The sequence below is a fragment of the Sebastes fasciatus genome, chromosome 7 (genome assembly GCF_043250625.1).
Source record: "Sebastes fasciatus isolate fSebFas1 chromosome 7, fSebFas1.pri, whole genome shotgun sequence".
NCBI classification, from domain to species: Eukaryota; Metazoa; Chordata; class Actinopteri; order Perciformes; family Sebastidae; genus Sebastes; species Sebastes fasciatus.
In genome coordinates this window covers 4,044,136-4,111,662 of record NC_133801.1, presented here as the reverse complement: position 1 = coordinate 4,111,662, position 67,527 = coordinate 4,044,136, and the positions used below count along the sequence as shown (strand labels likewise).

At 38.3% G+C, this 67,527-nt stretch overlaps 4 protein-coding genes across 4 annotated transcripts in view; 2 read left to right on the top strand and 2 right to left on the bottom strand.

The window, feature by feature from the left end:
* Window positions 1-9,940: 9,940 nt before the first annotated feature.
* LOC141771139 (cdc42 effector protein 3) lies at window positions 9,941-23,797 on the top strand. The gene is made up of 2 exons (XM_074641081.1): window positions 9,941-10,084; window positions 21,481-23,797. Exon 2 carries the CDS (start codon window positions 21,945-21,947, stop codon window positions 22,842-22,844), a length of 900 nt encoding a protein of 299 aa, XP_074497182.1. The 5' UTR covers window positions 9,941-10,084; window positions 21,481-21,944; the 3' UTR covers window positions 22,845-23,797.
* A 2,142-nt stretch (window positions 23,798-25,939) lies between these two features.
* Window positions 25,940-39,388, top strand: ercc2 (excision repair cross-complementation group 2). Its single transcript, XM_074641080.1, has 23 exons — window positions 25,940-26,130; window positions 27,865-27,964; window positions 28,242-28,319; window positions 28,448-28,510; window positions 29,126-29,239; window positions 29,628-29,744; window positions 30,446-30,562; window positions 30,963-31,086; window positions 31,408-31,504; window positions 31,997-32,130; window positions 32,269-32,437; window positions 32,627-32,745; window positions 32,963-33,032; window positions 34,154-34,223; window positions 34,806-34,907; window positions 35,353-35,416; window positions 36,120-36,241; window positions 36,540-36,632; window positions 36,988-37,060; window positions 37,170-37,240; window positions 37,551-37,694; window positions 37,906-38,049; window positions 38,224-39,388. Exons 1-23 carry the CDS (start codon window positions 26,126-26,128, stop codon window positions 38,314-38,316), a joined length of 2,283 nt encoding a protein of 760 aa, XP_074497181.1. The 5' UTR covers window positions 25,940-26,125; the 3' UTR covers window positions 38,317-39,388.
* Window positions 39,389-40,131: 743 nt separating this feature from the next.
* klc3 (kinesin light chain 3) lies at window positions 40,132-56,125 on the bottom strand. Its single transcript, XM_074641078.1, has 14 exons — window positions 55,944-56,125; window positions 53,871-54,119; window positions 52,985-53,050; window positions 52,573-52,737; window positions 51,111-51,186; window positions 49,625-49,770; window positions 49,178-49,260; window positions 48,390-48,477; window positions 47,903-48,004; window positions 47,296-47,469; window positions 46,137-46,236; window positions 45,422-45,602; window positions 44,217-44,283; window positions 40,132-43,021 (listed from the first exon to the last, which is right to left on the bottom strand). Exons 2-14 carry the CDS (start codon window positions 54,078-54,080, stop codon window positions 42,938-42,940), a joined length of 1,542 nt encoding a protein of 513 aa, XP_074497179.1. The 5' UTR covers window positions 54,081-54,119; window positions 55,944-56,125; the 3' UTR covers window positions 40,132-42,937.
* Window positions 56,126-61,612: 5,487 nt separating this feature from the next.
* The window catches only part of ech1 (enoyl CoA hydratase 1, peroxisomal), a 9,496-nt gene continuing 3,581 nt past the window's right edge, over window positions 61,613-67,527 (bottom strand). The window contains exons 2-10 of the mRNA XM_074641079.1: window positions 67,114-67,282; window positions 65,893-65,981; window positions 65,691-65,815; window positions 65,551-65,599; window positions 64,483-64,547; window positions 63,753-63,823; window positions 63,037-63,108; window positions 62,454-62,604; window positions 61,613-62,376 (exon numbers count right to left, since the gene is read on the bottom strand). Coding sequence (XP_074497180.1) covers window positions 62,272-62,376; window positions 62,454-62,604; window positions 63,037-63,108; window positions 63,753-63,823; window positions 64,483-64,547; window positions 65,551-65,599; window positions 65,691-65,815; window positions 65,893-65,981; window positions 67,114-67,282 — 896 coding nt within the window. The 3' untranslated portion in view covers window positions 61,613-62,271. The remainder of the gene's footprint in view (window positions 62,377-62,453; window positions 62,605-63,036; window positions 63,109-63,752; window positions 63,824-64,482; window positions 64,548-65,550; window positions 65,600-65,690; window positions 65,816-65,892; window positions 65,982-67,113; window positions 67,283-67,527) is intronic.

Sequence of the window (67,527 nt, the reverse complement as noted above, 5' to 3'; positions counted from 1 at the left end):
ACGGACCGGGGACGGCGTGTCAATATACGCCCGTTACATGCATAGTGTCCTTTCAAAATAAAACTTCCATTTTCACAGGAAGTTAGGTTTAGGAAACACAATCACTTAGTTAGGGTTAGGAAACGGCCGCTGTTGAAGTTAACTTCACTGACTAACGACTCATGTGACTCATGGGATTGATGATACCAATGAGTCAAGTGATTAACGACTGACGTGACAAAATAAGTTGTTAGGTTACTTTCAGTTTCACACGGGACGCGAACAGCGGTCACCTACTCTGACTGTCAAATAACGCAGCGAGTGGGTTTACATGGAGTTAGTTGAAAGCCTGGTCGCATACAGCCGCTGAAGGGTGCCTCCGTGCGTCGGTATCCGATGCCGATATTTGACGAGTTGGGAATGAGATCGGGTTGCATATTTACCGCCCAGACATTAGAGCGATATCAATCTTCTCATTTAACTCTCTGCAAGAAGCTATTAAGAGTATTTCCCAAAATGTCAAACTATTCCTTTAACCTTCAAACAGTCGTTTGAAGACAAAATATCCCCTCTTTCCAGAACTGTCGTCACTCCAAAGATTTAAAAACAAATATATGTATATATATATATATATATTTACACTGTGTCCCTGTTTGATTCAGGCTCAGCGATAAGTAGAGAGGTGATCATCCGGCCACGTCCCTTCCTCTCTTTCTCTGCCTTTGTCTATTTCGGTGTGTTTGTTCCAGGCGGGCAGAGGCTCTGACCCTCCGGATGACCCCTGAGCCTTGACAGAGAGGAGGAGGAGGGGGAGGTGAGGAAGGAGAGAGAGAAGAGAGAGAGAGAGGCAGGGAGGCCAGAGGAGAGGAGGGGAGGATTGTGGGAACGGAAGGAGGCTAGGGAGGCGGGAGGATCAGTCCTGGATGGGGAGGACGATGAGGGAATGAGTTAAACATGTTGATATTCAGCATCTCTGAGTGTGTAGGTGTATGTCTAAACCTTTTTTGTACTGTGATATCATTTATGTAATACTCTTGTGTACTTGTATGTGTTTATGTTAATAGCTCAGTATTTTGAGGCTGCAATGACACATTTACGGTGTCCTGTGTTATTCTGCCCTCCTCGGCCCTCTTACATCATTCATTGTTTTGCTTTCCACCCTCCACTCACTCTCCGGAAAACAACGCTGGAAAAACTCAGAGCTGCACTGCATTTACAGCCCGGTAGCATATAATACTTTAACTTTCCCTCCTGGGTCAAAATTGAAAGCTGTGACAGCTGAGATGGCTAATTTTAAACATGTCACCAAAGGATGATAAAAAAAATATATATATATTCTTTTGTTGAAGTAAAGTGGCACAAATGGACACTATTTTGCGGGTGATGAAATTACTCGTGCTGTAATAATTAGTTTTATTTATAATCTTAATTTACGAGGTGGCTCAAGATAATTTCCAGAAAAGAGTTGGTTCAAGTTCCTGACTTCTATATCTATCTATACTGTTCTTTTCCCACAGTTGCGTCTACACACATCCAGCACATACGGAGCGACACTCATTTGGAGTCATGCTTGTGTGTTATCTGATGAATATAAGTAATATTCTCTCTCTTTTAGCTCCGTTTTTGTCTCCTCCAACTCCTGAGGGATATATCTGCCTCTTTAGCTGCTAAATGCTCCACTAGGTTCACCAGCTAACTGTGTCTGTCTGCTGTTTGCTGCTGAGCAGGTAGTATACCGAAGCAATGTATCCTCATACAACGGTTCGTATGATTTCTTACGAAAAGTTATTCCTAATTTTTTGTGCGTTTTCCTACGAATGTCCAGCAACACGTGTCAATTTCCGCTTGCTATCTGCGTACAGTGTTTTCAAAATGTACTTCCGTTTTCACAGGAAACAACTTAGTTAGGCAACAACACTACTGGGTTAGGTTTAGGAAAATATTGTGGTTTGGGTTAAAATCATAGACTGTATGTATGAAGTGGACGTAGTCACCGTGACGTCAACCATCGGTTTGTGGACTGCCGGTTTGAAGCCTCAAGGTCGCCATCTTGGTTTTTGCAACCAGAAGTGACACCAGAGGGTGGAGCTAAGTACAACCGAACGCTGAATAAACCAATTTTACACGACCAAAATGTTACAAATAACTTTCATGAACTGAAAACACACTGTGAAAAAGTTGTAAGATGAAAACCCGGACGACGCCGTGGTAGCGACCTGTCAATCACAAGGTAGTCCCGCTCTAAAGCATCCCCTGCTTTATGGTCTATTTGACTCTAAATGGGACCATAATTTACTAAATGAACATCATGCTGTATTGAAGAAGACTTGAAACTAGCGATTGAGACCATAAACTCATGTTTACAATGTTTACTGAGGTAATAAATCAAGAGAGAAGTAGGCTCATTTTCTCATTGACTTCTATACAATCAGACTTCTTTTTGCAACCAGAGGAGTCGCCCCCTGCTGGCTGTCAGAGAGAATGCAGGTTTAAGACCCTTCAGCATTGGCTTCACTTTTCAGTCCCCGAGGTTGCCCCTTGGTTAAAATAACTCCGGAAGTGGCGTAACTTAAGTACAGAAGTTACAAATAAATCAACGCTGACTCCTGGTTTCACACGGGGTATGAACAGTCTCCTGGTAGAAAATCTGGTGTTTTTTGGACCCTCTCGTCTACCCCCCGACCTCCTCCCTACGCGGCGTTTGTTGCTCTTTATACTTCCTGGTTCACGATTACGTGGATTACATAGAAATAGATTTTGTGGGATATATATACGAATTACAGTGCATACCTACTTTTTGTAGGTAGCTACCAACGGTGTATGAGAACAGCCTGACGGAAAACGCCGCTATGAGAGCGGTGAGAGTGAATAAACAATGAGCTGAAAATATAAAGCTAGTAGCCATGTGATACATCGTTATCATAAAAATATAGATTATAGCCAATTTAAACATTCTTCCAACACAAATCGTCAAGTTCACAAAGTCAACTTAAATTCGATTTGGTTTGTTTTTTCCAAATAGTGAACACCTCACTTTACGATCTTCACTCATCTTAAAACTAATATCTCATAAAGAAGTTTTATTCAACTTAGAAAGAGGGATCACTTTGGGTTAAAAGTCAACAGATTGATGCTTCCATGTTTCTGAATGAGTCAAGTTTCTGTGTTGCTCTGATGTAGGAAAACAGCTGGAAACCACTTCCTCTCTGAGGTCATCTCTCTGGTCAGCGGGCCTCTTTTATTTTTTCCCTTCTCTCTCTCTCTGTTTGTTATTCCTGTTTCTCTGTGCCCAAACACAAGCTGTAAACATGAGAAAAAGGCTTGTTAAATCATTTTTTTCTTTTCTTTTTTATCTTTTTCTTGTTTTCCTCTCATTCCTCTCATTTCTGCGTTTTCTTTTCCTCTTTTTCTTCTCTCTCTTCCTTCAGCCTATCACCCCGAGGCTCCGCCGTTTGCTTCAATCACAGCAAACTAAATGGAAACACATGAAAGCTCATTTACTCACAGATTCCCAGAATTCCTGGCTATGAGGTCACTCGGTGTCTCAGTTGTGCGTCGCTCGTGACTTTCACAGCTCAGAAATGGAAATGCAACCCCACGCTCACTGGGAACCACTGTGGGCTGGATGTTAGGGCTCTGTGGGTCAAGACTGTTGAGGCCAAAGCATTTTTTTAAGGTGATTAAAATAAGTCAACGTTTAGTTCTACACGGGACACAAACAGCGGTCTCCTGGATGAAAGTCTTCATCCACCACCCCTCCCGCCCGCACTTAGCAGACTTTCACGCTATTAATACTACGTCACTCACTCTGACCATCGAATAACGCCGCGGGTGGGTTTACATCGGAGTTAGTTGAAAGTTTGTCAGAAACTGTCGTTAAAGATTTGTGAAGGTTCTCAGTCATCCAGGTCATGGTATCCGAGGAAAGGTTAAATCAGCAGCAACTGGACTTGGTTTAGATTCTTGAAGACGTTTCACTTCTCATCTGAAAAGCTTCTCCAGTTCTGACTGAATGTAACTTAACTCAGAAACTCCAGACATGTAGGGGATGACAATGTTGTTGCGTCTGTCCTCCTTTTCTTCATCACCCGTGGTACTGGTGTTCTTTCTGGATTTTGTGGCTGTTTTCAGAGGAGAGGAGAGGAGAGGATAACTCCAGCTTGGAGTTATCAGAACCCTACACCATCGGGTAGATTTCATACCAACAAGTGCACAGGCTCAAGAGAAGGAGTGCCTGAAAAGTGCACTTAAAACTTGTGGATATCCAAACTGGACCTTTGTGAAAACAGCCACAAAATCCAGAAAGAACACCAGTACCACGGTTGTGATGAAGAAAAGGAGGAAAGATGCAACAACATGGTCATGGGAGGAGAGATGGTTTGAAAGAGGAGTGAAAGAGGCCATCTATGTTAAATTAGAGAAGCCATCACTCAACAGTTGAGGAGGCCTAAGGCATCACCTATAGGAGATTAAACAACCATTCATACTTGACCTCACCCGACTCTAATGACCCCTAACTATAGTCGTCACACCAAGGAGCACCATTGTACTGAGTGGTTTCTATATTCCTGCTAACGACCCCACAGAGGTTAAATTCCTGGGTTCCCTCTACCATCCAGCCAGAACTGAAGAAGCTTTTCGGATGAGAAGTGAAACGTCTTCAAGAACCTAAACCAAGTCAAGTTGCTGCTGATTTAACCTTTCCTCGGATGTCGTTAAAGGGTACCTCCGTGCGTTGGTTTCCAATGCCGAGGGGCACTTACCAATCGGCGGTATTTGACGAGTTGGTAATGAGAACGGGTTGGTCAGCTCTGTTGGCGTTTTTTTGCACCGTCGCCATGATGAGAGTCGTGCGGAGGCAATAGAAATGCTCCCAATCTCATATAGAGCACCTTTAAACACTGAAATATGGAAACAAACATATAAAATGATACACAAAACATCTGGAATGTTGTTATATAAGACATCTTGCATCATTGTATAGTTCCAGTGACGTGTTGGGAGAAGCAGATACCTAATAATTACACAAGATGTTGTCATATACTGTGGAAAATAGTGACAAGAACAGGTACATTTAAGGGGTTAATTGCAGGTAAGTAAGCATTCTGGGAAGGAGACTGGAAGTGACTCAACAGCAAAGATTTTAGCTTAATCTCGCCTCTTTTCTTGTGAAATCTATGAGTGCATGTCTCATGGGGACAAATTAATTCCACCTGGCGGAGTGAGCCTGTTGCATAATCACTTACAATGAGAGAGGACAGATTGGCTCTGGCTGTAGTCACGTCTGCCAGGGTCGGTTTACAGGACCGACACGGTGCCATGTTACAAAGAGCGCACAAATATAATCTCTTTCCTTATTCCTGTAGTTCTGATCCTTCTACTTCCCCCCCTCGACAATAAATCAAACTAGAAGAAGGTGCTGTCCTCCATGTCCTTCTTCTCTTCTTTCTTACACAACTTTCTTGGGGTTACACACAAACCTCCACCCCCCACGTTGTCTCTCAGAGCTGGACGAGCGCCGACCTCTCCGGGGGTCTTAGCATGGGGCGACACCTGGGGGGGCTGGAGCCTCGCCATGGGGCCTGCAGAGAGAGAGATCCTGGTCTCATGTGGACCCGCCCCATAGTGCACTGATTACATCTTGATTTACTTAGGTGATGTCATATCTTTGTGTGTGTGTGTGTGTGTGCACACGTTGGTCCCTGCTGTGTGATATAACCACATCTCTCAGTGTAATTCTCTGCTTATCTGGTGTACACATTCCAGTCGGCTTCAAACACTTGCAAAGAGTGAGAGTGATACTGAGAGTGAGAGAGATAAAAAGAGTGATTGTTCTCTTTATGTTTGTCTTGTTTTAAGAAAGTCTGCTGAGAAAACCTTTAACCTAAAAAAACACTTTGTCACACCCCTTCTTGGCATCACGCCCCTTGGTGTCACTTTAGGATTAGGCAACAAAACCGCTATAGTTAGGTTTAGGTAAGAACAACATGGTTGGGCTTAAAACTACTATGTTTGTACAGTGAATGTGTCATTTTCCCGGTGCGTTTCATACCGGCGTTAAAGGGTGTCTTGTGTGGCGGTCCTGAACGCCGACGGCAGTGACAAAGCCTCGGTATTTGACGCCCTGGGAATGAGAACGGACTGTTTGTACTGCCGTCATTCCCACTAAACCATAAGAATTTGTATATAAGTAACTGTATATTTATTGTTTTATTTTATTTTATTTCATTCAGTTATTTAAAGGTGCGAAATGTAGTGGAGTAAAAAGTACAATATGTACCTCTGAGATGTAGTGGAGTAGAAGTATAAAGTAGCATAAAATAGAAACACTCAAGTAAAGTACAAGTACTTTGCATTTGTATCTAGTTGAGTACAGTCCTTGGGTAAATGTACTCGGTTACATTCCACCACTGCAACACAACACTCATGAATGTGTTGTCTGATGACCCTGATGAAGGCCACAAGCTGAAATGCGTCTCACAATAAAGTCCCGTGTTGCAGTTTTTATTGTGTGTTGCTGCTTCAGCGGAAAAGACGCCCGTCTTTCTTTGCAGTCGAGCACAAAGAGCACACACCAGTGGATGAGTAAAGAGGGAATGGGTTTAATTTGCCTCGCAGGCGTCCCGCAGGAGCTGTAAACAAGATGTGTCTGCAGTCTGACCTGCGAACAGCAAACGTCTGCATTCTCCATTTGTTAAATCCTCATTACCTCGCTGCAATTAAGCTCAGTGCCAACCCCGTTGGGGCCACCAGAACCAGCCTCCAAAACTTTATGCTCCAGCAGGTCTTGACTGAGCCGGCAGTAAAAATTTGGAGGCCCATTTAAATGTGTAATTATTCCTCATAATGCAGAGACTTTACAACTCTGTGGAGAAAACAAGCTAAATGTTGTGCTTGATTGACCCAGATAGCTGCTGTAGCTGTAGACAAGGTTACAAAGTTCATCGTCATTTTAACACAGCGGGTTGCACAATGAAATGTTGTAGCCTCTTCACGCTACACACACATAGAACATTTACACAAGTATTTAAAGGTGCTCTATACGATATCCAGAGAATGAATATAGCATCAAACAACTATTTGCTATGTAAAGACATAAAGGAGTAATGTCTACTTGAGCAGAGAATGAAGTCCCACTCCCTCTGTGTGATGTAGTTTAATGAGCGAAAAGACGCTCTAAGGGCAGGTGGGAGTGGAGGTGGATGGGTCCAACAAACAGAAGGCTTTCATCCAGACTGTTCATGTCCCGTGCGTCACGTTACAATCAGCTATTCGTTTGTGTCCCTCGTTCACAACGTTTAATGTCATTTTCTCTATACAAACGTCATAGTAGCTTTAAGCCCAACCGTGTAGTTCTTTCCTAAAGCTAACTATAGTGGTTTTGTTGCCGAATCCGAAAGTGACGCCAAGGGGGCGCGACAAAGCGACAGTATGTGACGAGTTTGGATGAGAATGTGTTGGTACTAGGGCTGTCAATCGATTAAACTATTTAAACGTGATTAATTACACAATTGTCCATAGTTAATTGCACATTTTTTATCTGTTCAAAATGCACCTTAAAGGGAGATTTGTCAAGTATTTAGTACTCCTATCAACACGGGAGTGGGTAAATATGCTTGCTTATTGGAAGTCAATTAACAACACAAAACAATGACAGATATTGTCCAGAAACCCTCACAGGTACTGCATTTAGCATAAAAATATGCTCAAATCATAACATGGCAAACTGCAGCCCAACAGGCAACAACAGCTGTCAGTGTGTCAGTGTGCTGACTTGACTATGACTTGCCCCAAACTGCATGTGATTATCATAAGGTGGGCATGTCTGTAAAGGGGAGACTCGTGGGTACCCATAGAACCCATTTACATTCACATATCTGGAGGTCAGAGGTCAAGGGACCCCTTTGAAAATGACCATAGCACTTTTTCCTCACCAAAATTTTGCGTAAGATTCATATGATACCAGTATCTTCAGTCTAGCTTTAAAGCTGAGCCCGCTACACACTCTGAAATATAGATTGTGTTAATGCGTTAATGAAATTAGTGGCTTATTATCGCGTTAACTTTTAGTTTCATGTTTTACTTCATCATGTCCTGTGAGCCTGAAATATGTCATGACACTGTACTTTCCTCACAGCAGAGTCTTATGTAAGCAGACTAATAAAGATTCATTAATTTGGAAATAAAAAGTTGTTGTTGCTGATGCTTTCCTTTAGACTCATAAACTAGCGCAGCTTTAAAAAGCATTAAACTTGTACTGTGCTGCAAAGCTGCTAAAGCGGCCTGACTGTTATTCAACTGACTAGAAGTCAACTGAATTCACTTGTTGGCTGTTGTCTGTATGAACAATAAACAGCCTGCTGAGCGACCTGTGGCTGCTCCTGGTTTTTAGATCACTGGTTTGGCTGCTGTTGGATTGTGGTTTCTGTCTGCCTGCTGCTAATCACATTAAAGAACAGAGTCTTCATCATCTCCACACCGTCTGTCACAGCGAGACGTCAACAGTCAGACAGCTCTCTAATCGGTTGGATGAGGTGGACAGGTGGTCAGGAAACCATGACTTATCAGTTCCACTTGCAAAGCAGAGGAAAAAATGTGTCATATAGGAGCAGAGCAGCGGCAGCGTTGGACATAAACACATTGTCAGGAACCTTAATATAAACAGTTTAAATCTGGAGTAAGTAAATCACTGCCCCGCCTCTGCCTTGGCTGCATCCTGATATTATTTCTCTCCCTTTCACCTTTGACCTTTCTTGGCTTCACATCTGTTGATCAAAGAGGTGCTTGATCAATAACTTATTGTGTTATACCTCCTATAACATTCTTTATCAGAGCACTTCTGATGGGTTCATTAGCACACACTGATTTAAAGAACCTGATTAATGGGTTATTTATCCTGAGCTCTGATGTGTTAAACCAGTGAGTGTTGCCCAGAGTAATACCGGAACTAAGAATTCCTTTCTTTCAAAATAAAACATGTCTTGTTGATATTTGGAAAGTCACACATGGGCTGTTTTTTCCATTTAAAGCTTCAGTACGCAGTATATTTTTGGCATCATTTGGCAAAAATTCCATAATAACCTTTCAGCATATTATAATTATTATTTCCAATAATAAATATATACATATGTTTGCTTAAAGCAGCATATTAGTCCACTCCAATGTTGATAATGATTCATATTGATTAATCTCCCTTTAAGGTACATTTTGATAAAAAATGTGCGATTCATTTGTGATTAACTATGGACAATCATGCGATTAATCGCGATTAAATATTTTGATTGATTGACAGCCTTGATGTATATATATACTTCCACCAATGAAATAACTTGGGCAATAATTAATTAATTTAAGTAATTAAAAAATATATATACTGTATATATTATATATATATATATTTTTTTATATTTTATATATATATATATATATAAATATATATATATAAAATATATATTTAAAAATATATATATATAAATGTATATATGTATAAATATATATATATAATATATATATATGTATGTATGTATGTATGTATGTATGTACAGTATTTATGTATAAACATATATACATATACTGTTTATATATATATATATATGTTATCCCGCTTCCACCAAGTAAATAACTTAAAAAAATGTTCATGGCAATAATTAATTAATTTAAGTAATACATTTTTTTTTAATATATATATATATATATAAATATATATTTAAAATATAGATATTTAAAATATATATATATAAATATATAATTTATAAACTATTTTTTTATATATTATATATTTTTATAATAATTTATATTTTTTTTATAATAAATAGATCCTGTCGCCCCCGGATTGAGAAATCATAAACTGTCAAAGATGAATATCTTAATTTGAAATTCCTAACCGGATGTTGTTTGTGCTCATTCAAGGCGGTTTGACGTCACAGATCCCCGGTTTAACTTTCTCCGTGCAGAGCTCCTTTAATACATCCAGAGTCCAGAGTCAGTAAGAGGTTTAAAGCTGCTCTGAGGACGAGCAGCTCCGGTCTGTGTCGGTGGATTTATACCAATAAACTCCTGTGATTTTATTCCCTCAAGAAACCCGGAGAGACGTCTCAACCTGGAGGTAAATATCTGCTCATTCTGGGGCTTTTCTGAGGTGTTTCATGTGTTTTTAGAAGGTTTCAGTGGTCTGTCTGTGGCTGCTGTCTGCTCTATACTATACAGTACTATACTCTACCAGGCTGCTCTACCTGCTGAATAGACCTGCTGGTTTCTATTATTTGAATAACAAAAAGAAGAAAAACTGACTGGTTTAACGTTTCATTTGTTAACATAATAGCCTCGTTTTCACTGAGCCTGACACTCCCTTTGGTTTGTTTATCATGTGGAAAGAAAAAAAACTAATTATGCACATTTTACTTCACTAATTAGACTTAAAATCTAAAGTTTCATCAGATATTTTCTGTTCAAGTAACATTAACGTTTTATTTTATTTTATTTGTAGCCTTTATTGTCTTAAGGTCATAATAATAATAATAATTGTATTTATATAGAACTTCAAAAACAAGTTACAAAGTGCTTTACAAAGACAATAAATAAATAAATAAATAAAAATAGGGTTGACACAGTAAAAATGACAAGCAAGGTATGAACAGGTAGAATAATAACAGAAGAATAACCGATTAAAGCCTTTCTGGGAAAAGTACGTTTTTAAAAGAGATTAGCCTATATTTGTTTCAGCCATCACTGGAGATGATGAAATTACTTTACACAAATAAATTATATTTTGGTAACTTAAAATAAATAAATAAATAATTTAAAAAATATGTTGACATTATTATAGCATTTTCAAAAACTTTTATTCTTTAATAAATAAATAAATAAAAATAGGGTTGATACAGTAAAAATGACAAGCAAGGTATGAAGTACTAAAACACAGTAACAATAAATAGAATAATAGCAGAAGAATAACCGATTAAGAGAAAGCAATTCTGGAAAAAGTAAGTTTTTAAAAGAGATTAGCCTAAATTTGTTTCAGCCCTGATTACAATCTAAAGTTTCATCAAATATTTATGTTGAAGTAACATTAACGTGATGTTTTTTTTATTTAAAAAAAAAAATTTTTCATAGCATGTATTGCCTATGAGAAGGTAATAATAATAATTATAAAAGAACTTTATTTATATAGCATTTTTCAAAAACAAGTTACAAAGTGCTTTACAGAGACAATAAAATATTTAAAGAAAGAAATAAAAAAAGGATACCAAAACACAGTAACAACAAGTAGAATAATAGCAGAAGAATAACATATTAACAGAGAAAGAAACTTTGGAAAAAAGTGCATTTTTAAAAGAGATTAGCCTAAATTTCAGCCATCACTGGAGATGATGAAATTACTTTAACTTTACACAAATAAATGATATTTTGGTAACTTAAAAAAAACAAAATGTTGACATTATTCTTTTAAACTGTCTAATGTGAATTAAATATTTTTGACAAGTTTGACAAGCAATAATTAATTGAGAAAAAGAGGAAAATTAAATTAAAAATGAAAAATTATATAAATGATGTTATATAAATTATATTATATTTATTATATAAATTAAAATTAAAATGCACATTAAAATCAAGTCAATTTAAAGAACTTTTTTTTCAGTGTTTCAGCCTATAATGGATATCTCACCCAATCAAGGTTATGATTATCTAATTTCTAAGCAGATTATGTGTTACAGAAGCAGTCAAAAAGGAAATCAGTGATGGAGGGTGGAGGGGATATTACACAATATTAAAACGCACCCAGTGACTCAGACTACCTGCAGTGCTCCAGGAATAAACTCCTCGGTGCTGCCAGAGACAGGAGGAGACAGGAGGTCACAGCAGTGGGCCGGCAGCCAGAGTCCTGCTGCTATCTGACACAGTAAATGCTCCATAGCTGCACACTTTTATTGTATTTTAGAACAGCTACACCTCCTATAGCCAAGCAACATGTTGAACAGAGGATCAATATTGAGCATTTCATCCCAGCGTTGGTGTATATTAGCCTGATTGGAGATAGCTGAGCTGTATCTGTGACTGGATTAGACGAGAAAGAGGCAGATTTGTTCCACTTGTACCAATCAGTGAACCGGTGAGAGTCCTCATGAGGACAGGGATGATCTCAGAGGCTGCTGTTACGTAACGGAGGGAAGCAGAGGGAGTTAACTGGAGTTTATTCTTGAACTCAACATCTTGTATCTCTAATCTTCAGCAGTGGAAGACTTTTAGTTTTGTTTTTGATTAATGTTCTCTAACAGTGATGCTATCCAAAACTTGTTCACATGTTAGTAAATCACATTATTGCAACACCCTGTGAATCACATCTTCAGATGACTCAGTAGCCTCACCATGCAGAGTTTTATATAAATATGAACATAGTTTTACTGATAGTTAACAGTGTTAAGATTCATTACCTCACAGTCACAAGTAAAGCTGCAGCAATTAATCAATTAGTCGTCAACTATTAAATTAATCACCATCTATTTTGATAATCGATTGTTTTGAGTAATTTTTTAAAAAAAAAGTCAAAATTTGACGTAGCCTATTTTTTTTTACACTTCTATAGTCTTAGTTATGTGAAAGAACGACACAAAAGAAAGATATTAGACACGTATTAAACATATGTGCAGATTCTAAGAGTTATAGATTTGTTGGATTAGAAGGTAACTAACTATTATACTGTAGATTTAAAGGTTAAATATTATTTGTTGCACTATGAAGACATATCATGATGATTTAAATGAATGAATCTGAAAACTTTTCACGGACCCCCGGCAGAGTGTGATGGACCCCTCGGGTGCCCCCGGACCTCACTTTGAGAATCACTGCTTTAAAGGTGCTAAATTTGAAATTCAGAGCATTTACTTTTAAGTCTCTGCACAGCTCTCAACATGGTGACGGCTGAGCCAGCGACTCGCAGCTAAAGCTGCAATGATTAATCGATTAATCGATAAGTTGTCAACTATTAACCGCCAACTATTTAGATATTCGGTTAGACAATTTTTTTTTCACATTCTTTGATTCCAGCTTCTTAAATGTGATATTTTCTGGTTTCTTTACTCCTCTATGACAGTAAACTGAATATCGTTGAGTTGTGGACAAAACAAGACATTAGAGGACGTCATCTTGGGAGTTTTGGGAAACACTGATCGACATTTTTCACCATTTTCTGACATTTTATAAACCAAACAACTAATCGATTAATCGACAAAATTATCAGATTAATCACCAGTGAAAATAATCGTTAGTTTGCAGCTTTATAGATACAAGATATAATATAGTGAAACCTCACTGTGGAAAACAGCTAGACTGATGTCTTGCTTTTTTTTATCAACAGTCCAAAGATATTCAGTTGAAAATGACACAAAACAAAGAGAATCTGAGACATTTGAAGCTGTTAACTGATTTTATTTTCAATACTTTTGCTTGAAAAATGAATGAAACGATTAATCATCATCAAAATAGTTGATTATTTTTCTATCAATCAAAATGGGACTCACTTTCACTTTCCCACTCCTCCTAAATCACACAGCTCATAAAAACTATTTTGATAATAGATTAATCGGTCAGAGTAAATATAAAAAAATAAAAGTCCATCAGCTTCTTAAATGTGAATATTTTCTGCTTTCTTTCCTCCTCTATGACAGTAAACTAAATATCTTGGACAAAACAAGACATTTGAGGACGTCGTCTTTGGTCATTTTTCACCATTTTCTGACATTTAACAGACCAAACAACTAATCGATTAATTGAGAAAATGATCGACAGATTAATTGACAATGAAAATAATCGTTGCAGCCCTCATGTTGGCCCAGTCGCACAGCAGTTAGTGAAATAGTCACGAAATGTAATCTATTGATTTGTGTACATTGACACGGATTTCAAATATTTTCTGTGACGGTCAGCACAAAATCAGTTCGTATGTCATCACAGATGTTTGTTTTGTGTTCGTGTGTCCCGTCTGAAACCACAAGTCAAAGTAGATTTATTTGTCACGTAACTTCCGTATTTAAGTTAAAGGACCTCTGGAGTTATCTTAACCTAAATCGTGATCTTTTCCTAAACCTACTGTAACTTTAAAAAAAAGACTGGATCAGAAATTGACACGTGCGTCACGTGTTGCTGCGCATTCGTAGGAAAATGCACGAAAAATACGTTGTTGTAATCGTTCAAGGTGTTTTTGTCATGAGGAATCGCCTCGCTTCCCAGCATTGGACGCTTGATGAGCTGCCACGAGACACAAGGCCCCTGATTGGATGAACGTTCTCCCTTTGTGGGCTGCTGCTCTCAGCTTTCAAACCGGAACCAACATGGCGGCTTGTTTAGAAACTTTCTTCTCTTATATTATGAGAATAATTCAACGAAATGTGTTTCTGAAAACACTTGAGGCGAGAAATAAGCCATGCAGTCGATGAATCTGTCTTTATTCTGGATCGACAGTCGCATCAGACGCCCGTGATTTGCATAAAGTAGCCTAGACTTTAACTTTATGCAAATGAGGAGCAGGCGACGTGATGATTCGTTTCTCAAATCACGCCGCCACGCTATCAGAATGCATCGCACAGCTGCTTACATAGACAATGAATGGGAAGCGTGGAAAGGACGGAGGCTGTGGACACGTACCGTTAGTCGTGCTGAGCGTCACAAAGAAAAAGGGAAATTTGTGTCTATGTACATGAATTAAATAGATTACATTTCGTGACTATTTCATACTATTTTTGCCTTTATACACACAAGATGTAATGCAGTGAAACGTCACTACACAGATCAGAAATCAGCTTTAATTTTGATGCTAAAAACAAACGGATTAGCAGACAAGCAAAAGGCTTTTTGTCAACAATCTCCTGCTGTGCAGCAATTACACACGAGGCAAAGACTGTGGAGGATAACAGCAATGAGAGGAGCGTCGTATGTGTTTGTCCTAGAAGATGAAAGGCTGTTCACTGGTTCTCTGTCCTGCTGTAGAGGACACATGTACTGACTGTCTGTATGTTGAGGCAGCAAATGGAGCCTGAGAGCAGAAACAGATGTCAGATCAGCCTCCTCAGTGGCTGATTGCATCATCAGCAGCAACGTCAACAGAAAGAAATGGTGAAAGAAACACCAACTAACTGTGTTTCATTTTGTTGACGTGTTAGAGTCAAAGGTTTTTACAGAGGGATATCTCTTTGTTTCACTCCAAAATCAGAAAATACTGTCAACATCCATTAAAAAAAAATCAATTTTCAACATGTTTTTAGGAATAAAATGTTGTATAAATCAGGCTATCAATGATATATGAACAAACTCTTTTTAAAAAACCTTCAGAATATAGACAGGAATGAAACTGGAAAGTTTGGTGGATGTAAGAGCTGCTGAAGTGGAGATTTCTGGCTCAGAGTCTGAGAAACAAACTGAGAAAACGGTCTTTAAAGAGCTTAAAATTAACTACATTTTACAGGTGAATAGAGAAAAAAAAGAACTACTAGATATCACCATGAAACTTCCCCGTTTGATTACTGACATTAAGACAATTAATTTTTGTATTACACGTTTTCTGAAATTTTTCATTTAAATATGCAAATGAGGCATTATCTCATGTTAATTTATGGTGAATTTAGGAGAAATCTACAGACTCAAATAGACAAAGTAGTAAAATAAATAAATAAAATGAGTATTTTGGAGGTTTTCTTTCCACTAGACTGAAAGACGACATGTTATGGAGGCAAAATAGCCAAAAATTTCAAAATTGACCTGCCTGTAGTGTCTCCCCTTAAACTAAAGAAGCAATATGTTTTTATCCTCTCTTCTTTAAAGGGCAGGTTGATGGCTCAGACTTGGTTTTAGGGTTTAGGTTAATGTTGAGGGTGGGGCTAAAGGGAATATAGTACAGATTAACATGAGTGTGTTTGGGATCGACAGACAGATTAGACCTTAATGTCTGAACTGGAGGACAAACAAACATGCTGGGAATCTTCTCTTGGGGCTGTATGAACACAAATGGTGTGTTGTGGGATGACTGCAGCTGTAAATACATGGAGAGCATCAGTAGTTAAACTGAAGTTTTTACTATTGTGTCACAAGACACCATAAATTCATAATACCCACACTGCTATGTATGCATTTTGACATACTACATAGGCTAACTTTAGTTTAGACATTCATTGTCTACAGCAGAATTTATACTGTCAAAAACATGTCCTGAAGAAATCAGCATAAATACAAATGAAATACTGCATTTTGCTACTTTCTTCTAGGCTTTTGAGGCAAAGTAAGCAGATTTAAACACATTAAAATGAAACAAGCGTTCCAATTGTTCATCATAGTTTGTATTAAGGCTGCAACTAACAATCATTTTCATTATTATTTAATCTCCTGGTTATTTTTTCAATTGGTTGATTACATTAAAGAGCTTTGAGTGGTGAAGACTAGAAAAGCGCTATATAAATGCAAGTCCATTTACCATTTACCATTTGATTAATGACTTTGTCTATGAAACTTCCCAGAGCTATAAAGGTGACGTCTTCAAATGCCTTTTTTTAAAAATTAAAAGTCCCAAAATAATCAGTTTAAAATGATACAAAACAAAAAAAAGCTGCAAATCTGAGACATTTTAGAAGCTGATACTTCTGATATTAATTATTTTTTCACTATTTTTGCTTTAAAAAGTGACTGAAACGATTAATCAGTCATCGAAATAGTTGATTATATTTATTAGTCAATCAAAATGTGACTCACTTTCCACTTCCCACTTGAATCACACAGCTCATACAATCTGTTTTCCTTTGGAATATTTTTTTATCTGCCGACATGAATGATCTTTGGCTTCTCAATAAGCGAGATTTAACATCTGAACTTTTATTTAATACTGTTTACATACTGTATGTGTCCTTAATAAGTTCATAGTAGTAGGAAGAAGAAGAGGGATGAAGGTATGTGGTTTGACGCCCGACAGACTTCAACAGATTTATGGCTCAGTTTGGCTCATTTGGATGAAGTGTTCCTTTAAAGGAGCAGCTGAAGTGCAGCTCGTCCACATCCCATCATCCCTCTGAGTCAGACACATTAAATCCACCTCAGGGACACATCTTCAAAATACAACAGAAACTGTCACTTCACCAGTTCACCAGTTCAGCAGCCGCCTCGCTCCACCCGTCTGAACCGGTTCTGACCGGTCCAGTTCTTCACTGGTGTTATTTTTATATGCGTATTTGAATCGTTGTGGTCACTCTTATTGTTGTCTGGTTGTTTTACAGTGCACGTCCTCCCTTCATTAGTTTGAGGCTGTTGTTTGATTCACTTGTTCCACTTCTTTGCTTTGATTTGTGCTGCATGAATATTGATTTTCTTTGTGTTAAAATGAGTCTCAGAGGCTAAAATTAGACTCTCATCTCTAAAATATCTGTGGTTCAGATGAAGAGGCTCTCTGTGTTCTTCCTCTGTTGTGGTTGATGGATGTTTTTGGATTGTGGTGTCGGAGAGAGAGACGAGTGGAAGGACACAGTATGAATACAAATGTTCACATTTAAAAAGTTAAAGGACTAATAACCTGCCCTCAGATACAGTTTTTATTCCAGAGATGCAACTTCATTTGGATCAGTATCCACGTCGATCCTTTACATAAACCCAACCATCTCTAATCTTCACCAAAACCTAAACATGTTCTACTTATTACCTGAACTTAACCATGTAAAGGTTAATACCCAAACACGCACTTTTCAATCTTACGCCCAGTAGGGGAAAGTCACATTTCCCACATTTCAAGTACTTGTACTACTACTACATTTATCTGACTGTAATAGTTACTGGTTACTTTGCAGATTTAGATTTTGCATCTAAATGATATGATCAGTTCTCGTACTGCCCCCTTTTAGTCGATTATAATCGTTTTGGTCTTAGTCGGCTAAGATTTCTGTCGTCAATTAGTAATTATTTATGCTTTTTATGCCTCTGTGTGTCGGTCCGTCCTTCCGTCCGTCCGTCCATCTGTACATACGTCCGGTTCATTCTTGTGAACGTGATATCTCAGAGACACTTGGAGCGAATCTCTTCAAATTTGGCACAAACTTTCCACTTGGTGGTCAAAGGTCAAAGGTCACTGTGACCTCACAAAACACGTTTTTGGCAACAACTCAAGAATTCATATGCTAATTATGATAATTTCACACACACATGTCAAAAGGCCCTGACTAACACCAAGCCAACAGTCAGCCGTTGGACAGTTTGGGTGAGCGTCTGTCAGTCTAGTTTTTATGGTGTATCTCGCACCGTCGGCTCTAGTCTGCCCGTGTTGAAGGTTTTTCGGTGTTGCGTTTTCGACGGAGCTCGTCGGTGAGAGAAATCACTCTGATTGGCTGTTCAGCTTCAGTGAATCAGTGCACGAGAATTTAACTTTTAGATGGTTTCTTTAAAGTAATTCATTGAGTACTTTCATGCAGTCATTGCTGCTGTGGAAAAACAACAAGATGATTATAGTTTTTCTTTTTATGGAACAGTTTTGTTTTTGTCCGTGCAAATTAGACTAATACTCAATTAGTCCCGCGTCCAACAAAAGGCTTTGCAGCATGAACAACTGGTCTGTTATTCCAGCTTGTGTGTCCTGGAGTCACTTTTTAGCCACATTTGAAAGATAACCTGATGGCTGGCGGTGAACGCGTGTGTCTCCAGGGCGGCTGACGTCATTCAGGGGATGAACTTGTGTTGAGCTCTGTATGCTGCCGAGGAAAAAGACTCCACCTTAAACATGAAATATATCTCTGAGTCGCTGACAGTTTGTGTTGTGTTTGCTTTCCAAAGAGCTTCCAGGGAAGTATATCAACTATCAAATATCAACATCAACTGGTGAGAGTTTGTCCCAGTAAACAATCACTTTACTGGAACAGGTTTTCAGATCATCTCATATGTCTGTGATCATTTTCAAATCTTACTGATCTCAGACTCCATTCTCTTGTTCTTTAGAAAATATAGTAATTCAATTAAATTGTCTTTTTCTGTACTACCAGTGGCAGAAAGTACCTACTTGAGTATTCCCATTTTCTATGCTACTTTATACTTTTTTTTTTGATAACTTAATACTTTTATCTTTTTGACAAATATATGATACCTCCTGGTGAGGCTGTGCATATATTATTTATTTATATATCTCATATATTTCTTTCTCAAAGCCCAAGATGACGTCCTCGAATGTCTTGTTTTGTCCACAACTCAAAGATATTCAGTTTACTGTCACAGAGGAGTAAAGAAACCAGAAAATATTCACATTAAGAGGCTGGAATCAGAGAATTTAGACTTTTTAATTAAATAATTAATTTAAAAAGTATTAATTTAATTAATTAATTAATTAATCAATTTAATAAATAAATACATTTAATTAATAATTAAAAATATTCAAACTCATTTGAGTTTAATGTATACTGTATATATGTATCCAATTTAATTTCAATTCAGATTAATAAAACAAATATAATCAACAAATTATTTATGACTTAATATTATAGGATAAAATAAGATAAGATAAGATAAGGGGGAAACTCACAAGCTAGCAGCATATAAAGTAATTAAAAGTAGCTCCACCTTTACCAGCTGCAGCATGAAAGTGATGAACACGTTAATGCATCAATAATTATAATCCAGTATTATAGTAAATGGGCCATTCTGCATAACGAGTACTTTAACTGTCGTACTTTAAGAATGTTTTGATGCTGATACTTTTGTTCTTTTACAAAGTAAGAGTTTAAATGCAGGACTTTTACTTGTAACAGAGTATTTCTACACTGTGGTACTGCTAATTTTACTTAAGAAGGTAAAAGATCTGAGTACTTCCTCCACCGCTGTACTTTCACCACACAGGTTTATCGGTATCCCAGCAAATTGGGGAAACTCTCATGAGACGGTGAAGGTTAATCATTGATCTTGAATAGTTAAGGTCAGGGTAGGTCGTCAGGCAGCGAGTCTTGCGAGAGTTTTTGCAGATCTCAGATCAGATTTCGTAATTTACGAGGCGACCTACTAGACACGACTGGGTTTATCTGTGTGAAGTTTTCTCAGTAACCTGAATGTGAATCATTTCAGATGTGATGATGACGAGATGGAGAATATTTCGGCTGGCTGAGAAAGAGTTGTCGAAGTTGTTAACTTATTATTATTATTATTATTATTTTAGATAAAACAGACTCTCAGAGACAAACAGGACAGATCTCCTGTATGTCGTAGTTTTACGGTTTGAGGATCTACGCTGTTATTTACTCAGCAGTCCACACATTCCTCAGGCGGTCAGCAGATAAACTTCATTACACACTGATTTTTAAAGCTCTGTGTGTCTTATTTTAAACAATAGTGAGCATACATTCATCAAGGAAACTTTGATCTGCACACATTCAGACATGATTACAGCTACAAGATCTGAAAGTTATATAAGAATAAAACAACTGTATTCATTCACGTTTTTGTAGTCCAAGTTGCTTTATATGAACTTTATACTTGATTTATGAAGTTTATTATTAGGGATGCACCGATCGTGAAATTCAGGGCCGATACCGATGTTTAAAATAACCATTTGGCCGTTAGACGATGTTTTTTATTATTATTATTTATTCCCTTTTTTTTGTGCCACGGAAACAAAGACCTCTTCATCGTAAAGAAATAACTGAGCTGTTTCACACTGTCTTTGAATGAACACAAATTCAATCATACAAATGTATGAGAACAACCTTTAATAATATAACCTTCTTTCACATGAAAGTATTATTTTTTAAAAAATTTATATTAATCAACACAACATTTAGCCGGCGCAAAATTAATGCAACACAACAGATAAGCATCGGCCACCGCCAGCGGCACCCAACAAGGTTAAATATCGGCCGGTATCGATGTTCAGCCGATAAATCGGTGAATCCCTATTTATTATAAAGGTTTTCCTCAGACTACAGAAAGAAAGAAGTCAAGCTGTCTTTCTGTGAAGGCATCGCATTCTTCAAATAGCGTGACAAAACCTCTGAACTCTGAAGATAAAACAGTTCTTTATGTTTAAAGGGTTAAAAAGCAAAGGAATATTTGGGACTGTGATGGGATCAGCAGATCACAGAGGCCCTCGAGGCGAGACCTGACCCATAATTCACAGTGTTTGTCTCAGGAAAGACACTTTAAAGATGTTTCACTGATAACAGGCGAGTTGTTGCAGAAGCCAAAAAGCTTTTTAAAACCAACAATTTCCAGTTTCCACTAACTGAGCGGAGGGGTCCGTTGGGAATGCGTGACCAATTCTCTGCGCTGATTCATGGACTGACTCGCTGTAAGAGCTCAAGTCACACATTTTCACACAGTTTGGGGGCAGTCAGGCCGCCGTTAGCAAACACTCGGGAGTGTTTTCCATCATATGTCCTCATTCCTCCCGCTCTCCCCCGGCTCCTGCCTCCTCCCTTCCCCTTCTGCCCCATCCATCTCCCCTTTCCTCCCTCTCTCTTCATCTCTTTCTGACGTCTTCCTCTCTCTTGTTTCTCCTCACAGATCTGCAGCGTTTTGATGTCACATTCCTGAAGTTTCTGACGAACGACAGCCGACAGCGGGATCAAATCCTTCATCCCTTTTATCTGAGGAGGGATAAAGAAGTGAAGAGGAGCTGGTGTTTGCTGGGATATGGCTTTTCTGTGTTTGAGAGAAAGACACATGGAGCTGATCTGAGGTCAAGACCTTCCTCCTCCTCCTCCTCCTCTTCTACCCCCATCCCGGAGTCACATGACAGCGTGAGGCACAACCCCCGGGGTTGCTATCGCTACGCTGACCGACCTAAATATTTGTATACTCACTTGGAGAAGCAACACAGACTGAAGGGAGAGAGCTTCTTATCAAGTGAGTTTGCTTTGTGAGCTGTTCGAGCTTCATATCCTGAGAAACTGACTGCTACTCAAACACATCGAGGTGTTAAACGCTGAGAGAGTTTTCTCTGAATCGCCTCACCTGTCAGAAGCAAAATGCCGGCCAAGACGCCAATGTACTTAAAAACGACGACTCCCAAGAAGGGGAAGAGACTGCGTCTTCGTGACGTCCTCTCAGGGGACATGATCAGCCCCCCGCTGGGCGACGTGCGCCACAGCGCCCACGTGGGGCCCGAAGGGGAGGGCGACATGTTTGGAGACGTGGGCTTCCTGCAGGGTAAGATCGGCATGCTGCCGGCGCTGACTCGGATGCAGGACGGACGCTCGCACAGCGTGGAGAGACGGCTGGACGACGGACAGGACTCGCACAGCTACGCCTACAACGGGTACCACTACCAGCACTCCTCCAAGGGCCTGCTGAAGACCACCATCTCCATGCCCGTGTTCATCGCCCACGAACAGGCTCCGCCCAAACCGCCACGCCTCCACCTGGACGACCCCTCTCCTTCGTCTCTGCCCTCCCAGCAAAACCACTTCCACCACCATCAGCAGCCGTCGGACTCCGGCCACAAACAGGCCAACGGTCACACGGAGCACCACGGCCAGTTCTTTGAGAACGGCGTGGTGGGTCGCTTGGCGTCAGAGCCGTGCCGTGACATCTCGCTCTCCCCCGCCATCCGCAGGCTCGTCCCCTCCTCTGGCTCCTTCTCAGAGGTCTCCTCTGAGGACTCCATGTCGGAGACCTGCGGGCCCCTGGACGTCCGCCGGGGCCTCAGCCTGGACTCTGACGCCGGCCTGAGCAACGAGGACCTGAGGAGTGACCGCAGCGAGTCGCCCTGCACCGTCTACCATCCGGCCGGCCTCACCGTCTCATCCGGCGTGTCGCGGTCGGACTCTATGGCGGGGTTAGACCTGGATCTGGGCCCTTCTATCATGGAGGACGTCCTGAGCATCATGGACCGCTACAAGACTGAGGACAACCGCTGTGAGCTGTGAAGAAACTTTAATGTGATGTACAGATATTTTTTTATACATAAATCCTTAAAGACTTTTACTAAAGAAGGACAAAGGACGGAGGGATGGAGAGACGGAGGGAGGAGAAAATATCTTTCTCAAGAAGAGGTTAAAGGTCAATGAAAGTTTTAAGAAGCAGGTGGACATTGTTGTTACGTGTTGGGACGTCGCTGTCCAACCCGTTCTCTGTGACAACAGCCGAGGCAACAGGCTGGTCCTTAGGAGCCTTTATCAGATACAAACACTTAAACTCACCCTGTTATCACAAACACTTTGCTTTGGATGAAATACGAGCCACATTGTCTCTTAATCTGATTTATGCTGAGACTTTTCTGCTCGTTAATGGGTAACAAATCTTAGTCAGATATGAATGTGTGGAGACGGACTCGGGGGAGCAGCAGGACTCACTTTTCCACCGTGGAAACCACAGCTACTAATAAATAATGATGTTCGAATTACACATTATCAGTCCTGTTAAACTGAACTGCAAATAGTTTTATGCTGAAGGTCATATTAATTCATCTTGGCTGCCTGAAATGTTACAGAAGACTGAATATTAATATATTTACTGTACTGCTTCAATGCCAGATGAAATGTGAATAACTTCTGATTTTACTCTCCTGTAAAAGATGTAATAGTTACATATGAGAACAACAGCAACAACATTTCAGTATATTTTGTTCAGAGGTGAAACTGAAGAATCATATTCTTGTAGTTTAACTAATAAAATACTTTATAAGTGTAAGAAATGTGCAGCTTTCTAGATCATTTTCAAATATTGGTCTTTTTAAAAACACTCTTCTTCTTCTTCCTCCTCCATGTTGTCGGCCTCTCTAACATTCACTGTCTGCATGATCACAGCAGCCTATTATTCACATGTCATTTATGCTGTATATCACTGTAAATGTAAGAATAAAACGTTCCTATAAAGAAAACTGAGCATTCATGGACAATTATTCACACAAACATCTGTTCTTTTTAGTGTGTTAGTGTGGTTTTAAAATGTATGCATGGGTGCATGTGTGTATGAATAAATGTATAGTTTTTAGTTTATATGATTTACAATCATGTATACTTTTCCATTTTTTTATTAATGTAAATTCTGCTTTGATTCAGTTGTTAACTGTGAGCATGAATGCAACTGAACTCTTGAAGTAGGGAATCTAATAACATCATGTACATTAGTCGACATTAATACGGATTATCGGCATGATTATCTGTATTTTTTCCACCAAAGAATGTGGTTTTGTAAATAAACTAATAGACTAATAAAGGAATATCTTATCTTATCTCTCTTATCTTATTATTATTATTATTGTTATTATTATTATTATTATTATTATTATTAGTAGTAGTATTTATTATTATTTTTATAAAGTATTTCACTTTTATAGATAGATAGATAGATAAATAGATAGATAGATAAGATTAAATTTAAATAGACTTTTTTTTAATTTAAATTAGTTATTCTTTTTTTATTTAAATAGACATTATTTTTTATGGATGTAAAATGGATGTACTTTATTGATTTACCCAAATTGGTAAATCATTTGTGTTACAGCACATGATAATCTGTATTTTTTCCACTGAAGAATGTGGTGTTGTAAATTCTAAATGTGTCCCTTTTATTTTGAAATCACCGGAAATGGTAGTACGCTTTTACCTCAGCAGTGACGTTGACTTTATTAATGTAGCAGGTTGCAGTTCCTCGTTGTGTCCACTAGAGGGCAGTAAGCTTCCTCAGTAGCACTCAGTGTAATGTCGCTGTGACTCACTGCGCCCTCTGGTGGTCACACTGTGGAACTGCAACACTTTAAATTAGTAAAGCTAACGTCACTGCTGACTTGATAGCATACTACCACTTCCGGTGAACCCTTTCAAAATACAGGGACAAAAACAAGCATTTTAGAAATGAATAGAAATGGTCTGGATTTAAAAATAATGTCATAGTATATTTTGCCTGCTGTTTGCATGTGCCAAACACCATGACTTTTCATAGATAGATAGATAGATAGATGTATGTACTTTATTGATCCCAAATTGGGAAATTCTTGTGTTACAGCAGCAGGTTATCCAAACAATGCACAGGAACAGTAAATATACATATCAACACTAGAGATATATATAGATATATATAGTATACACAATATAAAGAATATATTAGAATACATTATAAATACTACAACTAGGTTAGAAAATATAAAATATAAACATAGAATAACAATAACATAGTATATACAATAGCAAAGTGTTCAAAGTCAGGTCTCTTGAGGGAAACAGTAGACAAAATATACTATGGCATTTTTTTTTAAAATTTTAAATAGTTATTATTTTTAAAATTTAAATAGACATTATTTTTTATTTAAATTAGTTATTATTTTTTAAAATTTAAATAGACATTTATTAAAATTTAAATTAGTTATTATTTTTTAAATTTTAAATAGACATTATTTTTTAATTTAAATTAGTTATTATTTTTTTTATTTTAAATAGACATTATTTTTTAAAATTTAAATAGACACAATTTTTTATTTAAATTAGTTATTATTTTTTAAAATTTAAATAGACATTATTTATTAAAATTTAAATGAGTTATTATTTTTTAATTTTAAATAGACATTATTTTTTAATTTAAATGAGTTATTATTTTTTTTAATTTAAATAGACATTATTTATTAAAATTTAAATTAGTTATTATTTTTTAATTTTAAATAGACATTATTTTTTAATTTAAATGAGTTATTATTTTTTTTAATTTAAATAGACATTATTTATTAAAATTTAAATTAGTTATTATTTTTTAATTTTAAATAGACATTATTTTTTAATTTAAATGAGTTATTATTATTTTTTATTTTAAATAGACATTATTTTTTTAAATTTAAATAGACAAAAAAAAATTATATTAATTAGTTATTATTTTTAAAAATTTAAATAGACATTATTTTTTTAAATTTAAATTAGTTATTATTTTTTAATTTAAGTTTTTAAAAGAAACGCATTTAGATAAAAGAGCTTATATGTTGTTCCGCTTCAGTCCGGCAGGTGGCGGTGGCGCCATAAACACTGAAGAAGAAGAAGAAACAGGAAGTAGAAGAAGAAGAAACAGGAAGTAGAAGAAGAAGAAGAAGAAGAGTCGGAGCAGCTTCAGTAGTAGTTTGTGTTTTTGTCTTTTTAACAAACATTAAAGTTATAAATTACAATTTAAAAACAGAGAAAGTGACTGAGAAAGAAGAGGAGCGACTGCTACACGTTCTACCAACATGAAGTGAGTTTTTTTCTCCTAAAACAGGAAAGATAAAGATGAATCCTGGCAGACAATGTGGACTGTTGCTGCTTGATTACATCAGATCTACCAAACATCACCTGACATCATGCAGCTAAAGTCACATTAAACCTGACATCATGCAGCTAAAGTCACATTAAACCTGACATCATGCAGCTAAAGTCACATTAAACCCGACATCATGCAGCTAAAGTCACATTAAACCTGACATCATGCAGCTAAAGTCACATTAAACCCGACATCATGCAGCTAAAGTCACATTAAACCCGACATCATGCAGCTAAAGTCACATTAAACCCGACATCATGCAGCTAAAGTCACATTAAACCTGACATCATGCAGCTAAAGTCACATTAAACCTGACATCATGCAGCTAAAGTCACATTAAACCCGACATCATGCAGCTAAAGTCACATTAAACCTGACATCATGCAGCTAAAGTCACATTAAACCCGACATCATGCAGCTAAAGTCACATTAAACCTGACATCATGCAGCTAAAGTCACATTAAACCTGACATCATGCAGCTAAAGTCACATTAAACCTGACATCATGCAGCTAAAGTCACATTAAACCTGACATCATGCAGCTAAAGTCACATTAAACCTGACATCATGCAGCTAAAGTCACATTAAACCTGACATCATGCAGCTAAAGTCACATTAAACCTGACATCATGAAGCTAAAGTCACATTAAACCCGACATCATGCAGCTAAAGTCACATTAAACCTGACATCATGCAGCTAAAGTCACATTAAACCTGACATCATGCAGCTAAAGTCACATTAAACCTGACATCATGCAGCTAAAGTCACATTAAACCTGACATCATGCAGCTGAAGTCACATTAAACCTGACATCATGAAGCTAAAGTCACATTAAACCTGACATCATGCAGCTAAAGTCACATTAAACCTGACATCATGAAGCTAAAGTCACATTAAACCTGACATCATGCAGCTGAAGTCACATTAAACCTGACATCATGCAGCTGAAGTCACATTAAACCTGACATCATGCAGCTAAAGTCACATTAAACCTGACATCATGAAGCTAAAGTCACATTAAACCTGACATCATGCAGCTGAAGTCACATTAAACCTGACATCATGCAGCTAAAGTCACATTAAACCCGACATCATGCAGCTGAAGTCACATTAAACCCGACACTGACTGCTACAGTTTAGTCAGGTTGTCCTCTTTAGGTCAGTCTGTGTGTTATTGTATAATTAGCTGTAAGTGATTCATGTTTTTTTGTTGTTTTTTACATTTATCTTTTGCTTTTGCAATATATTGTTATTAATTGTTTTTTTATTGGTTTGATGGTTTTATTGACACATTAATTACTTATTGATTGTTTTCTTCCATTTACATGCATGTTCTTTTTAAATATCTATATATTGTAATTTGCTCAATGAATTGTAATTATGTATAAATATGTTTTTGTTTTTATTTAGTTCTTTTTCTATTTTTATTTATTATTGAATTGACGCTTTGGCAATATTGTTCACCTGACAGTCATGACAATACAGCAAATTGAAATGAATTGAATTGATCGTCAACCCTAACTTAGCTTCATTAGCTACACATGTCTGGTTCGTTCACTTTGTAGCTTCCAAACTAGCATTGTTCCTGTGTTATATTACACTTACAGAGATGCAGAGATGCAGATTGTCTCGCAGCATGTGAGATGAAGTTGTTGTTTTTATTGCAGGCTCAACATCGAGGGTCTGTTGGTGTATTTTCCATATGACTACATCTATCCTGAGCAGTACTCCTACATGCTTGAGCTGAAGAGGACTCTGGATGCCAAGGTGGGTGATGTTTAGACAGATAGACAGATAGACAGATAGACAGATAGATAGATAGATAGATAGATAGATAGTAACTTTATTGATCCCGAGGGAAATTCAAGTGTCACCAGGGCGATTTGTCCTATAAATACAGGGACCCAGTTTGTCTCCTAGCGACTGATGAAACACGAGTCAAGTGTGGAGTTTAAATTATCGTCATGTACTGCATCAGTGGTAGGACAGCTACGCAGAGTTAACTTTGTGTGTTTTGTTGTCATCCCATGCTGTTTATGTTCAGGGTCATGGAGTCCTGGAGATGCCATCGGGAACAGGGAAGACCATCTCTCTGTTGTCTCTCATTGTTGCCTACCAAAAGGTGAGTTTAGATGTGTTTTCAGGTTGTATTGGAGTTAATGCTCCGCTGTGGCTTCCCACCAGCTGTGCCACATGAACACCTTAATATGTTGTGTTCTCTCTCTCTCTCTCTCTCTCTCTCTCTCTCAGACCTTTCCTTTGGAAGTGAGCAAGCTAATATACTGCTCCAGAACAGTTCCCGAGATCGAGAAGGTGAGTCAATGTCAATTAAAATCACACTCGGCACAAAGTGAAAAGTGTAATTCAGAGGACATAGAGGTTTAATCCCAACAACAACCGTTTATCCTTTCTGACTTTAGACACACAAGAAATACTTTTAAAACAGTATGGAGAAAATGCTTTAACGGGATAGTTTGGGTGTTTTGAAGTGGGGTTGTATGAGGTACTGATCCATAGTCAGTGTATTACCTACACTAGATGGAGTTTGGAGTACCAGCACGGGAGCAAAGCGTCGTACTGCTGTGGACGGGGGCAGCAGCTAAACAGAATTTAGACACCTAAAACAATCAATATCAGTTTAAGTGTACGCTATATTTAGAGTATTTTCACTGCTTTACCCAGCCATCAGACAGCTCTTTCTGACAGGGAATTGAAGCCGTTATATTCATCTGTGTTCTCGCCAAAACCACCAGACACTGTAATTTTACCGCGCAGAACACAGGGGGTTACTGGTCTACCGGTGCCTCGATCAGTTAGTTTGTTTGTGATTTTATGTGACTTTGGTTAGTTCGGATTCACTGTCAACTGAACTATGCCTTTAAAAACCAGCATAACTTGTATCGTATATTTGATCTGCTGTCTGATCAGGTCGTGGAGGAGCTGAGGAAGTTGATGGAGTATTATTCCAAGGAAACAGGACAGAGCAACAACTTCCTGGCTCTGGCACTTTCCTCCAGAAAAAACCTCTGCATCCACCCGGAGGTACAAACTGCTGCTGCACAGGACAAATCAAACTACCAGCTGGTCACAGGGCCGTTTCTCTCACTAGGAAAGGAAGTATAGGAAAATGTTCAATGTTTGCACTTTTTCTAAAAGTTCTAAAGTTTATTGTTGTAGGACTAATTTTATTTATGGTAAAGATAGCTATTTGTTCTCCCCACAAGTTCAAACTATCCTACTTTGAAAACTGATAATAAATATAGTTGAAATGATATGGAAATGTACAATGTTTATTTTATTTTAGGCTATAGGACGCAGATTAGACATAATGAGGTTTGGGCTTTTGCTTGGTGAAAATTTTAGTAGCTGGACCTCTTTGATTTTTAATGGTCTAAAGGGTTGAATAGATGCTTCGTCTGCTTTTATCCAGGTGAGTGCTCTGCGCTTCGGTAAGGAGGTTGATGGGAAGTGCCACAGTCTGACAGCATCCTACATTCGTGCACAACACCGCAGCGACCCCGACGTGCCTGTGTGTCAATTTTATGAGGTAAGAAGTCACCTGAATTCACCCAGTTCAGACCAGCTGGTGTTTTTCAACTGAAGTAGAAGTAGACGAGGCAGGTTGAACATTACAATTACATTTTTACAACCTCTTGCCCTCTCCTCTCTGCTCTGTGTAAACTGCCTGCAGATCAGTCGAAATTTCACTGATTTTATTGTCACATGACCGTCAGTCTCAGCCAAATCTTTTATGGCCTCCCTGTTGCATTGAGGTGCGCAGAATTTAATGTTTTTACAAGATCTGGTTTGTGCAAACAGTTTATTTTTGGCGAAATTTTAATGTGTAGAATATTTTTGGCTTAGATTTGGTTGTTTTTCCTGACTGAAAACATACATGACAACATACATCTTCTTGTAAATTTGAAGATTTACAGATAAGTTCTGTTTTTACAGTTTCTGGCTGTGATAAACATGCAGAAATTAAAGAAAACATGGGAAGTTATGGGGTTCAGAGGGTGTTTCCAAATGTTTTTTGACTTAAATCTTTTATCTCTCTTTTGGAGTAAAACATCTCAGAAGGTGTAGAGTCTGCTTTGCTGTCACATTGGATGGATACATTCAGGATTCCCACCATGTGGACCAGAGTTAATGTGATTTAGTCTGCTTTGTTGTCAGCTTTAGTGTACATGCTCGTATCTGTCTGCTGCTCTTGTTACGACGTCCCGTCGTTCTGATTTGTGTCTGCAGGATTTTGATTCATTCGGCCGACAGGTGCCTCTTCCTCCTGGCGTCTACAACCTCGACGACCTGAAGGACTACGGCAGGAGGAAAGGCTGGTGTCCTTATTATCTGGCACGCTACTCAGTACGTTGCACTACAGACTTCTGCAAACATGAAACGCATAGCCTGGTGTGAAAAATGCTCTCCTAGTATTTTGTGAAAGCCGTTACCGGGTGGATTCGTAGTTGGCTAATCTGAAAACAAAGGCAGATCATTTTCATTGATTGTTTTATTAATTGAAAACTTCTCTTCTGCACGTTTGAGATGCTCGTAGTGGGAATCCAGCAGTTTGCAATAAAGTATGTAAATGTTTCTCATTAAGAGGAACGTTTGGTTGCTGCTTCTGGCAAATCTGGAACTAATCTGACACAGTTACTCTTTACTGAAATAATGTCATAATATAATTTTAAGATGTTTCACAAAGGTTGGTGTCGTATCTCTTAGCTTGTCCCGTTTTCTCCCTCCTGTCTTTATTTCCTCTCAGATCCTGCACGCCAACATTGTGGTGTACAGTTACCACTACCTGCTGGACCCCAAGATAGCTGACCTGGTGTCCAAAGAGCTGGCCAAGAACTCTGTAGTGGTGTTTGACGAGGCTCATAATATAGGTGAGGGGATGAACTGAGTATCATTTCCGTGTTTCGCATGTGGTCAGCAAAATAGACCGCAGATTAACCTTTTGCTTTTAACTCAGTTATTTACAATTGAGCACACCTTTTCTGTCTAAATGAATGAATATAAATGGCATTTATAATGACATGACAAATTCAATTATTGATGGGCATAATCAAAGACAAGATTGTCTGGCAGTAGCTGTGCCGCAGCAGCAACGTCATCATCATCATCTCAACATGAGTGAATGTAAAGTTGACTCATTTGAAGAGATTTAATGTCTCATCTTTTCATCCGACACCTCTTTGTCTCCTCAGACAACGTGTGCATCGACTCCATGAGTGTGAACATCACCAGACGAACACTTGACCGCTGCCAGACCAATGTGGACACTCTTCAGAGCACCATACTCAAGTAAGAGGCTGGCTGAGGTCACCAGCAAGTGTACTGAGACATTCAGCTCATTGAGTTAATCTCAGTTCACTTTAATTCCATCTACATTTCCCGTCTTTTCCTCACATCTTAATTTCTCAGTCCACAAAGGAAACAACGTTTTTCTCAACCGTCATCTGGAGTGACGTCCATTTCTGAGCCGCCAGTCCACTTTAACAGCTCTGTAGTCTTTTGGTGGCTTTTATTTGCACATATATGTACGATCAAAATAAGAAAAGATGACACAACAGAATGTGAAATTAGCCAAGCGGCAACCTCCGGGCTGAAGAAATTAATTATAGAATTAAAAAAAAAACTTGCTGTTAATCAGATCTACTGATATCACAAATCCACTCTATTTTATTCCAACCGTATCCTCGGTAAGTGAGGAGAGATCAAATGATGGAATTGTGGGATGTACTGATCAACTTTCTGTTGTCATCTCTGCCCCGCCTCCTCTCTGGTGTCTGACAGGATAAAGGAGACGGACGCTGCCAAACTGAATATGGAGTACAGGCGATTGGTGGAGGGGCTGAAGGAAGCCAATGTTGCCAGGGAAACGGACATCTACCTCTCAAATCCTGTGTTACCAGATGAAATTCTTAAAGGTACTGCCGTCAAATTAATTTGTTTTTGGTTTCATTCTTCATCTTTTCATTGAGTTTAGAATGATGGTTCAGACAAAAACACAAAACACAAAACTGAAACCCCCTCTCTCTCTCTCTCTCTCTCGCTCTCTCTCTCAGAGGCAGTCCCTGGAACTATTCGCACAGCGGAGCACTTTGTTGGTTTCCTGAGACGTTTCCTGGAGTATCTGAAGTCCCGTCTGAGAGTCCATCATGTCGTACAGGAGAGCGCCCCGCAGTTCCTCAAAGACATCTTCGACAAAGTCTGCATCGACCGCAAGCCTCTCAGGTCAGTGTTGGCTACGGCAACGCATTAAAACTGAAATCACCTAAAGGAATACATTTATCCATTTGTATCTCAGACACTCACCCCGCATTTGATTGAATTCTTGGAAGAAAACTTTGTTTTTCTGGCATGTATCCACAGTGAACGGAGAATCAATAATAATCTTTTATCCGTCCCGCTGCGTCTCTCCAGGTTTTGTGCAGAGCGGTTGCAGTCTTTACTACGAACTCTGGAGATTGCCGACATCGCAGACTTCTCAGCTGTTACTCTCATCTCTAACTTTGCTACCCTGGTCAGCACCTACAGCCAAGGTACTAGAACACTTAACAGACACTGTAGCTGCTGTAAGATGTGCGGTAGAAGTCAGATTTAAATGTTTATTATGTTTTGTTATGGTGATGTTTTCTCCAATCACTGCTTCTGCTGTATAAACACAATGGGGAAAGTGCTCATTGTAGTTTTTTATCATAGTGCAGTATGCTTTAGTTTCAACAAATCTTTTGTTTGCTTCTCTCTCTGTGTCTGAAGGTTTCACCATCATCATCGAGCCCTTTGAAGACAGAACTCCAACCATCGCCAACCCTGTGCTGCACTTCAGGTGGGCTTGAATTTAATTGTTATTGATTTAAAGGGGACATATCATGCTCAGTTTCAGGTTCATACTTGTATTTTGGGTTTCTACTAGATTATGTTTACATGCCAGCTGAAAGTTAGTAACGTTACCCGTTAGCAGCCGGTGGGCAGCACAGTCCTACTGGGCTAAATAACTAAGCTACTAACGTTAACGGCGGTTATGATGCGTTCAAGCGCAGTTCAGTAAAAATGAGTATTGGGCGAAGGTAAATTATAACATTCATGTTGTTCATGTATCATGAGGTGTTCAAATGTAAACTCGTAAAATTTAGTTTTTGGTGAGAAACTTGAATAAATCCAGATGTTTGAAGGAGATGTCTTCACAGCAATATAAAATAGATAATAAAGAGGGAATTATGACCTGTTTAACTTCCTAACACTACCTTTAAACAGCTTATAATACATTATTAAAACTACTAATGCCAAGATTTTTTTCTTTTAAATCAAAGCAAATATTTAAATAAAAATACAATAATTTATTTCCTAATCATTTGAATTGTGTTTTTTTATGCAAATAACCACTACAGATGACAAAAATAAAGTACATGTACCCTCACAACTCCGAAAAATGGGGCTCTCCCAGAAGCTACAGTGTAATTCGAACTCTGTAATTTACCACGCATATAAGGTTTTTCATGTAAAATATATCGAACATTGAATGACATCAGATCTAAAATCTTATTCCTTCATTTAGCGCAGAGATTTCAGAAGTGGCAGATAAAATACTTGCCTGCGACAGTGGCAGGAAGTGAAAAAAGTTAATTTCAGACCCTGATTCCCCCTCTGTCTGAAATCATTTATTTTAGTAATCGAGTATTCTACCGATTATTCCATCAATTAATCGAGTAATCAGATAAAAAACACTTTGCTTTATTAAGGAGCAATAGTAAATATACAACAGAGAAAGACGTGTCTCTAAAATGATAAATTATTAAAATGAAGTAATTGGTTTCCTTTTTAGAAAAATCTACATTTCCATTACTTAAAGTGTAACAATAATATAATGATGCAGGAGTAAATCAGTGTGATATAAAACAGTGAAACATCAGGTTAACATGTGACTGTTCTGATCTTTGTTCCTCTCAGCTGTATGGACCCGTCTATTGCCATCAAACCTGTTTTTCAAAGATTTCAGTCAGTCATCATCACCTCGGGGGTAAGTTCTACTTTCTTCTCTGCTCAGTTTATAGTTTCATATAATTCACAAGATTTTTGCCTTTATGGCTTTGAAAAAAAATAAATCTCAGGCTGTGTATGCAGAGTGGGGAACAGTTAAAGCAAAGAATAGTTTTCTTTTTTTGTTTTAATATTGTTTAATTTGAGCAGATAACTTAAGTTCTTCTCCCTTCATTCCTCCTCTGATGATAAATCGGTGCACCTCTTACTGAAGACTTTACATATAATCTTGCTTCTTAAAATATAATCCTGTGTTTCATTCGTGTAATGTTTGACTGAGTTTCCCTGCAGTCTTCATTCAGTCACTAAAACTTATGTCAGTGTACTTTGATGAATTACTTTGTTTAAAATGTTCCACAGTTGGTAGCGAATTATTGCCATTTTTATTCACACCGATATCCTGAATATTAAATGTATTCCTTCATTTATTCTGGAAGGTTATTTGATTGTCTGCTTCACACAAAGTCTGTGTTCCCCCCAAACAAATGACTGTAGATGTGCACCGATAAATGAATTCCTGCTCTCTTGTTGACTCTCCTCTCCGTCTGTTTGACCTCTTTAGACTCTCTCTCCGCTGGACATCTATCCCAGAATCCTTGACTTCCGCCCTGTTACCATGGCATCCTTCACCATGACGCTGGCACGGACCTGCCTCTGCCCTCTGGTGCGTAACTGCACTTTCACCTCGTTCACACTTGGTTTTTAAAACGCGTCTGGGCGATCGGATCACAAGTGGACAGCGCTAAATACAAGTGTAAATTTACACTTGTAAATGACCACCTTTGGTCATTTACCAAGGAATAGATCCAGTCTCTATTGTTTAGATTTCTTCTTCTTTTCATTTCCGGCAGACCAGGCACAGGAAGTGCATTAATGTCAGGTGTGAACAGGGCCTCAGACACACATTCAACAACACACTCACTCTGGTGGATTACAAACAAAAATTATGGAACTATTCAAAGACAATTTGTATCCTAAAAACACAGCATCCTTGACCGCATTCAAAACCTTTATCACATAATTTCCACACTAAAAATTGCATTTACTGATTGTTGTTGTTGTTGTTGTTGAAGTTTTTGTGTTTTTGTTCCTCTGTTTTGTCTACATAGATCGTTGGAAGGGGAAATGATCAGGTGGCCCTGAGCTCAAAGTTTGAGACCAGAGAAGACTTCGGTTAGTAGAAACGTCTCTGTCATTATTTATTAGAGCATGATGTCCTAAAGGCAGTATCACATGATGATATGACCATAAAAATAAAATACTTATTTGGTGAAAATTGCAGCTATACGACGTATTAGGGTCATTGTAGGTTTAAAAAAAAAAAAATACAGATCAGGGTAATATTCAGAGAAAAGATTAAAGTCATAAATTTATGAGAAAAAAACTCAAACTCTCTGAGATTAAAGTCACAAATTTAGCCGCCGTCTGAATTTTGCTCATAAATTAGTGATCTTACGCCAAAAACACACCAGAGCAGCATCATGTAGCAAGCTGCTCTGCATTGTCTATAAAAGCTGCGTCGGCGGCTCCTAAGCTCAGCAAGCTGCGGTTGTTTGATTTTGCGGCGAAATACGGCCAAACTAAAAGTTGGGGAAAGTTTAACATACAGCGATAAATTTGTGACTTTAATCTCCGAGAATTTCTGATTTGTTTTCTCGCAAATCTGTGATTTAATAATCTCAGAGAATATCCAATAATATTACTCCCACGACTCCGTAATTATATATATATATTTTTTACTTCAATGGCTCTAATACGTTGTCGTGCAGCTATGACATAAATATACACACATTTTTCATTTTCCTAAAACAGTTCTAAAAACAAAACATCTTGTTCTTTGTTCAAATTAACAAAATATATATTTTTTTGTTTCCAGCTGTGATTCGTAACTATGGCAACCTACTTCTAGAGATGTCCGCGGTCGTTCCCGACGGCATCGTGGCGTTCTTCACCAGCTACGTCTACATGGAGAACATCGTGGCGTCGTGGTATGAACAGGTCAGTGTGTGGACAGACAGATGCAGCACACACACACACACACACACACACACACCCGGGAGACTGTGCTGGTTCCTTTAAACATGGATCCTAATTTATCTTCTCACTTATAACCAAAATACTACTAATATTCATATTTTTAAATATTTGTATCATTGAAACAGAATAGAATTTGTGTCAGCAAGCATTTGGTATAAATTGTTTTATTCCAAAGAGCATTATCTCTTTGTATATGGAAGGAAGCACCGTTTACATTATGTGTGTTTTTGTACATGTTTGTTTGTTTGTTTGTTTGCAGGGCATCCTGGAGAACATCCAGAGAAACAAGCTGATCTTCATTGAGACTCCAGATGCTGCCGAGACGAGCATGGCCCTGGAGAAATACCAGGAGGTCAGAGAGACACCTGTCATCTTAATTTATACATATTAGTAGTAGTAGTAGATATGTTTCAAATATTTGTAGTTTGGGGGATAAAAACAGCTTCTGTTAAACGATCTTCAGTTTAATGATATAAAACAGAAAAGCAGGAAATCTCCACATCTGAGAGGCTGAAAACGTCATTATCTGACATTTCTGCGTGACAAATTACTTTAATGATTTCAGGATTATTATTATTAGTTGGCAATTATTTTTCTGTTGATCGACTAATCGTTGCAAACTCATGGAAATATTCTATCCTCCTGTTCTCCTGGTGGGTCGCAGACTTTTGACCTCTGACCTTTCTCTGTCTCTCTCTGCTCTTCAGGCATGTGAGAACGGCAGAGGAGCCATCCTCCTGTCTGTGGCCAGGGGAAAGGTGTCTGAAGGAATAGATTTCGGTATGCAACACATTTCTTTATGGTTATATTCAATATAAAGATTTATTGTGATTTAATATGTCGGTATGTTGAGTTCCAACATAATAACTTTGCTCTGTTTTCTGTTCAGTGCACCACTTTGGGCGGGCAGTCATCATGTTTGGAGTTCCTTATGTTTACACACAGAGTCGCATCCTAAAGGTCAGAACCATCACTCACTCTTATTATAAAATCCTACTATATAATACTACATTTATCCTCTGTCATTTTATATTTTGAGAGCCAGCATTTTGTGTGAAATTTCCACTGCACTCAAATATTCCAACGATGCAATGAAAAAAAAGTGTTGATGGCTGATTGAAAACAGTTTCAACAAAAAACTGAACATAACTTTCATGTTTTTGTATTAATCCTGTCTGTGCAATTGTCCTTCTTCTCAGTCTCAGTTTTACTGTCATCACTCTGTTCATAGCTTAACAATCTTTCTTCCTCACCGACTCGCATGTTTCAGGCTCGTCTGGAGTACCTTCGGGATCAGTTTCAGATCAGAGAGAATGACTTCCTGACGTTTGATGCCATGCGTCACGCGGCCCAGTGTGTGGGCAGAGTCATCAGAGGCAAGACCGACTACGGACTCATGATCTTTGCTGACAAGGTTTGTGACATTTCTACCCCGTCTATATTTTGTCCCTTGACCCCGCTATAATACAACATGCCTATAAACACAATTTCTTAGTGTCATCCTGCTTCAAATTCACTGCTGGTAGGTCCCATTACAACCACAGTCTTTTGCTCCTGTCAAGTTACTTTAAGGCTAGAATCAGTTTTATTGCTCTGAGTGAGATGCCTCCCTCTCCCCTCCACAGCGTTACGCCCGAGCAGACAAACGTGGGAAGCTTCCTCGCTGGATTCAGGAACACATCAGTGACGGCAGTCTGAACCTCACCGTGGACGAGACCGTCCAGCTCTCCAAGCACTTCCTGCGACAGATGGCTCAGCCTTTCAGACAGGTACAACTCACGCCTGCCAAGAACCACACACACGTGTAAAATCTGAGCTTGAAATGTGTTCTTTTTGTGCCTTTCAGCTGGCTGAAGAGTCATTTAGCAAAATATGGAAAGTTGTACGCACCTTCTTGTTTCCAGAATATATACCTGTCTCTAATAATCTCTCTCTCTCCCCAGGAGGACCAGTTGGGTCTGTCTCTGTTGACTCTCGAGCAGCTGGAGTCGGAGGAGATGCTGCAGAAAATCACTAAGATCGCTCATCAGAACTGAAGGTGACATATTTATACACTGCGTAATGTCATCACCCATGATGAGGTCAGCAGCCGTTACAATGACATCATGAGAACTGGGTCAGATGCAACTTTAAACCTATTTGGTGTGCTAGATGTTCAGGGTTTACCACATCAGGGCAGTTATAGTAGATATGGGTCAGAAAGTTGGTTATCACAATATAAACCAAACTCCTTCAAAGAAGCTCTTTTTCTTTATGTATTTAACTCCACCTATCTGGTAAACAGAACACGTGTTGGCCCAGTTCTAGTTGTTACAGTAAGGATTTCTGACTGTAGTAATAGTAATTACACAGGTCTGAACCTCAGAAAAAGCACAAGCATTCAGTATTTCATGTCACTCACTGTCATCCATAATGAATCCTTTCCATTATTATGACAAAACCTTTACTTGACATTAAACTCCTGAAGCATTTTTAGAGTACTGTAGTTTAAAGAAAAACACATTTATTACTTTTCGAACCAGAAATGAATAAAGGGAAAATTCGCCACCGTTTTATGTGGATGGCCAATCAGTGCTGATGGTAAATGTGCTCGATTGAAGCAATACATTCCTCAGTGCGTGCTGTATTGACAGAGAAAGCGGAGTCGTGCCAGAGGATATGGCCGGCGGGGACCTTCCGGGCATCAGAAGCTCGTGCGCAATGCATCCTGGTACATGTAGGCACTACCAGCACAGCTCCGCAAGCAGGAGAGCTCAGCTTTCTCGGTCAATATAGCGCACACTGAGGAAGTATTGCATCAATTGACTAAATTTACCATCAACACTTTATTGAACATCCACATAAAAGGTACAAAATGTCCCTTTAACGCATGTTGAGCTGATACGTAAACAAGACAAGCAAATGTGTTAAAAATAAGTTGTATAAACTACAGAAATGTTTCATCTGTGGGTGTAACATCGGTCCATATAGCGTCTGTCATACAGACAAGACTACTGTTAGTTTCCTTTGCTACTGCAACTGTAACTGTACATATTCACATTTTATACTGAACATATTTGTGTATCTGTTTTTCAAACAGGAAGTTGGAAAATAAATGTTTGTATTTAACATTTGGTTTGTGTTTTTCTTCTTAGGAAAGTGTTTTAATCTCAGAAATAATTTTTTAAAGAGGCTGTGTATGCTTTTACGGCCGCCACTCTGCACTGCTCTCATACAGCGGTTACAGCTGATAACGCCGTTCCGACCGACGTCGTCGTCTCCGGTAAACACTGTTGGTTCTATCTGAACTTTTGCCGTCGTTTCCGCTGTTAGCACAGCTGTTGCCATGTTGAGAGCAGTGCGGAGGTAATAGAAATGCTCCTAATCTTGCATTTAGCACCTTTAAATAATTTGACTTTACACTAGCAGCCCTTTAAAAAAACACCATCCATCCATCTGCAACCGCTTATCCCGTTAGGGGTCGCGGGGGGGCTGGAGCCGATCCCAGCCGACATTGGGCGAAGGCAGGGTACACCCTGGACAGGTCGCCAGTCCATCGCAGGGCTGACACATAGAGACATACAACCATTCACACCTACGGGCAATTTTAGAGTCCACAATTAACCTAACCTGCATGTCTTTGGACTGTGGGAGGAAACCGGAGTACCCGGAGAAAACCCACGCTAACACGGGGAGAACATGCAAACTCCACACAGAAAGGTCCCAAGCCGGATTCGAACCTGCAACCCTCTAGCTGTGAGGCGCCAGTGCTAACCACTGCACCACCGTGCAGCCCCTTAAAAAAACACACTATACTTTAAACCCTAAAAGACAAAACAATATTTCCATGCAAACAACACGCACTCAAAATATAAAGTCTTATTGTAATTTATTTCAGCTCGAGTTTGCAAATATAAAATACAAATATTTACCAGAATACACAGCATCAGGAGATTTATATATATAGTCTACTTTCTATATATGTTTTTCCCCATTTTATATGTAACATTCTTACAAGTGTTTCATTAACAGACTGTAGTTTCTACAGTAACTAACGATTTCAGCCCTTACATCGAACAGCAGTAACATCTTCTACCACAACAAATGTACAATCAGTAAAAATGTAAAACAGGATACATAGTTTGTTCGAGAAAAACTGGAAATGAGCTTTAAGAAGAGTTTTGTGGAATAAAATCCGAGAGGATCAGGTGGTAACATCATTTTCAGGGAGCCAAGATTTCCTAGCAGCATTCATTCATTTTCCGTATCTTACTTTAAACATTCACGAGGATTAAACATTCGTTATTTAATGCTCTGTCTGCGTGAACTAAAGGTCCTTTTTTATGTTAATACAGTGTCGTAGGCATGTCACCTAATCTCGAGTTTGAGTTTTAAGTAACTAGTTCAAGTAATTCTTGCTATAACAAATTAAAAAAACAAATTCATAATCTACAAGCTAGTTTACTATTTATAATAGTGGGTTGCAGTAAGTTGTGGATTCCAGGCATTTCAGTGAATAAGCATAGATGAAATGGATACTTAAGTCGGCTACCTGTGCCTCAAAATTGTTCTTCAATCATGCTACGTTAAGCTACTTTTACCGCTACGGTGCAGATGGACAAACTTTAACAAAGATTTTGCTCCTTCTATCTCTGCTTTGCTCTTTATCTGCGAGATGTTTTGAACGTCGGCTTTTGGCTCTGGGCAGGTAGTGTCTGTTTGGCGTGTCTAAACTTGTTTGCTGAAACATTTTTAACTTGCACAGATGCAAATTTGCCTCTTTGTGTGCAGTGTGGTGTAACATTGTCTTCCACAGTGTCTTTGATGCTACAACGGAGGTGCCCTAAAGAGTAAATGGTAGAGCTCTGTCAAGGGAAACTTTGACGACTTTCAACCGGCTTTGTATCGATGCATTGTGGGTGGTTTGCGCAAATTAACGATGTTCGGCTTCACTCCGTATTATCGGCAAAGAACGTACAGTATATTGCCAAGAAGTGAAAGTCAATTGTTCGTTCCATTGCAACGTCAGCGCCCAGCAGCAAATCTACTCTTCCGCCATTTTGGACTGAAAGCGACTACCGGACGTCGGTAAAACGTCCGCCTAAAAAGTGCCGTACAAATGTAAAACTAAATTATTTCTATTGTATTGTCTTATCCTACCAAAATGGCCTGTGTTGAACATTAAAATATTCTAAATATAATAAGCGTTTTCAGTCCAAAATGGACAGCAGCAGCTGTTGTAAAAAAGAAAACACGGGAGTTTCGACTGTTTGCTTCGATACTCTTTATCGCCTGCCAGCAATAGTCTGGTGGCCCATCATCACTGCCGGGAAATGGGGAGCTCCGGTAACACGGAGGGAAGCCGAACATCGTTCGTTTGCACATACCACCCACAATGCAACAATACAAAGCCGTTCAAAATCTGCAAAGTTTCCCTTTAACTTCAATCCAAGGCCAGCTGAGAGTAATCCACATTGACTCAGGCACACAACAATAACTTTGGGTATCCAGAAAGCTTAAAACTATTTTCTGAATAGACATTTAAAAACTCACAGCGCAACAAATACATAATTGCTAAATATTGAAATGTGTATTTTAATATTATTAGTATTGATTGATTTACTACGGTTTGATCGATCAAGAATATATTAACTTGGGTAAAGTTTCTTTGAAAACCTCTATAAATAAAATGTATTATGAACTGACAATGTGCAAAAATATCCATCTTTTAGGATATTTAAAGTCAGTATGTGTTAATTTTGTACAGCTGGTGTTTTATTTTTTAAATTTAAGTTAAGAAAAGTTGGTCCATATTCTCATAATTTGGAATGACAAAAACTGGACTGTGGCGCAAAACCGCTGAAGTAAACACATTTTATGATTATCTTTGACAGTATAATTAGATTGACCTGCGCATTGTAAAGGCAAAACACATTTAAATAACTTCTTTAGCTTAACTTCTCCGTCTTAAACCAAATGTAACATTTATATTTTGACAAACGTTTTGATCATTGTGCAAACAACTTCACGTCCCTGTGCTTCTTTAAAAGGATAATCCGCATCAATATGCCTGTTTCTCTTTAGAAAACAAAAATAACATTTCTTTTTCCAGTGTCAATAAAAGAAGAGTACTAAAAGGGCACACTAGCATTAGGAAACGCCTAATACGTCAAACGTAAAATTAATTGCATTACAGATTATTAACATTTGATAACCTGCAAATGACATGGTCGGGTTTAAAAGAAGCATGATTTTTTTTCTTTAATTTTAAAGTTAATAGTTAACTGAGTTTGTTTCTAAACTAAAACCAGGAGGGAATGAGTTTCAATTTCAAGTGAACAGGAAGGAAAGGTTATAGTGCAACGTAGATTAGTCGGTGTGTGACCCCACTGTTCTAATCACTTTTTGGACACAGTTGTCATGACTAGAGACAAACATCATATTATTAAGCTAACTGTGAAACTTCCTCAAATATTAATTTGTTATTACTTTTTAAATGAGGGATAGTTAACAAATTTGCAAATTAGATTTTTGACATTGTTTCCAGTTGTGACAACTATCTCCGTTTTTCTCAAAGTGGGGAGTCCACTTTAGTGTCGGACATCAGATTTGAGCGATGAGTGTGTGAACGTCTTTCCAGTGAATCTGTTGGGAGGTGTTGTGTGAAGAAGGTGAGTGTTAGCTGGTACCACTGAGTGAACCTCGTCTCGTCAGGCTCTGCGTGCTGGAGCTTAGACCTCGAACATCCGTCAAACGGCTCGACTGAGGAACAAAACACAAACCATTAATGTTACTGTGTGACAGATCTCTGTGAGTAGATGTACTGCTTAAGTACAAGAGAAAATTTAACATTTAATGAAGACATTGAACAGGATTGTAACAATTAATGGGACAAATGCAGAACTGAAAACTAATTTGGATTCTTTTGTAAAATTGTTGTGGGTTTAGTTCTAGCAATATCGGAATTCAGTTCAGTTTTTGACTTTTTTTTTTATAACAGACTGACTTTTGCATGACATTTTTATGACATACTATAGTATCACTTTTTTATAACATACTTCATACTTTCAACATACTATATGACAACGTTTTATCACTTTTGTGACAAAGTTCTAGTATAGCATGACTTCTTTATGACTTTTTAAAAACTTTTTTCCGACATAGTATCTAGGGCTGTAACATTGTATTGACTGACGCTTTTAAACTGAAGTCTGGTATATCTGTGGATTAGGTGTGTCGCAATTCTCCAAATCCACAATTTAATTTTTTCGACATACTATACTATGATTTTTTCATGAAATCTTTTGATAAACTATATGACTTTTTTTTGCCATGAAATCTTTCAACATACTATACCATGACTTTTTTTCATTAAAATTTTACAACATAATATACTATGACTTTTTTAATGACATTTTTCGACATACTATACTATGGCTTTTTTTTGCCATGAAATTTTTCAACATACTATACTATGATTTCTTTTCATGAAATTTATCGACATACTGTACTATGACTTTTTTTCATGAAAATTTTCGACACGCTATACTATGACGTTTTTTGCCACGGAATTTTTCAACATACTATACTATAACTTTTTATGATGTTTTTTGGCATACACCCTGACTTTTTTTTTTTTAAACTTTTTTTCAGAAAGTATACTTTGACCTTTTTTTCTTTACTTTTTTCCAAATACTAAAATTTTTTTTTTGACATACTGTACTATACTATCACTTTTTTTCGACAAAGTATACTATCACTTTTTAATGAGTTTTTTTGACACACCATACTATGACTTCTTTCGACATAGTATGACTTTTTGTTGTACTTTTTTCGACATACTATTTTATGACTTTTTGACATAATATACTATGACCTTTTTTACTATGACGTTTTCCAACCTGACTATGATTTTTTCGACATACTATGACATTGTTTCACTTAACATTCTTCTCACCTGTGCACTGTCCTGATTCTCTCTGGCTCCAACATTCAACACATTGAGAGAGTTTGCCCTCTTCATTCTGAAAACGGCACAGAATATCATAATGAATGTTTTATCTATATAAAAGGGCATAATATCACTAAACACACACTAAACTTCTACAAGCTCAGTTTTATCGACTTGGAAAAGAGGTTGTTGGAGAAAATGCCCTGCTGCCAGCACTGGTTTAATATCAACAGTCTAAAAGTATAAATTTCAATGACAAAATCAGGATACATCTATGAGCTAATGGTTTCAACTACAGTTAGGACACTTCTCAAACCAGATCTTCCCCACTCCCACTCCGTGAACCCTTATTGTAGTCACACTCGCAGCTGAATGAAGCACCCTTCTTTGAGGTGTAGGGTATAAATAAAGGGGCAAGCTTTGGGACAAACTTCCCTATCTCGGACAGAAACAGAAACTGTTGTAACTTTTCGTAACCATGGTTTTGTATCAAGAGGCAACTGTTATACACAGCACTAATAATAAGCTACATCAGTAACAGAGTGGGCAGTGAGGTGGCGGACTCTTCACATTCACTCCATATTAAATAGCCCTAAGCTTATGGAGAAAAATCTGAATCTGGTTTATTGCCAAGCAGGTTTTCACATACAAGGAATTTGCTTTGGTGTTTTGGTGCATAAACAAAAAACATAAATATAGAATTAAAAAAAACCCATTACAATTAAAATATTAAAAAAAAAATAGGCCTGCTTTTCAAAAAATATGTACAGTATTTCTGTTTAAAGAAAAAAAACTTGGCAGGAATGTGCAAAGATATATTCTAGGGGATGTGCAAAGGTTCAGAGTATTAAGAATTAAAAGAATATACAATATAAAAAGAAACTAAAGTTAACATTTACACTCATGGTTCTTTCTTCTTCTACTCTGAAGTTTATAAGCTGCTTGAAATATACAAAACTTTACAATCAAATGAACACATCTGGTTTTCTATTCTAGACAATTGATACAAAATACATCCTTGAAGTTGTTAACGCCTGTATGAAATATTAAACATCTATGTTAGTTTGAGCAGTTTAAGTTTGTTCGGGTAGTTATGCGAACGTGCAAACACAGTGGCAGTGGGGAGGGAGAGGGAGAGGGTGTAGTGGGTGGTTTGAGAAAGGCCCTTAAACTCACAGTGGGGGATTAACATCTTCGAAACAGAATATTACCCAGCATTCCTCGGGGTAGTTTCCTCCATTCCAACTCCTCTCAGCTTGCGGACCAGTTTCTCGCTGCTTCGACGTATCGACTCTCTGAGTTTGGTGAAAGAGCCGCTGCGCTTCAGGCTACTGAGCCCGTCCTGTCCGGAGCCGCTGTCCTCGGCACCGGACCAGCTGGGACGACCATCGCCTGGAGGACGGACAGACAGAATGACAAACGGCAACAAGTTCACGTATAAGTTTATTGTAATGTTTATTCAAATACAGATAAATGCTTGTGCTCAGTTGCACTCTCTGCCTTACACAAGGGCTCTATATAATGGTTTTCAAAAATCTATGTTAAGTATGTGATATATTTCCAATTAAGAAGTATATAATAAATGCACAGATGAGATGGTGAGGCTTCAGCTAGGCACAACCCTATTTTGGCATAATTCTAATAGTTTTGGAAATATATCCAGACATACAGTATATAGTGAAATGCACTTTCAGATTTGCATATCATAGAAGACTGGACTATTGGCCCTGGCGGAGGGCTGCACTCTCTAGTTGCAAATGTCATCATAATGAATAAAGTTGATGGCTTTAACTACAAAAACAAGATACAGGTTGCATTAAAATCACTGTAAAATACAGCATGTAGTTGTAGCATGTAGTAAACCAAAATGACAAATACACAACAAAAATATATAATAATGCTTCTTTAAAAAGAACAGTTTTGTACCTTCTACAGATCCAAACTCCTTTTCATGTGCTCTGGTCAGGATCTCTTTGTAAAGAGCTTCAGCTTGTCTGTATTTCCCCTGCTTAAGATAGCAGGATGCCTGAGAAAGAAAAAAGAAACAGGAAAGTAGATTTAAGAGAAAGTTTGAGTGAGGAGAAGGTGACAAAAAAAGTAAAATGATGTAGTTCGATTAGCAGTTCAGACTTTATAGTTTTAATATATATATATATATATATATATATATATATATATTAGGGCTGTCAAAGTTAACGCAAATTTGTTTTAATGCCACTAATTTCTTTAATACAATCCATCTTTCGGAGGTTGTAGCGGGCTCAGTTTTAAAGCTAGAGTGAACATACTGGTATGATATGAAACCATGTCATACTAGCTTTTCGCAAAGGAGGCTAAATAACGCTCAAACCTGCGCTACATTTTGGCGAGGAAAAACTGTCGTGTCCATTTTTAAAGGGGTCCCTTGACCTCTGACCTCCAGATATGTGGATGAAAATGGGTTCTATGGGTACCCACGAGTCTCCCCTTTACAGACATGCCCACTTTATGACGATCACATGCAGTTTGGGGCAAGTCATAGTCAAGTCAGCACACTGACACACTGACAGCTGTTGTTGTCTGTTGGGCTGCAGTTTGCCATGTTATGATTGGAGCATATTGTTTTATGCTAAATGCAGTACCTGTGAGGGTTTCTGGACAATATCTGTCATTGTTTTGTGTTGTTAATTGATTTCCAATAATAAATATGCACATACATTTACATAAAGCAAGTATTTTTGCCCACTCCCATGTTGATAAGAGAATTAAATACTATCATGGGCAATCATGCAATTACTCGCTATTAAATATTTTAATCGATTGACAGCCCTCATATATAAATATTTAAAAAACCCTTTCCCTATCTCTCGTCTCTAAATGTAGCACTTGAAGCAGTTCAGCGTATTTGATGCACTTTTGGGGTTTTACCCACATGGTTGAATGTTGTGAGTTGCTTTGGATAAAAGTATCAGCTAAATAATGTAATATAATGTAATCATTTATAGTTTTCAATTTGTCATCACCTTTATGAATTGAAAGTCTTGACAGTAATGATTTGATGCAGAATTCAAAACACATCAGACATGACATCAAGGTTTCCTCTCACCAGGTTGTTCTTGGTCTTGGCCACGTTGGCGTCGTCTGGTCCCAGTTTGCTCTGGTAGATGTGCAGAGCGCGTTCGTAGTACTTCTCCACCTCCTGGTACTTCCCCTGGTTCTGACACAGCAGAGCCAGGTTGTTCAGCTGCTTGGCCACATCTGGGTGGTCTGTACCCAGAACCTGAGGGGGGGTTCGCACACAAAATACACTATGAGCATGAAAGATACATTATTCTTTCCATAACAATGACAGTGGAGGACATTCAGATTCTTTACTTAAGAAACAGTGGCGATACAACACTGTAAAATACTCTCACAAGTTTAAATACTGTTACAAATTTAAAAATTTCATAGAAATGTCATAGTAGCCTATAGTATGGCATAAAGAGTCATAAAAAGTCATAAAAAAATGTCATAAAAAGTCAATAAATGTCATAGTATAGTATGTCATAAAAAATCATAAATGTAATTAAAATGTCATAAAAAATGTCACAAAAAGTCATTAAAAATGACAGAAATGTCATAGTATAGTAGGTCATAAGCATGTCATAAAACATATATTCATAGTATAGTCATGAGTGTATTAATACAAATGTGTGTGTGTGTTCTCTCACCTTCTCTCGGATCTCCAGAGCTCTTTTACACAGCGGCTCTGCTTCCTTGTATTTTCCTCTTTTCCCATAAAGCACTGCCAGGTTGTTGAGCGTCGCTGCCACCTGCACAAAACACACAATGTACATTACATACCAACTTAGTCTGATCTAAGCTACATAAAAACAAAACAAAAAAACTTAAAAAGGGAAAAATGCAAATATTTCGGGGTAATACAGACTAACAGCTAACAATGAGACAGAGACTCAAATATTTGTTATTAAACATCCTGACAACAAGATGTTCCCAAGAAAAAAACATTGCTGCTAAAAGGTTTTGTTTTTTGATTATTTACACAGTAATAAGACAAAATCATGAAAAAATAAGTAAAGTAAAATAAATAGAACAAAAGACAAACAGAATTTAGTCCAGGTTAGATTCAGTATGTGTCAGTGTTAATTAAACCATCTCATTAAACTGCAGCTGGTTTATTAAAGGAGGCTAACTCACAGCCGGATGGTCGATTCCCAGAGTTTTCTCTCTGATCTCCAACGCGTCGTTCAGCAGGTTGGCTGCTTCTTTGTATTTGTTCTGATCTCTGTAGAGAAAAACATGTCACACTGTTTGTCACCTCAGATCAAATGTTTCATATAAAATCACTTGGTTTTGGTAAATGGAGCTCTCAGTGCAGGAACATTGTTTTGTTGAATATTTTTTTTTATTCTATAGAAGCTTTAAGATTAAAGATTAAGATTATTGTTATGGTATTGATGAAAAAGCTGACGTAAACAGATAGCAACCTTCAGTTAACAAAGTTGTAAGAATTAATTTGCTAAATAATGTATGCGGGGAAAATACTCTAAATATAGCGTACACTTAAACTGATATTGATTTTGCTGCTGCCCCCGTCGCCAGCAGTACATCACTTTGCTCCCGTGCTGGTACTCCGGTCTGTTTCTCCAAACTGGAGTCGAGCCGACCATCATCTACTGTAGATAATACACTGACTATGATAAGTACCTCATACAACCCCACTTAAAAACACCTGAACTATCCATTTAAATATAAATATCCATTATTTTTAATATAAGCGGATGTTACAGAGCCTTGACATCATATCTGGGGGATAATGTTGGTAAATTTGAGTAAAATACAGATTGATCCCGTGTGAATGCGCTGCACGAAACACAAAAGTGGTGGGGGGGGTAATTTCTAAATCACATGAGGTCACCTGGTAATACCAGTCCCATGCCAATAAGGCTAAAGTGTTGTTTTGTTGCCATGGTGACTGCTCTTACCTGTATACCAGCGCCAGAATATTCAGCATGGTGGCTACGTCTGGGTGAGTGTGTCCTGAGGACTTCTCCAGGTCTTCCAAAGCCTGTTGAGACATTAAAATAAGACATTTGATCTGTACATAATGATTTACACTTTTTGAAATACTGCATTTCTACATTAATTTCTGAACTCTCGGCAGGCAAACTGTTGTCAGGCGAGCGGTCACACGAGAGCGAATCAATTGTAATTTTTGGCCAAACACTTGCACGGGCACACATAAGGGTCCAGTGTGTTACCAGAGGGGAATCGAGCTTGCTGTGGATTTGGGGACTTTAACCTCTTTGGTGGGAAAGGAGCCAGAGCTAGTACAGTACAGTACTGTTTTTTTCCTTTTGTTGTGGGACCAAATCAACAACACTTTTAAGATACTAAACAAGTGACCAGTTGGAGATGAACACCCCTCTTACCTGTTTGCAGAGCGGCACAGCGACCTCGTAGCGACCCTGTGATGCGTACTGGATGACCAGGTTGTGGAGTGTTCGAAGGCGGGCGGGAATCTCGTAGCCGCCCTGCTGGGCTGCGGCTGCAGCGCTGCTGTGGTGAGGCTGGGACACTGAACAGCAATAAACCGACAAATACAACACAGAAATTCAGAATTTGATACGAGCCTGGACTTGATGTAAGCAATTAATAACAAGTTTGAGTCACGTTTCATTAATTATTAAGTAAATTAATGAAATCAGGTACATTAACTGAAATTGTTGTTCAATTATCAACAGCTTTTGTTTTCTTTAAAGCTGCAGTTTGTGAGTTAGAGCAAATATGATAAAAAGTTATTTATTGGTGGAGGTTTTTGGCTCGACTGTTTCCAACATGGTGACCGGGTCACAAACTTTCTCATTTTACAGCTAAACAGTGCACTACAAGATGTTTCTGAAAACAATTGAGGAGAGAAATAGGCATTACAGTAACAGAATATTGATTCATATTTGATCAGCGCTGCCTAGTATGACAGTTTGATCGGAGATTGTGAGTTTCGTGAACAGTGATTGACAGCTGCTGTAGAGACTGCTCGGCTCTGATTGGTTGTTTTCCTCCGGTCTGTGAAATCTTGCAAATGTCATTAGGAGCACTAGGAGGAGGCAGAGGAACAAGATTTCACAGCTTATCTGTCTCATGCACTACTGTCAGGATATATATTTGCTCAAATTTACTGACTGCAGCTTTAATGCTTTGTCAGTTTGTCTTCATCGCAGCCTTAAATTAACTCTTGCTGTGTAGCTGCAATAAAAACAGTGCCATTTCTGTAGTCATGGTGTGACTCTAAACTCATGTTGCATTGTTTTCAGAAAAAGAAGGTGCTTTTATGCAAGATAACTTCAGACAAGATTAACAAGTAGATTCTCTGCCTGCTTTTATAGAACAAATTGAGCTGGATAATCATTTCAATATCGTGTTTTACTCTGGAGAGATCCCGAAACTCATTATCACTGCATGAGACTAAAATTTGACATCAGAGCTTGAAATGTCTTTGCTGTGTGTGAAGAGCTGTTACTCAAAAATACCACAAGCAGCAGCAGTAACACTCAGAGTTTATCTATGAACAATGAAGACTGTCATACTGTTAATAAGCTGCACACCTCTATTAATCAAAGAGAGGATTTGTAATAAATGTACACATAAACAACATGCGTGAGACGGGAGAAACCAAATAGACATTAAAAGGATCAGTTCACCCAAATTACATAAACATTTTCCCACCAGTGCTATCTACCCATGCAGTCAGTTTGAGTTTTATTTTCGGAGCTTTTGAAACTTCTTACACCATCCTGACAAAATGAAGGTGATTAGAAATTCTTCTGTGGTGATGCTAACATAAGAATGTCACATTTATGCAGTGAATTATTGGAAAGCATACTGTATATTACTGTTTCAGAGACATTAAAGTCTTACTCTGCGACTGTTCCTCATCTTCGGTAGGAAAGAGGTCATCCAGAGACTCTTTGGTGGAAGACGTGTCTTTGTCGTCCTGAAGTGAGAAACAAACAAACTCAGCAAAGACGGAATTGCTTTTAAAAGATCTTATCATATTCTCAATATTTCTCAATGTGAACAATATACAGTAGATGTTAATAAGGGTGTCAATTCTGATTTGAAACTAATGGATTAACATTTAGAAGTGGTGGCTCACGGCAGCACACAGCTGTTTTCTGCAAACAAACATCAATAAACACATTGTACGCTACCTGTCCAGCACCAAACTGCAGACAGACACAGTTAGCGACTATCGGGTGAACATAGTTGAACATTTAGCAGCTAAAGAGACAGATATTTCCCTCAGGAGCTGGTGGAAACCAAAAACAGAGCTAAAAACAGTGAATGCTGGACTTAAATTCACAATGTTAATGCTTTTCTATCTCTGTTGGATGTGTAAATAGGTAACTGATTGCTAAAGTAACACACCATAACAACTTTAGAAGGCGATAAGGTGTCAGGGCAGTGTGTCTGTCAGCTTGTTGTGGAGATCCTCTGCCCCTGAGAGGCATTAATAGACAACTACTGCAGCTTTAAGAACAAGTTTTAATGTTGGCTGTCCTGACTACACTTAAAAACTTAAAAAGGTGCAATGCGTAAGATACGGCCTGAATTTTAGTTTAAAACATTTAAAAAAAATAAACTAACATTATCAACAGCATGTGAAGAGGTTACAGGGTTGAGGAGATATCTACTGAAATGAGCATGCTAACCAGCTAGCCCCGGCCCGTCCTGTCTTGTCTTGTAACACCACTAGAATACCTCGAGAGGCGATGGTGAGTCACTGTAGCGTCCAGTCTGCCCTCAGTCCAACATGACAGGCTGAAGAAGTAGAGCTGCCGCCTACGGCTTGTTCATCACGTTGAATGTACAAGGGCAGTGTTTGTTTTGATTGTTTGTTTATTGATAAAATCAAAAGTGGCAGAAACGAGATTCGTATTTTTGTTTTGTAACGTAAACTACAGGCCGACGTCACACGTGAAGATTGTAGCGTTGCTCTCAGAGTTTCGTTAGTTAGGTCAAATTTTGCGTATTCTTGCCCTGCTGTTAGTTATATTGTGTGGACCCGGTATTAGAGGTGAAATGCTGCCCCCTATTTCTTTGGAGCATGTCGCCAGGCATTACACAGTGCACCTTTAAAAAAAACTCTAAACTAAACTAAAAACCTGTCTCAGGTTTTAGTGGAATCAAGTTCATAATTCAGCCTGTTTTCCCTGAATACACACAGAAACATCCAGATAAAGGTCATATCTTGTTTTCCACATTTGATTCTTTGTTACTTGAACAGCTAGTTGGCTGGTGAAGTAGTGACAATAAACTCTTCCTGAACAAACACACACACTTGTTATTTGTGTTTGCGTGCAGTTTGTCGCCTCCTCACCAGCTGCGGCTCCTCCAGGTCGTATTTGCGTATGGAGGACATGAACTGCAGGTGTCTGTTCTGCTCCTCCAGGGTGACCACCTCCTGCTCCTTGTCCTGCAGCCGCTGCTGAGCACCTGCCAACTCGTCCCTCAACCACTGGTTCTCCTGACAGAGACGACGCACCTGAGGAGGACGATGCAAAGAAAGAGAAGGAGGAGAATGTGACAAAGCAGGGGGAGGGAAAGGAAGAAGAAAGGAAAGAAATGAAAGAACAGGGTGGAAAGGGAAAGGAAAGGAAGGTGGAGGAAGAAGATGGTGTGGGAAGAAAATAAAAAATACAATGAAGGATTTAACAACGTCAGAGAGCCTCCAATCTGCTCTTCATCTCTTCAGTTATTCTCTTTTTTTAACATGCCCTGCAGAAACTCACCTGAGCACGCAGCTTCTGTTTCTCTGCCTCCAGTGAACCCAGGTGAGCCGACAACGCCATCATCACCTGGAGGGACGTGAGACAACTGAAACATTACATGACGTACAGATGAAAAACACCTCATGAACTAAATTAAACATTAGAAAAACACATGAAAAACACTTTCCTGGGCAAAATAATTAAGAAGTGAATGCTCATCTAATACTGCATATTATATACACTGTCATTTCTGCACTTTTACTTGTAACCCTTACAGACCCACTTAGACCCATTTTTGTCTTTTTTAGGGGGTAAAGGAGGTCTTTGGGGGGAGACAGCAGGTCAACAGTAGATGTCACATAGAAGTGGTGTACATCATCTGTAAGCTGGGAACCTGAAGATTAATTAGAGATGCAGTTCAGCACTGTGTGTCAAGTTGTTCTAGTCATGAATCAGAATCCCATGCTCTATTATGTCTCATAAGTTGTTGCAGCAATTTTTGGGTTGATACCATTTGTTACACAGATTTGGTGCTAAATTTAACAATTTTTTACCACTCGAGAATTGATAAAAAATTATCAGAAATTCCTCAAATACCACATTAAGACACCAAGACCTTGCTGTGATTTGGTATCGAAACCTGACATGACATTTGGAGATTTCTTAGAAACATCCTTATTGTCAATATGTACAGTGTGTTTTTAGAGCTTTTCCCCTGAAAACAGCTGCTTGTTGTTGCTGAAAGCGTTGCTATGAGAGCGATTAAAGTGAACAAAAAAGTGAAGTTGTGGATCATAAAAACAAAACAATGAGCTTAAAGATGCTACAATGCTCCGCAGAGCTTATAGCGGCTTTAAGTTACCACAAATAATACGTCACAATGGCTTTACCTCTATTCTATTCGTACCTGTGCCTCGCTCAGCCCCAGCTCTATCCTCTCCAGTGATTGGCGGATGATGCCACTCTTCTCCTGCTCAACGCTGCCGCTCTCCGGCGCCGGCCGGCTCTCCATCGCCTCCTGCAGGTTCTCCAGCAGACCGCGGTTCTCTCCTCTCAGCGCCTCCAGCCCGGCGATCACCTGCTGCGTGTTGCATAGAATCTCCTCCGCCGACAACATGGCTGCAACTCTGATGCTCCTCCTCTCACAACAACTGCCCTGGGAACAACACAAAGAGGTACACATAAATAGTAGAAGAAGTCATTATAGCAATACTTGTAGTAGTGGTAGTAAAAGGAGCAGTAGTGGTAGAGGTAGAAGCAATAAAAGCAGGTCAAGTGGTGTCAGTAGAAGTAGTAGAATATTTAAGAGTAGTAGTAATAGTAGTAAAAGTGGCAGTAGTGCAGTTGTAGTAGTAGAAGTTGTGGGGCAGCAATAGTAGTGGCATAGAAATACTTAAGTAGTAGCCTGTCAGTATTAAAGCAGTAGCAGCAGTACAAGTACTACCAGTAGAATGGGTAGCAAATGGAAGCAGTAGGACTAGCAGTAACAGCTTTGAAAGTACTTGTGGTATCAGTAGAAGTAGCAGAATAGTAGTAGTAATAAAATAACACTAGTAGAAGTGGCAGTAATACTAGCAGTTGTAGTAGTGGTAGTCGTGGCACAGCAGCAGTAGTAGTAGTAGTAGTAGTAGTAGTAGTAGTAGTAGCAGCAGCAGCAGCACAAGTACTACTAGTAGAATTAGTAGCAGTACTAGTAGCAGTAGTGTCAGTACTTGTGGTACCAGTAGAGGTAGTGTTATATTCAGCAGCTATAGTAGTATAATATTAGTGGAAGTGGCAGTTGTAAAAGCAGTTGTAGTATTAGTAGTCATGACAGAGCAGTAGTAGTAGTAGTAGTAGTAGTAGTAGTAGTAGTAGTAGAATTAGCAGCGTAGCAGATGCAGCAATACAAGTACTACGAGTAGATTTAGCAGCGAACAGTAGCTATCCGTGACAGGAGAAGATGGTGGAGAAGTAATAGTAGTAGCAGTATTAGTTGTAATAGTAGAAGTACTGTAGTAAGAAACAACTTTATCTTCAAAAATATGAAGATTGGTTTTGATGCACAGTCTTTACATGCAAGCCAACTTGAAATTATACCTGCAAATAATTCTTAATTGCAGTATATTTAGAAGTCAGTATACTATTATTTCAGCTTTAACTCAGCTGGTGAACAAATATCTGACATTGAAGACTTTATAAAGTAAAAACAGGAGAAGATGTTTGGTTGTGGATTGGACAAGAGACTCATTCTGCAGGCTGAATCTACACAGAGGCTGTGATCTACTGTTGATTTCTCTCATTAAATTCACTTCAGTCAATAAATAGAGCTGATTATAAATGTAGGAGATGGGATAAAGACATGGCTTCTGCCCAAGTATTGAAATTAATTTCTTTGGTTCTAATATTCAGTAACAGCTGGCTCTAGACAGTAATAAATGGTGAAGTAAATACAAACTGTCAGCAACTTTACCAAAACAAACATATGATGGTTTTCAGTTTCCTCTTTACTGAGAGGAGAAGTGGGCATATAAAACAAATGTTGAAGTACATGCATTAGGATGTAGACAGTTGGTTTTATTCTGTCACAAACAACCTTCACATAACTCCTTGTCCAAATAATCACAACACAAAATATTAAATAAAATGTTAAAATGTTGTCCTCTTTTCTTTCTTAACATTAAAATATAAGAAAACAAACAGACACATACACTCACAGTCTCCTTTGTTTACTGTAGGTGGTGCAGCAGGCCTCAGGGTCTTTAACCAGGGTTCATGTATTTTTAGGGTAATTTAAACCAAACACAAGCCTCCTCGCTAATATAATGACGACTGCGTCACAAAACGACATATTTCTGTTCATTTACTCGTAATAAAATCATCGGCTGTACTGGATAACACATAAACGATCCCTGTGGTTGATAATAAAGCTCTGAAACACGATGTAAACACACGCAGGCTTCATTTCAGCTCCACATCAACAGAGGTATTTATAGCTTACCTGCTAAATCCAGGCTCCGCCGGCGGTGTTCCGTCTCTTTAGTCCTCTCTGATTAGTTCTGTTTGGAAAGCAGAACCGGTCACAGACGGAGGAACATCTCCGTTCACAGTATCCGTCAGTTTATCTACTGTTGAACAGGTGGGACGGTGAGAAACAGTAGAAGCTGTGAAGTGATTCACCTGCTGCCTCCTCGGCTCTCAGCTCCTCCTGTCATCACACAGTCATCAGCATCAAGCTGCCATAGCAACACATACAACTTCCGGTTCTCACCTTCAGAGTAAAAGTCTTAACAAGGCACATTTCATTACTATAAATCAGGGGTCACCAACCTGTGGCTCTTTGTCTCCTCTCCACTGGCTCCCTGTGGATTTAAAGAAAAAAAATTAGTGGAAATGAATAACTGCTTTTTTTGTTTACATTTTCATTTTGTTTTACCATTGTTGTAGGTCTATGATACGACGATACGAAAGAGTATTAGGGCCACATTAAGGAAAAAATAAATAAATCTGAGATTTAGAGAATAAAGACACAATATAACGAGAAAAAAGTCAAAAGTTTACGAGAAAAGAAAGTCGTAATATTATGAGAATAGTCATAATATTATAAAGTAGTAATTTTACTTGTTATTTTCTTTTATTTCGTAAAGTTATGACTTTATTCTCATATTATTACGACTTTTTTCTCGTAATAGTCCAAGTTTTTTTCTCGGAAAGTCATAACTTTATTCTTGTAATATTACGACTTTTTTCTCGTAAAGTTATAACTTTTTTCTCGTAAAGTTATGACTTTATTCTCGTAATATTACGACTTTTTTCTCGTAAAGTTATGACTTTATTCTCGTAAAGTTATGACTTTATTCTCGTAATATTACGAGAATAAAGTCATAACTTTACAAGAAAAAAGTCGTAACATTATTAAAGTTATTAACTCAATAAATGTATCACCTTAAACATAATTACATAAAGACATCAGCGCTTTTATTCTGAAGGCAACGTCTCACGACTTCCTGCATTTGTCTAGTGACGTGCGCGTTGATTGACCGCGCAGTTGAGGAGCTTACCTGATCCCATATTTCCCTCCATGCACCGCGGCACCGGGGGCTGGTCGTGACGTCAGGCTCGTTGGAGATGAACTGAGCCTGGAGAGCAGCAGCAGCAGCAGGAGGGTTAGTTTTCAGACCGTTTGGATTTATTTATATTTGTTTGTAAATCTATGTGGAAATGTATGACAGAGTAGTAGGGCCACATTGAGGGAAAAAAAAATCGGAGATTTCGAGAATAAAGTCATAATATTCTGAGAATAAAGTCATAAATTTACGACAAAAAAGTCGTAAAATTACGAGAAAAAAAGTCGTAATATTACGAGAATAAAGTCGTAATATTACGAGAATAAAGTCGTAATGTTACGAGAATAAAGTCGGAATGTTACGAGAATAAAGTCGTAGTTTTACGAGAGAAAAAGGCGTAGTTTTACGAGAGAAAAAGTCGTAATATTACGAGAATAAAGTCGTAATATTACGAGAATAAAGTCGGAATGTTACGAGAATAAAGTCGTAGTTTTACGAGAGAAAAAGGCGTAATATTACGAGAATAAAGTTGTAATTTTACGAGAAAAAGTCGTAATATTATGAGAATAAAGTTGTAATTTTACAAGAAACAAGTTGTAAAAAATGTAAAATGACTATTTCGAAATCTTGGGGGCAATTTTTGCCTCTCGATCACAGTTTTTGGGGCATTCTGAGATTTCATTCCTAACACTGGCTTTTTGGCTATTTACACCCGGCCAAGTAGTAATAGTTATAGTAATAGTAGTATAAAGAGCGGCAAAGTACAAACAGGGAGGAAACCGTGTTGGATGAATGGGTCATACTTTGATTATTATTTTCAGTCGCAGTTTGGTTAGGTCTGGCAACAAAACTACTTGGTTATGTTGAGGGAAAATATACACACAGTACTAATGTGTGCTCGGGTTGAGGGCAAATAGTATTGTTGGTTACTGACACCTGGGTGCTAATAGCATCTGTCTTACATTAGCTGAGACCTTCAAAAAGGTATACCTAAAGTAGTGTTATTATGGTAAGGATGGCCTCTTAGCGAGGCGAACGGCGTTAACCAAATATAATGCAACTGAAGGGCACTGTACAGTCCAATCTTCTATGGCATATTTCAAGGTCTCATATTGTAAAAAGTGAGATTTTCAAGTTATCTTTATTATAAAGCAGGTTTATATACACATATATATATATATATATATATATATATGTATATGTATATGTATATATGTATATGTATATGTATATGTATATATATAAATAAATAATATATAATATATATATATATATATAAATAATAAATATATATATATATATATATATATATAAATAATATAATATATATATATATATATATATATATATATATATATATATATAAATAATATATAATATATATATATATATATATAAATAATATATAATATATATATATAAAAATACTGTAAAAGTATTGAAACGCTCCATCCATGGAGAAATACACACAACTTGTATTCATTTCATATTCATTGGGCCTTTAAACAAGCCATCAGGACTTCCGTACGGTTGTAATGTCACAGCTATACAATACATAGACCATTTCAGTTTTCAGTGGAAACATTCTAAATGTGTCCCAGATTATTTACGGTTGATAACACTTTTAAAATTTGTTTACATTTGCTGTCGGAATGCCTTTAAACAGGCAGACGGAATGCAATGACATCATTGCATTCTGGCTGCAATGATGTTGGAATGAAATGATGTCATTGCTCTGCTCTTTATGATGTCAGAAGGAAATGATGCCATACATCCTTAGAATTTGCCTTTGAAGTTTTTTTAAGGTAGGGAAGTCCTGTCAAGCCCAGTCACAGATCACAAATCACAGCCTCTGATACGACACCCTCTGTCCTTTACAGTGCGATTCTGCAACAAGAGAGTGTTGAGTTCAATTTCCAACACTGAGTACAGCTGTTGCTATAATTTGCACAAAAACACAGACAGAGATTGAGAAAAAAATGGCACAATCACATCCAGAAGATGATGTTGGATACCAACAGTGGCGCAAGCAGAAGATCCAGGACCTGGAGCTATGTGACCTGAGAGAGAAGCAATGGCTGAGAGTAATTAAGGCCAATACCATCAAAATAGACACTCTGGAGACTGAAAACCAGACTCTCAAGGAAGAGTTGAAACTTTCCAAGGAGAAGTATGAGGACCTGAAAACCAAAACAAAGAGCATTGATGATGAAAATCTCAACTTTGCTGAGACCTGGTATTATACGGAGAAAAAACACATAGAATGGAAAAAAAAACAAGAACAGAGCGAGGAGGCACACCGACAGCAGCTACGTGACTGTCAGGAAAACTGCAGGAAAACCAAAGCAGAACTGGAACTGAAGCAAACGTCATTGCTAGCAGGGTATCGCAGGAAGCTGGCAGATGCACACGCAGAAGCACAGAACATACTCCTACAAGAAAAAGACAGGCTGGATCAAGAGCAGAAAGAAAAGCTTGTGGAACACAAAGTTGAACTGAGCTGTGAGGTGGAGAAGTTCATAACGGAAGTGGAGAAGTCACGAAAAGAGGAAAAAGAAAAAGAAAAGGCCCTTGCCGCAGATTACGAAAGGCATAAGACTTTACATACTGAATCTGACGTGAAATGCATTACCCTGGAGAAGGAAATTGTAAAGCTGAAGAGCACAATAACAAAGCTATTGTACAGGGAGGATCTCACTGGGAAGGTGTCTAAATTAGAGAAGACTGTCCAAGAAAAAGACACAGAAATTGCAAAGAAAAATCGTGAGATCACAGATTCACAAGAGAGAAATCAGCAACTAAGAGAGAGTTTCTGTACAGGAAACAAAAACCAGGCTGTTCTCCAAGATAAATTAAGCAAAGAGACTGACAAGACCAAGGGTCTAGTGGACAAACTAAAAGGGACACAGTCCGAGCTCAACAGAACAAAGATGAACCTGAGAGGTGCCAAACTAGACATAAGTGACCTGGAGAATAAGATCTTAGATCTGCAGTGCAGACTGAAGACCTGTGAGCCAGACCTGATCAAGCAGACGGAGAGGAGCAGAAAACTGCAAACCCAACTGCTGCGTTTCCAGAATGATCTGGAGCTCTGCATGCCTTCAATCTCTGACACCAAGAAGTTTAAAAGCGCCGTCACTGCTGTCAAACATCGCCATGTAGATGGTAATATACAAGTGCAGCACACCCTGGATAAAGAAAATGAGTCTGCGTTTCGAGATCAGATTCCCCGTTTAAAGAAGATGATCACTTCTTATGACAGGGTACGTCAGAATGACAAGAGAGTTGCAGAACAGCAATATGTCAAGACACGTCAGAGAGTCCTCGACCTTGGCAATACTCAGCTCAGAATAATCAATGAGCAGAGATTGGAGATGTACACGATGAGGAAGGTGCGAAAAACGCTGGAAGAAAAACTCAAAGGGACTGAAAAGCTTCTTCAAAAGGCAACAAAGCCGGCAGCACAGAAGGTCAAATCTTGCGCAAAGAAAAAAGTCCTGCGAACTCAATCCAAGGTTGCCCCAGAGGTTGAACCAAAGGTTGCAGATGAAACACCACCCCGTTACATAGTTGACATGGTAGTGCCCCTCAGGCCTCCAGATAACTGGATGATGGTACCGAACAAGTGAGGCAGTAAAATAAATAAAATTAAATTAAAATAAAATAATGTTTAGTTGTATTTCCTGTATCTGCTGTGCCTTGTGTATGATTACCATAATTGAGACCTTCAGAAAGGCATACACCTCTTCTAAATACGACAAGCATTCCCTTCATGATGACATCCAGGGTTTCACCATGAACTTAAAACAAATAGACAAGAAATTGAACTTGTTAATTTGTTGAAATTTCGCAGTTTACGAGTTACAACCGTGAATAGACAGTGTGCAAAAAATGTTAAGTAAAACATAATTTTAAGTTAATATTAGCTTAAACAATAACAGTAACACTAAGCATATACTGTATCAGTAAATTATATAATTTTATATTTTAAATACACACATGTATTGATAATTTTTTTATTTTCATTATTTTTTTTACATTTATTTATTTTTGCATTAGTTTTTATTTATTCACTTATGCATTTATTTTTTAGTCAAATTCCTTTCATGTGTTCACATACTTGGCCAATAAAGTTGATTGATTACATGTACTCATTATGTTACTATGATAATCCAGATGATGGGGCTCTTGAGCATCTGATTAATTTCATTATTCTGTAATGCCAAATTCTTCATTCACAAACAAAGAAAAATTCTAAATCACTTCCTATTGTAGGTTTTTACCTTATCTCCTAGAATTGAACTCTACTGAATTCCCTCAGTTTACAACTAACAACAATTCATTGATAAAATGTGGCATAAATTGATATTTTTCCAATAAATTACTTATTTATTTACTTATCTTTATATTAATTCCCTTATTTATTTATTCTTCCGTTTAATTTTCCTCTTTATTTATTTATTTTCATTAATTTCTAAATGTATTTATTTATTTTTTTATTTATTTTTTAGTTAAATTCCTTTCATGTGTTCACATACTTGGCCAATAAAGGTGATTGAGTACATGTATTTACTTACTTTTTAAAATCACAGTCAACACTAACTTCCTGATGAGTTTCTTTAATAAGATAAAACATTCATGAAGTCGATTAGAGAATTTAAAAACTAGCTGTTACTGTTTTTACAGCGATGGACGAGCTGAGAAAGTCAAAGAAGTTAACGTTAACCAACTTATGATTCTGATCACACACATAGATGAATTTGAATTCCTTAGTTTTAGATGGAAAGTATAGTATCCCATTATCAAAATACTGTTTCCACCCAAACAATAATACAGACATACACAGCGCCAGAAACAGGTTGAGATAACGAAAAAAAAGGTGCGAAAAACTGCCACAAATCGGGAGAAATGTGACCCCGCGAGGAAACTGGGAGAAGGCGATGAAAAACGGGAGTCTCCTGGGAATACAGGAGGGTTGGCAAGTATGAATACAGACCTTTGGAAAACCAATCACAAGAAGGACTATATTGGCGATATTTCCAACAGCCTCCATCACTTAAAGTCTCATTACATCATCCTCAAATGGCCACAGATTACTGGTTAGTTAGTTTTAGAAATGTTCCCGTCCCACAGAAAGGCCACATTGGGGGAATAAAACAGAAGCTCTGGTGTTATATACATTATATATATACATATATATATATATATATATGTATATATATAATATATATATGCAGTATCTGAACTTTGTCTCGGTGCGGTTTAGAGTTTGGAGAACGCGATCGTCTTGGGACTCTTCTTCTCCATGGCGGCCGCAGCTGATTTCATCACATCTTGAGTCTGAAGCATGCTCATGTTCCAGGTGGCCTGGAGAAGGAAGAACAAGGTGTTCAGTGTTAACTAATATAAAGTCACCTCCAAAGTAAGGGTGGTGTTCTTCTCACCATGTAATTCAGTCCTTCTGCGACGCTGTGGTCTCTGGAGTAGACCAGGTTGATTTTGGTGCCCTGCACAGCTACAGGGCTGCGGCCGGCGATCTCTCCGGCCATCTCCAGAGCTGCCGCCATCATGGCCTCCTTATCGGCAAACACTCGGCTGGAGAGGAAAAGTGGAGGATCATCATATCAATTGGTGATAGTTGCTCTTTGAAATTGCAGTATATCACAAAGTCCTGCTTTGTTATTTTAAAATGAAACTGTCTCCCCAACAGACTGGCTTCTTAAAGGGATAGTTGGGGTGTTCTGAAGTGGGGTTGTATGAGGTACTGATTCATAGTCGGTGTATTTCATAACCAGTATACTTCAAAACACCTGAACTATCCCTTTAATAAGTTGAGCCAGCTTCATGACATCAAAACTAAGTAAGTAAGCCTGAAGATTTAATAACGTTGATGCAGCTGGTGACTGAGGTGATGGCCCAAACACATTTGAAACTGGACAACACAGGTTCCGTAAAAACCAAACTACTTAATGAGAGAAAACTCCTGCTGTATAGAAGTGTACATGATTCTGTAGAGGATGCATTTACCTGACCAGTCCGCTGCTCTTGGCTTCATCGGCATACATCTTCCTGGCGGTCAGAGCCAACTCGTTCACCAGGCTGGAGAAAGAATCACATGACAACAATATACAACTTCATACATACATTTAAAGTACAGGGAACTAGCTTGAATTTTTGTGTGTAATTAATCGATAAATATTTGTTATACTGTTAAAGCTGTTGCAGCACAAATTAACGTTTAACCCTCTGAGACCCGTATTTGTCTTTTTTAGGGTTAGGGTTAGGGCTTTACCTTGCTGTCAAACAGCCCTTTCCGATGAGGAACTGAAGCCGTTATCTCTGCTCTCTTCGAAGCCACCAGACTCCATTCACAAAAACAGTAATTCTACCTCGCAGAACACGGGAGTTGCTGGTCTACCGCTGCCTCGATCGGTTAGTTTGTTTGTGTTATTGTGTGACTTTGGTGTTTTAAAGGGTTAATCTGGATTCACCAAAGTGACAAAAATCCCTTTAACACTGTATGGCAACATGACTCTTTGTCGCATCTAACTGAAACGTCCTGGCGTCTAGACTTTTATAAGAAAAATCATGAAAACATAACTTTTTTTTTTGTTATTTGATGCTTTCTGTCACTTTAAATGCTTTACGTGTATTTCTACATATAGCCTGTGACTTTAACAGTAAGCAGGAGATACAACCTCACCCCCCCGACTCTGTGTGGTTTATTAAAATGGCAGCTTTACCTGCGGCTGCCGATGACTTTAGGAAGTCTCTGGAGAGTTCCAACGTCTGCTGCAAGTCCAATATCAACTTCCTGTAAAGCCGACCAGAAAGACACCGATGCTGTGAGTATCATATCAGAACATCACCTGTATCCTTCAATACAACAACAGGTCTATGGAGAGTTTGTTTATGCTTTATACATGAAAATGATATATCTTTGTTTTTATTTTTACATTCTGATGAACTGTCTTTATTTTATTATTTCTTTATTTTCTTATAACTAAACATGAATGATGATAAATATGACTGACCGTTTTCATTCAGATATTATCTGTTTGTTTTATATGGAGGCCCAAAACTGACAAAGGCTGTAAAATATTATTGAATACATCAGTAAAAAAGTGTTGTTAGTTAAATAACTGAAATGGGGTGTAAAAATACATATAAAGCATTTTATTTTACCTTCATTCAGGTGATTAAATTAATTAAAACTTCATTTATTTTACTCTATTATATTTTTCAGCTCTTTTTTTCATCTTAATCATTTATCTGTTTCCCGTGGGGCTGCAACTATCGATTATTTTCATTGTCAGTTAATCTGTTGATCATTTTCTTGATTAATTGATTAGTTGTTTGGTCTATTAAATGGTGAAAAATATCGATTAGTGTTTCCCAAAGCCTGAGATGGCGTCCTCAAATGTCTCGTTTTCCTCACCACATTTCCTAATTATGTTAATGAGATGGACATACCTTTATCTGGAACCAGGCGTCCTGGGTGCACAGACGGATGTCACAGGCTGTGATCAGATCAACACCTGCCGCAGAGACACAACATCCACAGTGAACATGACGGTGAGTTAACTCTTTTCTCTACCAGTTTGAATAACACGCCCTCCTCTGATACAATCTTTGCAGGTAATTGTAACATTTCCTGAAGACTGACTCATTTCAGTTACTGGGTTTCTAATCGCAAACTTTTTGATCTGTTCAAAATGTACCTATAAGAGAGATTTGTCAAGTATTTAATACACTTATCAACATGTCTCTTTTACCGCTCACCCTCACGATCTCTCTCTCTTTTTCTCTCTGTCTTTCTTTAAATGAGTCGGGAACTCGACAGCAGAGCCTAACTTTACTTTTAATATTATAAAACAAAGACAAATGCCTTCCCCTCGTCCTAAAATGGTCCTAAATCGATACTAGAGTACTTCCTTGTTTTATGAATGAAGCGGAACAGCTGAAGCAGCGGCGCTGTGTGTGTTTGACAAATCTGTGATGGTCATCCCTGCAAACTCCACCCCGGAAGTTCCTGTACTTTCAGAAAGTGCCACCCCCCAACCAGGGACTTTTTGGGGGGTAAAAGGGCCCCGTAAAATGTCCCCAGAACTTAATTTAGACCCTGGTTCCTGCCGAGGCCTATAGAAAGGAGGCTGGGTCACGCGTCATCAACGTATCATATCTTTGGGGGTATAAATCATAAAAGCACTAAAATCTGGCATGCACTCGCCGAAATTGAGCCAATCACAACGCACGACCGCAGCTTCAGTTACACTGCGCATGTGTTATACCCCATAACCCATGACCCATGTCCGCCCGTGACCCAGCCTCCTTTCCATAGGCCTTGGTTCCTGCAGTCGAAACGCAAAGAGTTCCTCAAAAGGTTCTTAGTCCTAGGGGAAAGTTCCTGTGGTGGAAACGGGGCAGATATACAGTGAGACGTAACTCCTGTATGACAGAGCAGACATCTTTTCCATGCGAACATATGTGTGGGCCATAAACTGAAGGCTGCACTATGACAGTGTGATGATGACGTCCTACCTCCCCCAACACAGGCTCCGTGGACAGCCACCACTACAGGCTTTGGACACTAGAAGAAGAAAACAATAATCAAAACATTTCACAGGACAATACACTGATAACCCAACATTTTTAAATGCTGCCCAAATACATTGGCCGACCTTCTCTATGACGGTGAACGTCTCCTGATATTTGGTGACTATTTTTCTCAAGTTCCAGGAAATTCTGGCCGTGTCGTCGCCCTCTGGTTGGAGGACGTCGCTGGCCATGTCCATCAGGTCAATACCTGGACGGTAACACAGCACAGAGAATAAATACAACTTGACTATGAAGATAGAAGAGTGCAAACCATCTGATACCCACCAGCTGTGAAGATCTTCCCAGCTCCAGAAAACACCACCACTCTGCAGTCCGGGTCCCCAGCGATCTTATTAAAGCAATCCACCATCTCACTGGGAGAAACAACCCACAAGTTCCCATCAGTGTTGGATAATCTGGTATATTAATACTTTTATATAAGTGCTTCAATGAGGAATTCCAGTGGTTTCCTTTTCAATAATATTTCTTGTAATTTCAGGACAAATTGTGAAAAAGTGCTTTAGGAAACACTCGCCTACTGGTAAGTTATTCAATATCTCTGATATCTTTCAAAATCTAATTTAAGTCATTTGTTATGGAGTCATGGGAGTGCCATAATACAGAATAAATCTGTAAAAGAATAAGAAAATAAATGTGGAAATATAAAGAGGAACACATAAAAATACATGAGTAAATAAAAAAATTTGGAAATATAAATATATATAAAAATATAAATAAAATATAAAATAAGTAAAAAAGTATTTTCATTTATTTCTACTTTTATTTATTCATTTATTTATTCCTCATTATGTTTCCACATTTATTTATTTTAGGGCTGTCAATTGATTAAAATATTTAATCGCAATTAATCGCATGATTGTCCATAGTTAATCACGTTTACTCGCAAATTAATCGCACATTTTGTATCTGTTCAAAATATACCTAAAAGGGAGATTTGTTAAGTATTTAATACCCTTATCAACATGGGAGTGGGAAAATATACTGCTTTAAGAAAATGTATGTATATATTTATTATTGGAAATCAATTAACACGAAAAAAGGACAAATATTGTCCAGAAACCCTCACAGGTACTGCATTTAGCATAAAACAATATGCTCCAATCACAACATGGCAAACTGCAGCCCAACAGGAAACAACAGCTGTCAGTGTGTCAGTGTGCTGACTTGACTATGACTTGCCACAAACTGCATGTGATTATCATAAAGTGGGCATGTCTGTAAAGGGGAGACTCGTGGGTACCCATAGAACCCATTTACATTCACATATCTGGAGGTCAGAGGTCAAGGGACCCCTTTGAAAATGGCCATGCCAGTTTTTCCTCGCCAAAATTTAGCGTAAGTTTGGATCGTTATTTAACCTCCTTCTCGATAGTAGCTATACTATATTTGGGGGTGAAGTATTCCTTTAAACATGTGATATATAAGTAATAATAGTTCATTTATTTGTTTATGCAATTATTGCATATTAATTTAACAGATTCATGCCTCCAGAAAGCTCTGTTCATGGCGTTGCGTTTCTCCGGGCGGTTCAGCTCTACATGTGTGACGGACTCTGCAGGGTGACTGATGGCAAGGGTGCTGTAAGGAGAGTCGGCGCCACCGGAGGACGACATGGCCCTGACCACAGCCTGACTGGGCAGCCGGGACCTCCAGTCTGAGAGGAAAGACACAGAATGACACAAACAACCTGAAATCCTCTGTGGCCAACAAACTGCAACAGTAACTTAGATTCAGAGATCCGTACAACTAATCAACTACTATTTATAATCGAAAATACCAAATATTCTGATTCCAGCTTTTAAAATGATGAGGATCTGATGACTGACTTTGATTGACCATCTGTAGGTGTTTGAACTGTTAGTTGGACAAAACACGACTTTTGAAGAACATGTAGTGAGT

Excerpts from the sequence above, each read along its gene's own strand:
- klc3 (XM_074641078.1), bottom strand. The coding sequence starts at position 54,080 with ATGTTGTCGGCGGAGGAGATTCTATGCAACACGCAGCAGGTGATCGCC. Across the intron at positions 53,051-53,870 it reads TGGGGCTGAGCGAGGCACAG|GTGATGATGGCGTTGTCGGC; the intron begins GTACGAATAGAA and ends ACGTCCCTCCAG. Across the intron at positions 43,022-44,216 it reads AGAATCAGGACAGTGCACAG|TCGAGCCGTTTGACGGATGT; the intron begins GTGAGAAGAATG and ends TTTGTTCCTCAG.
- ercc2 (XM_074641080.1), top strand. Across the intron at positions 32,746-32,962 it reads GGTCAGCACCTACAGCCAAG|GTTTCACCATCATCATCGAG; the intron begins GTACTAGAACAC and ends CTGTGTCTGAAG. Across the intron at positions 37,061-37,169 it reads GTCTGAAGGAATAGATTTCG|TGCACCACTTTGGGCGGGCA; the intron begins GTATGCAACACA and ends TTTTCTGTTCAG.
- LOC141771139 (XM_074641081.1), top strand. The coding sequence starts at position 21,945 with ATGCCGGCCAAGACGCCAATGTACTTAAAAACGACGACTCCCAAGAAG.